Source organism: Tachypleus tridentatus, chromosome 6 (genome assembly GCF_004210375.1).
Source record: "Tachypleus tridentatus isolate NWPU-2018 chromosome 6, ASM421037v1, whole genome shotgun sequence".
NCBI classification, from domain to species: Eukaryota; Metazoa; Arthropoda; class Merostomata; order Xiphosura; family Limulidae; genus Tachypleus; species Tachypleus tridentatus.
This window is the reverse complement of record NC_134830.1, coordinates 155473295-155545383: the sequence shown is the minus strand read 5'-3', so window position 1 is coordinate 155545383 and position 72089 is coordinate 155473295. Positions and strand designations below refer to the sequence as shown.

The 72089-nt window shown below is 31.2% G+C and overlaps 1 protein-coding gene and 2 long non-coding RNA genes across 5 annotated transcripts; 1 reads left to right on the top strand and 2 right to left on the bottom strand.

Moving 5' to 3' along the window:
- Window positions 1-41100: 41100 nt before the first annotated feature.
- LOC143254131 (uncharacterized) lies at window positions 41101-44230 on the bottom strand. The gene is made up of 2 exons (XR_013029967.1): window positions 43927-44230; window positions 41101-43213 (listed from the first exon to the last, which is right to left on the bottom strand). It is a non-coding gene; the product is annotated as an uncharacterized LOC143254131 (long non-coding RNA).
- A 9678-nt stretch (window positions 44231-53908) lies between these two features.
- LOC143254192 (uncharacterized) lies at window positions 53909-67988 on the bottom strand. Of its 3 annotated transcripts, XM_076508988.1 has the most exons (4): window positions 67462-67967; window positions 56397-56428; window positions 55288-55710; window positions 53909-54060 (listed from the first exon to the last, which is right to left on the bottom strand). In XM_076508988.1, exons 2-3 carry the CDS (start codon window positions 56412-56414, stop codon window positions 55312-55314), a joined length of 417 nt encoding a protein of 138 aa, XP_076365103.1. In that variant the 5' UTR covers window positions 56415-56428; window positions 67462-67967; the 3' UTR covers window positions 53909-54060; window positions 55288-55311. The 3 variants fall into 3 exon arrangements, 1 of the variants encoding a protein (XP_076365103.1); XR_013030080.1 differs by lacking the exon at window positions 56397-56428 and having other exon boundaries at window positions 67462-67957; XR_013030081.1 differs by lacking the exons at window positions 53909-54060; window positions 55288-55710; window positions 56397-56428 and adding an exon at window positions 64937-65708 and having other exon boundaries at window positions 67462-67988.
- Window positions 55705-58459, top strand: LOC143254208 (uncharacterized). Its single transcript, XR_013030093.1, has 2 exons — window positions 55705-56450; window positions 57540-58459. It is a non-coding gene; the product is annotated as an uncharacterized LOC143254208 (long non-coding RNA).
- Window positions 67989-72089: the final 4101 nt, after the last annotated feature.

Sequence of the window (72089 nt, the reverse complement as noted above, 5' to 3'; positions counted from 1 at the left end):
CAGAAAAAGCTATTATATGAAATTTAACAACGCTTGATTGTAAAAAACAAGAAATTGGTCAACATTTTGAGTAAGACTTCGAATATTAACATGTATTAAATTTAAATGACCAACAGAAAAACATTTGGTAAATCAGAAAGAGAAGACAAAGTTGGTGTAACACCAACAATATCATCAAAATCATCAGCCATTGCAGTATTTATAAATTATTAAGATCAATCAAGCAACGTAAAACAATGGGCTGAGTAGTTTCTGATTTCCTAATAAGAATATTACCATTCGATACCCAAAGAAATTTATAGCCAAGATCTTTCTGTTTTCGTTTTGCTTGCATGAAAATATCACGATAATATGGGGAGAGATGTTCGTTAACATAAACTGGATAAGATTCATTACAGACCTTAATATCATTAGTATTAAGAGAGCGAAATTTAGTTTTCTTAAGTTTAAGCAGATCAAATTTAATTTGCTTACGACAAAACTTAACAACAATCTGTCTCGGACTCTTATTTTCAGTTGTTTTCTTTCCTATACGATGAAGAGTGTCAATATCTGTAGGAGCACAGTCAACCCCAAAAGTAGTTGTAATCTTCTCAACAACTTCTTGCAAATTCTCATTAGGCTTCTCTGGAATACCTCCAATCAAAACATTATAGTTATAAGAATATTGTTCCGCTTCACACATCTTCCTCCGAAAACTTGCCATCTCCTTCCACAATTCTTCATTTTCATGCTTTAATGTTTTATTTTCCTGTTTACACTCCTTAACTTCAGCTCTCAAAGTTGTGATATCCTCACTCATAGTTTCTACCTTCTCTGAATAATATTGAAAGGAAGTCACTAATTCTTCGACCTTTACTTTAATTAAGTGAAAGTCATCAAGTCTTGACAAAATTTCAGTAACTTTTGTCTTAAGCCACTTCATATCTGCCTCCCCCATATTTAAATCAAGCTCACTATTCTCAACAAGATTCACTGTCTCCCCCTCTAACGAAATGGACACAGTCCTTCTTAATGGAGTTTCACTATTTAGGCTTAACTTTCTTTTCTCATACAAAATCACATTCATAACTTTTCCCAATTTCATTTAAATATTCCAAATCCTGTTCAGTTAAGTTCTTACATCTTAAATGATACCATTTTTGACACTCACCAGAGCAATGAAGGGCTTTATCACCAACTTTAATATAAACTTTACATTGAGCACAAAATCTACGTGGCATACTAGTCAGCCATTTGTAACTTTTGAAATTGTTTTCATTATATACTATGTATTTCGCGCAAAGGTACTAGAGGGCTATTTGTGCTAGCCGTTCCAAATTTAGCAGTGTAAGACTAGAAGGAAGGCAGTTAGTCATCACCACCCACCACCATCCCTTAGGCTACTCTTTTACCAAAAATAGTGGAATGACCGTCACATTATAACGCTCCCATAACTGAAAAGACGAATATGTTTGGTGGGACAGGTATTGAAACCCGAAAATCATAAGAAGGGACTGCGTTGAAACAGCAAATCCAAACCTCTGACTAATTCTATAATTAATTTTAACTTTAAACAAGCCGAACCAAAAGTAAATTAAACGTTTTCGATCAATTTGTTTTTCAGTTAAAATATATTATATATATATATATATAATATATGATAAACCATATTCCCTTAAGGAATATACTCCTATTTATTTAGAGCTGATTGTAAAGTAGAAATTATATTATTTCATTCTTACCGTTTTATTAAAACTGAAGATTACTTGTGCTGCACAAATACAACAGTTCTCTCTCTTCTACCAACGAGTTATCGGTGATTTTAGGGACTAAAAACGTTAATACCTGGTGTAGGTTATATACGATGGATAAATTGAAAATAGCCCATTGTGTAGATTTGGGTTATGAAAATACGTAAACTAAGACCTTTATGTTTTAAAAATTGATGTGTATCAATTTTAAGTTCTTAAACGTTACGGATACACACAACAAGTATAAAATTCCGGTTTGTAATGGTGTGAAGCCGCAGAAATACCGTTCTGCCACCATTCACAAATGTCGGTCAGTTAATACGTTTCTGTCCAAAAATTATGAACTGCTTCATCACTTTACCTCCTTTTAATTTTGTATTACTGAATTAGTTTGTTTGTTTTTAATTTCACAAAGAGCTGCACGATGGTTATATGCGCTACCCGTCCCTAATTTACCAATGTATGGAAGCTAGTCAATACTACCCACCGCCAACTCTTAGGCTACTTTTTAACAAACGAATAGTGGGATTAGCCCTTACATTATAACGCCCCAACTGTTGAAAGGGCAAGAATAATTAGGCGTGACGGGGATTCGAACTCGTAATCTCCAGATCACGTGACGAGCATCTTAACCAGCTGGCCATGCCAGGCAGTTAACATTAGTGTATGTGTGTTTTTCTTATAATAAAGCCACATCGAGCTATCTGCTGAGTCCACCGAGTGAAAGTAAAACCCTGATTTCAGCTTGTTAAATTCACAGACTTACCGCTGTACCAGCTGGGGAGCATCAACATTAGTAAAAACAGGTTCAAGTTTGTTTCTTTTGATTGCTTCTCCAACAGCATGACGGGAAGGTTAAGTCTCTCATGGCGTCTCTTCTCAGCCCTTTTTTGTTGTCTTTTCCATTTTCATTATGTCTTCCAAAACCTGGATCAACGTAAAAGCCAGGTAAGTCAATAACTCCCCTTTCTCTCCCTCTGTTTCCATGACCACGATATTTCGGATCTTTTTATTATTTCCATTTTTAACGAAACTTCCCATAGTAACAAAAAGCAGAACGAAAATTTGTAATAAAAATAAATATCAGAATCATATCTTTTATAAAACTTTGATCATTAAAAACGAACAACCTACTCGTTTGGTCCTTGAGGAAATTGTGTAGAACAAAGTTATTTTACAAAGAAAAACAGACACAGAAACACCCACAAACTATTACAATATAAATTAGCCTATCGTATAACATTTTCACCGTAAAGTTTTAAGATTTTATTGTGAAATGTTCTTAAATATAACAGATTACTATAAAATAAATGGCATTCTTCTTCTTTAGTCTAAATCGTTGAGCCTAATTTATTATAATAATTGTAATTAAAATTACAAATGTTTGATTAACTCAGTGAATCTAATCAACATTAGCATTATCTTTCTGGTGTTGTGACAGATACTACTCGAGTAGATTGGTGGGAAATTCAACATAATTCCACCTGTTTGTTGTTTTATATGATGACAACATTTATCACAGGGCTGTTTTACTGAGAATTCTTTTATACTAAATTTGAATAACTTTCAAAGAATTTTCTTTTCAATTTATGTATCGCTAACAATATCCCATAATGAGATCAGGTCTCGTATCATGAGAAATGAATTTTAGTCTAATTATCTCACATTATTCTACATAGAGGACTGCCACTTCTGATATTGAAATTATACCGTGCAACAAATACAGCTATTTGTCTCTGATGAGTTATGTTGCAGTTTGGCAAGTAATTAATTTATAGAATAAACTGTAGAGCACTTACCACTGTCTTCATGTTCTTTGGGCTGCGATAAGGTAAAAGAAGCTGATATCAGCTGAAAGTTAGTTGATTATGTAAAAAGTATTCTTCAAGTTTGCGTATTTATATAGTGGAGTGATGTGACGTAATCATACTGAAGGCTCTACAACTAACTAACAAAACAGCTAATACACAAATTGCTACTTATTAGTTTTTAATTAATAACAAAAGACGTAGCCGATATTTGGATTTTTCTCATATGCATTTCAAACGAAGACAGATCAAAGGTATAAAATGTTAGAGAAAATTTGTTAATTTTCTTTTTGATACTGATGTACACTGAATATTTGACATCATTTCAACTGATCAAGATGATGTTTCAACTTTTAATAAATTTATAATTGCATTAAGAAGAAGTTTCAGTTCGCCTTGAAATCTTATCATTTTATGAGAAAGAAGCGTTGATTATATTATGTGGAAATATTTGTTGATTGTAAAGTGAGAAACAATTGGTTACTGTTATTGAATTATGATTCAAGAATATTTTTCAAATCTCTCTAAAACTGTCAAGGTTCAGTAAACATCAGTCAATTACTGGCTTATAAGCTTTTTTCTCTGAAACAGCGTCATGAAAAACTTTTATTTTTTCTCTTAATCCTTTTGTAAAACATTTCCATTTTCATTTTGTGTCAAAAGCCTGGAAATCAATAAATAAGTTACATTTCTCTCTCGCTTGTTTCTCGTAATTACATCTTAAGTTCTCTATTTACAAAACATTGTTATGTATTACTGCTAGAATAGAAATATTCGTTGACGGATGATGTTAACAACTGTTTTCTACTCGAACATCACAATAATGCTATCTGCATCCCGTATACTACATGGAGTCCTTTGACAGAAAGTATCATAAACTGACCTCACGAAAACGGTAAAACTTCGGCAGGACAATTTGCCAAATGTACTTTTTTGTTTAGAAAACTCTGTATATAAACGTTCAAAAACACGGTATCCCTGTGTGTTTATTAATTAATAGTCAATATTATTTCTATATAAATATAAATAGATATCTATATTCATATAATATATATAATAACAGTCTTGGTAAAATTATGGTTCTGTATGTAAGCGTATTTCCTTATTGACGAGTTGGCAGGTCCAGACCCAATCGGGAATGCTAAATTAATAGTCCGAAACCAAATTCATATAAAATTTTTCAAAACGCAAAAAATACAAATATTTTTATATATTATTTATTATATCGTTACTGCAGAAACTTTTGTAAATATTTAAATTTGAGGAAAGGTTCCATCACAAAAATATTCTACAAATCAAAGAATGTAAATAAATATTTTAACTTGTTTTCCATAATAACCAAAATATACAATAATAAAAACGCAGCTTAAGTGTGTAGAACAAATGTATCACTTTTGCTCTTTAAATTTCCCGCCCTTTTCTGATCCATTCCGTTTAACTACTATGTGTACTGATGTTGAAATCAGTGCTTAAGCCTGAATATTTTTTGGATATTTCTTACATATTGAAGTGGAATATAAATCAAAAGTACCAAGATTATTATTAAATTAAATGTATTAAATGCGCCAAATTCAAACAGTACAAATCTCGATCACATCTCTCGAGCAATGATGGCTGCTTCGAGCAACAACTGTCGCAATGCTTCATCATTTCTGCCAAGTTTCTAGTTTAAATTGCAACATCTCCTCACTTCTGATCGACCTCCACGTCTTACAATAGTTTTCTTAAGAATGAATACCAATGAAGCAGAACTTAGAATGTAATCTGACGTTGAAAAAATTGTAAAATTGGACATCTACTTTAAATATATCTGTAAAAGTTATTTATTTTATTTGTAGGCACGAAAACAATAATATTTCTATTAACACGAAAGTGTGCCATTTAAGCAAACCACAGTAATAATAAGTTACCAAAGAACGATTTTTAAACATTATGAAGTCATTTGTTCTGAGGTAACATATTACATGTTTCGACAGAACATTAATGTGTCTGAACAAGTCAAACCAATGTTATGTCAAAAACTCTAGTATGTTCTCCCAGAATAAATCAAATCTTTATGCTTAGAAATTATTGTTTTCTTAATTGTTATTTATATTAGAATAATGTCATGCTTCCTAACCCACGTAAAAGACACAGCCGTAACTGTAATTTCTTCTACTTTCAACTTAATTTGTCCTTTAAGCACCTATTATGTAACCTATAAAGTATTACACTTCAAATGTAAAGAGGTTTTCACAGAATCTTTTGTCTCTCATCACATAGCTCAATTCATGAGACTGGTATTCAACGAAAATCAAATTGGGTGATGACAAAGATAAGACTGGAAAGTTTCGTTTTAAACACCTTTCTTTTCTAGCCGTGATAGAATGAAATCAAAGTTGGCGGTCACACTTCTAGCTACATTTGAAACATTCACAATAAATAATTCTAAAGAAAATATTCATTCATCAATTAGCCTGGCCGCGTTGTTTATTCAGTTTAAGGCGTATAATTATAGCAACCAGTTTGGCTTCAATTTTAATTTCAATTCTTTAAGTCACACATTCAGTTCTTCTTTTCAGCCTCACATACTTTCACATTTAATGTGCCTTTGATTATAATTTTTATCAATACACGTTAACAAATCCCATCAAATAAGAAATTTATAAGATCACAACATTATTATTCGGAACAGAGCTTTACACATACGTTTTCTTCTCTAAACAGTGTTAATAGCTTATTTATAGTAACGACATGGAATGTAGACTAACAGATTCTTGTCATTAACCCTATGAAATCGGCATAGCTCTGTGAAACATCATCATTTATACAAATGCTTCATATAACATCTCGTGATGCTAAACGTTCTTTGATTAGGAAAATTTTATAAAAGTTAGTAAAACTATTCAGAAAAGTTGGCAATGAATAATCAATGACAAACGTCTACTCTTTTGATTCTTTTGAAAATTTGAGCTAGAAACAGCTAATTTCGATTCCTTGGTCTAACAAATATTTTTTGTATCTGCACGTCCTTTCATCACATGGGTTTGTTGCTCTAAATCAGCCGTCATTAATCCTAATGACGAAAAACTATTAACGGTCCATTTTTATTCGTAGGTGAAGCTGTATATTAAATATGTAAGACCGATATCTCACGTGACGTTTTACATAGGCATGTGCAAACACTTTTGTTATTTTAAGCGCTATTAGTGGATTAACTTTGCATATGTGAACTATATTTACATCAAAATAGTTTCGTAAATACAAGTTATAAAGATCCATGAGTGTACCAAATATGGAGAAAAAATTCATAAATGTTAAATATTTTGTGTATCAAATAAAGTTTCCATACTTTCGGTGCGAAAAAGGTAGAAAAGAAAAATTCAATCAAAGTTTTTCATGTTATTTCTCAGGAATTTCTCAACAGATTGCCTTAGAATTTGGAATGGGAAGTAAGAGTCTAGTGAAGGGCATTCACAAAAAAACATGTGACAGTGTGGGTTACAAGGGTCTTAAACACAGAAGATATAAAATCGTTAAACAATTACTCCTGCTAACTCTCTCGTCGTACCGTCACCTTGACGTGACGTGAAAACATGAGAGTGTCAGTAATCCTGAGAGCGATGTCGTCTGGAGGCTGGCGCTCCTGGTAGGATCGCCGATAATGGCAAGGTCGAGGGTGAAGTTCCTGCCAAACAACGATTAAACTCTTAGTCCCAAACGGCCAATCCTGACGGAAGAAGGACCATACCTGAAATCCTCAACGGCAGGAAATGCAGACGAGGGCTGCAGCATTTCATCAAGTTCCAATCGTCTTAGTTTCCTTCCCATTGGACTCAACTAGTTGACTGTCAGTATGTCTGCTGGTGTGCAACGTCATTCACACGTTAAGTCAACTCACGCACAAGCGTTTCTTAAGTTTAACAAAGTTTCCAACATTTTCAAGAGTAGCGAGAGTAGATTAAACAACGCCAGCTTCTACTGAAACCTCTCCTTCCCCCTGAACTGACATGTATAGTAGTGCACTATTTCTGAACATTCTGTACTGGGATAAAATGAATCTGGACATTCTTACTGATATAGAATTCAACTGTCTTTGTACTGCGGTGTACGGTATCTAAGCGTACTATGACGACATATAAGATGACTGGACTTTAATTTCCATACTAGATTAAAATGTATCAAATATTGTATTCTGTAATACAGTCTCTCTCAACTTTCTTTAGTGCAAAAATAATTAATTTATATTTTTAAATTTTAACACAAGACGTTATAGTTCTGTAAACATGACTGTTTCATTCTCAAGACACCGATTAACAAAATAAAATTTTTCTCTCCTAAGACAAACAAAAAACATTTCGCTAAAACTCTCAGTGATACCTTAGATTTTCAGAAATATTAATGCAATTATAAATTCCCCAAAACGTCTCGGTGCACTATATGGTCCACAAAGAACATCAACTATTGTTGTTGTCAGGTAGAAACATAGTAATAACACTGACCGCTAGAGGGAAAGTAAGTATAAAATTTATGATTGTTTGTTTGTTTTGAATTTTGCGCAAAACTACAAGAGGGCTATCTATGCTAGCCGTCCCTAATTTTGCAGTGTATGACAAAAGGAAAGGCAGCTAGCCATCACCACCCACCCCCATTTCTTGGGCTACTCTTTTGCCAACAAATAATGGGTTGGCAGTTACATTATAACACCCACACGGCTGAAAAGAAGAGCATGTTTGGTGTTTCGGGGACTCCACATAACGACACTCGAATTAAGAATGAATTATTGAATTTTTTTTTTACGGAAATGCATAACAATTTTTTAATATAAAATTTTAGTTTTCTTTCTATAAAAAATATATTTCTTATTATGTTTTCAGGTTCTGACAAGCAGTCTTCAGCATTCTTATCGGATTGTTTGAGGTCGTTGGTACCAAAGTGAATTATAAAAAATCGGAGAAATCTGAGAAAAGAACTGGTCATAATCATGGCATCGTGAACTATAAGGAATTGGACAAATCAAATTCGGGAAGAGAACTAGTCATAAGGGTTTCTATTTCAGTTATATCAAGACTTCTTGTACCTATGTGTTTTTAGCATATCATGAAAAAGCCTTATACACTCCTGTAATACTGTATTCGTATTAAAACGTATATTACACAATAAACTGTCTTTTCACGCCTTGTTCAAAATATAAACATAGTCAGTTTGTGAAAAAAATATTTTAATGAACAAACTAAATATGAAGTTTCTCAGTTATTGCAGAAAAAAGAAAGAATTTCGAAATATGAAGATGAAGTTTAAAATAATAATAAGTTATTCAGATTTTGAACGTGTATCAAGGTAACAAATACATTTATCCTTGGTTGATGAGTAGATTAATCTTGAAATGGCTTGAACACTTATAAATGATTTTAACAACACTAGTATTTCAACTTGAGTCTAGCATTCGTTGTATTATTTGCTGTTTTCATGTTGTAATAAAAAGGTGTGATTCAGTCTCAAATTCCAACAAGTAAAATAGCTCTTAGAATCATTTGTTTATTTTTGTTATAAGAACAACCAAAAATTATCTATGTATGTTAAATGATTTTATATTGAAATTTCTCTTGGAGATCCGCGGTGAATCTGAAGCATCTTTATGCTAAAAGTTTTGTGCCTAGCTTTCTGCGTAATAACAAAATAATACTAGTCGCTTATTCAAAGAAAAATTTCTTTAAAAATTAGTGAAGCAAACGTAGGCCCGACACAATGATATTTATAGGAACATACAACGTTAGAAAGTAGGTTTCGTGGTGGGCAAAGCACATGTAATCCATTTAGTAGCATTGTGCTTAGCTTACAACAAATAACAAAAAAGGAAACATAACGAATAACAAAACAAATGGTGTAATTTGTGATTATCTTGCTCTGTTAACAGAAATATGATTTGCTTCTAGCGAAACAAGTTGGAACTATCAGCCTTAGTAACTCCCTGGGGAACTATGGATGCAAATGACCTCATAAATGAATACTCCTTACTGGACGGCATTTTTTGGATGCAGATAAGATCAGTTGAATACTGACGTGAATTACATTTACTTATTGATAGAAACTGAAGAAGTATTTAGATAAATATCCTAGAAGAAAAAACGTTTTTAAAAAATAACATATTTTTCTTTGTAGAAAGTATCTTTAACTTACATTTTAAATAATACCAAATTATTTATGTAGTATAGAATTCCTAATCAACAACAAAATAATTCGTAACATGCTCGTGCACCAGTTTTTCTGTTAACTACTGTTTTTTGCATTATTGTTTGTTTTTGATTTTTTGTAATTTCGCGCAGGCTACACGACGGCTATCTGCGCCTGCCATATCCCTAATTTAGCATTGTAAGACTAGAGGGAAGGCAGCTAGTCATCACCACTTACCTCCGACTCTTGGGCTACTCTTTTACCAACAAATAGTGGGATTGACCGTCACATTGTACTGTTCCCACGGCTGAAAGGGCAAGCATGTTTGGTGCGACGGAGATTCGAACCTGCAACCCTCGGATTACTAGTCGAACTTCTTAACCCATATGGCCATTCCGGGTCTTTCATTTGTGAAATTTATCGAAAAAGTGGAGATATAAAAAGGTGGAACTGTTCGGTACCTCCAACAAGGTTAAGAACCATTGTATTAGATATAAAGAATATTAAAGATAGCTTTTCGAATTACGATCGAATTCCATAAAAACGTGATTTAATAGAAGCTGGTGGAAATGTTTCGAAATTTATGTTCAGAGAAGCAACAACAGACGATTTACGTGAATTAAACAAGAAAATAGAACATCAAAAACAAGTATCTATAGAAATTGTTAATTTAACAGGCGATTATAACGAATTCATTTTACCAGACACTTGAATATCATGAGAAGGAAATTTAAAATGTGTCTCAAGCTCTAGTAAACATTACTACCACTTTGATATCTACAAAAATAAGACAGTCTGATCATCAAAAAGTAGGAACTAAAATGTTATTTTTCAATTCTACAATTCAGAATAACTACCAACAATTATAATTTCAGTTGGAAATTATGAGACTGAGTTATCTGAGTTAGTAAAAGTATTGTATGTAGCTGCAGACAGAAAATTGAGTTCATGTTTTATACGTACAAGTAAATTAGAAAACGTGTCAGATGAAAGTGAAAGAAAACTACCAAGACAATTACCATCTGTGAAACCTATAAACAGAGAAGAGATTTATATGCATTATACATGGACTGATATAAAAAAAATATTTTTGTGTACGAACAGATGGCAGTATAATATATAAATATTTGTTATTTTTATGTCTTAGATTATTTACTTTTAATATTTATAAAAAAGCTTTTATTAACATTCTTCAAAAAATGTTACGTTTTTATTGCCTTGTTATTTACACTTAAATTTTTCACCATTGTCATTACAATTAATAAATCTCAATATCAAACATTTGACCATGTTGTAATATTTCTTCTAGAGCGTTTCTTTTTCAAATTTTCAGTGTCTTCTGTCTGATTTGACCATAACATTAAAGAACACAGAAAAACCGATTACATTAAACGAAAACGTTCTAATGATGACAAAATATGTTTTTCCGTGAAATAGTAGAATGCGGTATTCGACTAATCTAAGGAACTGATAACATTGTAAGATAATTGAAACTATACAATTTGCATTCATACCACTCTACTTTGGGGAAGGGGGATCGTGGAGAAATAAATTTTAAAGTCAGTTTTAAGGAATGATTGTCTTGGTGCATAAAATGATGAATCTTTTACTGCCAATCGTAGGTGGTAAAGAAATGATTTCATATTACTGTATGTTTCACCATTTAACGATTAAAAATACATTATATACTATTTAAAGCTATAGAAAAATCCTGGAATATTTTAGCCTAATGATTTTACTAGGCCTAAAATGCCTAACTCTTTATTTAGCTTTGGCTTTCTTCACGACTGAATTAAAATTCGTTCTGTTGGTACTTCTAGATCTAAAGTCTTATGGCGATATTACATATTTATTTTCTGTTCATTAAAAGGAAAATTAAATGTTTAATATGTGACGTTGATGTTTTATTTACTTTCTGATAAGTTAATAAAAGAAAAATATCCCTTTGCACCTCCTACACCTGAAGAGTAATTTTTTTTTTATATTTTAAAACTATAGCAATGTTTTACCGAAATGTACACACACACACGATTAGAATATTACAAGTCTCAACGTGTTTAATTTTCGTTAGGGCTCACTTTCCATTCTACCTTTTTTGTTATATTTTATAACAGTTTTCCCTTTTACATATGTGTTTTTTTTTCTAAATTGATGTTAATGTTAAATTAATCTAATGCAAGTATAAGTCACCACAGCTTTACCAAAAAGATCATAAAATTTTCATATAAAAGGTTGTTATTTGTGATATAGTATGAAAGGAATAAACCACTTTTTGTATTGTTCTGTTGTCATAACGAAATTCACTTTCAGACATGTGGATTAAATTATTATTTAGAATAAACTTTCTGAAACAAAATGTACAAGTTTTTATCCCCAAATGAGAACCCTATTTATAAAATTGAAAAATCGTTATAAATACACAACTAAAAGCGACATCATGAAGTTATGTGATAATTAAAATTCAACTAAACTAGTGTGTAGTTTCTGTTTATAACTGACTAATGATAAGCTGATAAACATGTATTGTGTCCCATCCCGACAAAACAAAATCACTTCATGCTGCATTTTTTTCAATAATTTGTTATTACAATAGCATAATAAGTTTTCCTTCTTTACTATTAATGAATATCACAAACCTGCGATGTATTTTTGTCTTAAAGTTTTCAAATGTCATACAGTAATAATGTTCGTTGAATCCAGAAATGATAACCATTTTTCTCTGTCACTTCCATATTTCTAGAAAAATATCATATGTACTTGCACGTAAGTGAATCTTTTTATTGATATTTGGTCAATACAAATGATAAAAGTGAGTGGTTTCAACCTGAAACATCTGGAGAACCATATGTTTTCACAAAAGATGAATATATTAATTAGTGATAGATTTGAGCCTTTTAAAAGATTGTCCAGGGATTATGGGTTATAAGTTTCAGACTAAGAGCTTATTTTCTCTCGGGACATCACATTACTGGTACAGAACTAATGAGAAACAGTTAATACTTTGTTTTTGCATGAAGTTTTAACGGTTTATTGCACTAATATTGCACAATTAATACTAACACTAGTAGCTGCAGTAAATGAGCAGAGTGAGTGGCGATTGTTCATTGATTCCTCCAAAAGAAGTCTGAAAGGTATTCTACACACTAGTTACATATATGTATCTTTTCCTATTACTTATTTGTTTCATACGAAAATCTTGAAATTCTTCTTTAAGGTCAATTGCAAAAAACATCATTGGCTACTTTGCGGACACTTAAAAGTTTTTTGTATGTTATAAGTTTGACAATCCAATTATATGGAGTTTCATATTTTTTGAAAGAATCAAACAAAAAGCATGAAAGTTTCAGCTAACATAACGTAACAAAAATTAACCTGAACAAATGTTTTTTGTGTGATTGGGACAAGAACGTACTTATTGAACATTGGAATAAGAAACAAGGTCGATAAACAAGAGAGAGACCACAATACGTAGTTTTAAGAATAAAAAACGAGTATTTCACATAAACATATCAAGATGAATGAGGGTTCATATTCGTTTCTCATCAATGTTTTTCCTTTTCTTTAGTTTATTTATATTTCTCTTCAACAAAAAATGATAAAAATGTTCAACGTTAAAAACGAAATAATAATTGGATCTAAGCCAGAATTTGTTTTCTTCCTGTTTTGTTTAAACAATTTCTACGTCATAGAAATATTTATTTCGAAGTATGCGTATCAGAATCATGGAAAATTTGTTTTTAAATTCAAAATAGCTTGTATCTCATTTAAAATATCAGGCCTATGTAATATTGCAAATATACTTTGGGACAGTATTAAAAACCCCATATGCAGAGATATTATTCGGCCACACACTCACGTGACATCAACAGTGTTCAATTAGATACTATAGCATCTACGAACCTATTTTTATTTTAACAAATCTAATCAGTGGCTGTAAGATTTATTAAAATTCACTACTTATGCTTCACTGCCATCCACAGTCAAAAATCATTATAAGATGTGATTTTATCATGATCTTAAACTAAATTATTATTTGTGGACAGGCACATAACGAAAAACAATGCCAAAGAACGATCTTTTTAGCTTTACTTTACATAGCTACATTACTACATCAATACAGAAAACCAGTATGACATTTTATTGTCCAGTTTAATGAGAGTCATTGAAGCTGTCAAACAATTTTATTATATTCACTTAATTCTGATCTAATCAACGAATGTGGATTAGAATTTGCTAATTAATCCAGTGATTAATACAGCTTATTGAGAATAAGATTTCTACTTATTATTAACCGTAATATCGAAAATATCTCATTAGATCTTTGTTATTTCCAAACAAAGATATTAAGCTAATAATTCTTATAAAAAGTGAATAAAATGAAAAATGATAATCATTATAACATACATTCATACATCACATGAGATATTAGTGTTAGACTTGCTACATTGTTAACCTTTAAATTTTTAATATAGTTCCTTAAGAATTTGCAATATGTGGAAGAGTTTATAATAATAGTATTAACACTATAGTAATATAGTAATTAATAGTATATACATGTAGTATTCAATTCTCTCAACCGTTCCTTTTCAGACCAGTTTATGCACGACAAACATAGTTTGCGAAATACTATTTATGTAAGCCATTTGATACAACATACATTATACATATTATAAATTATATATATGACAGACATTAAAATCAATAAAGTGAATGAAACTAACCTTAAAAGAATAGCATTACATTCTTTACTAAGCACGTATGAATGACTTGGAAATTTGGTATATTCAACATTTACAATAATTTCAGATCTATTTATGCAATCTTAAAGAGCTGTTAAATGAAACTATCACGTACATAAAATCGTATTTAATTAGAACTTGAGTTGTTAATCACACATGATACACCAACTGGTAAAAGTTGTAATAAAATAAATTTCACATAACATAACGTAACTGTATCTAACCTAAACACAAAAGGAAAGTTTCAATATGATAGATAAATGAGTAATAATAAAGTGATAAATAGAAATCAAATTAAAATTTTCACATAAAATAATTCAGATTGTAATGAAGAAAAAGAAATAACTCTGTAATTTAGTTTTGGATGAACTAACGATATAAACACCATAAACTTTATTTGTCATGATGTCGGACTTTAAAAGTACATCAGTATCAAAAATAAAATGAAAAACATTACTATAAAATTTATGGCGTTGATTTATATTCGTTTACCAATATATTTGAATAGAAAGCTAATTATTCAGTACGTCGTTTGTTTAATTAAAAACCAATGAGTAGAAAGTTACATCATAGCAGTTTCGTTACTCACAGCTATAGCCTTAGGTATGATTGTGTCGAATCACCACATTATATAAACATGAAAAGTTGGAGAATACTTTTAACATGACCAACTAACTTACAGCTGATATCAACGTCTTTTACCTTATCGCAGTCTAATGAAGATGAGGACAGTGGTTAGTGTTCTACAGTTTATTCTATAAGTTAATTGTCGGATAAACTGCAACATAACTCAAAGAAGACAAATAGTTGTATTTGTAACAGTCCTCTACGTAGAGTAATGCCAGATAATGAAACTAGCATTAATTTCTGATCATAAGATACCAAATATCATTATGGAACATTATTAGTGAAATATAAATTGATAACATAATTCTTAGTAAGTTAATCAAATTCAGTATAACAGAATTCCCAGTAAAACAAATCTGTGACAAATCTTCTAAGCGTATAAAACAACAAACAGGAGGAATTATGTGTTGAATTTCCCGCCAAGCTCCTCGAGTAGTATCTGTCAAAACAACGGTAAAATGATATTTATGTTAATTATATTCATTAAATGAATCAATGATTTGAAATTTCCTTTACATTTATTAACTCAAGTTCAACGAAACGATTTAGACTAAGGATGAATATTCTTTTCAATTTATATGTAAACTAATCTATCGTATCATTTTTCTTACATCTCTTGTAGTTCTTTTAAATGATTTCTCCAGCACAATTCTTCTGTAATCCTTGTTAATCCAAAATTTCTTTAATACCTGACTCAAATTTAGCATTAAAATTAGGATTAAAATTCTTAAATACATTTATTCACCATGACTATTAAACTTATGTTTTAAACCAGTAGACTCTCAGTTTATACCCGGTAAGTAATTATAAAGCTTGAATTTTTTTATTTACATTTTAAATTAATTTTGATGCAAGAAAGAGCTCAGCCAACATATTTCCGCGAACCACATATGCGAGCCGCATATGGTTCGCGATTTGCTGTTTGGCCACCCCTGATATGTATACTGTTATTGGTCAGTATCATAACAGAAGTGACAAAGTTTGCCTTTACTCATTTTAAGGAAACTTTACGTAAATATTATAAGCTGAGAAAATGAATAAACAATTACGAATGTAACAAATGCTTCCTAAACTATCCCATAAAATAAATATGTGCTATTTGAAGAGGCGACACTCGGATTACGAGTCGAGTGACATAAACACGTGGCCATGTCGGGCCTCAGAATTTGGAAAAAAGTGTATAGTCTAGGCTTTGTTTACTTCTGAGAAGGGACTTCATTTTAATGGTGAAAAGGTTAATAACAAATAAACTTAGAATAGATGGCGTAAGAGCTGATATATGCTGAAAACTAACAGATTTAACTTTACAAAATAATAACAGTTAAGTTAGAATGCTTTTGTAACAAATAAGTTTTAAAGGTGAATCCTACTAAAACCAAAAACATATTATTATCAATAATAGGTAAAGGTTTTGATGAAAAAAATAATCGTATTTTATTTATATCCGTTTTATCTCTGTGATGTTGGATTGAGACTTTGGGAACTTTATTGGACAAGAGCTAAAAGCATTTTAAATGATTGAAGCGTTATGTTATTATGTGAAGGTTTTGCAATGTATAGATTTTATTCGTGTTTTGATGTCAAAAATGAAACATTTTCAATTATATGAAGTGAAAAGTTTAAATTCTCAAAAATATGAGGTTTACCAAATTTTTTTATTAATAATATTTATGGAGTGATAAAATGCACAATAATTGCTGCTATTGCAAATGAATGTAGAAGTCCATTAAAAACTAGACTATCACACGAAATGTTTGAAATATACCACTAATTACATTTTCATTTCTGAGACAATTTTGTAATTTTCTTCTGAGAAAAAGTGGGGAAAACTGAATTTCAAAACAGTATTTATTTGCGTGTGGTGTGGCTAAACTAAGAAGGTTGTGATATGCAACGATTCATTAAAAATGCTTAAAAAGTGTTAGATATAACACGATTGTTTCATCTTAATTTAAGTGTTATGATTTAACCAGTTTATATGGTGCAATCTTAAGTTTAGTTATTTTAGACGTGATACTTTCTCACACACGTTTTTTAACATAAATAAATGCTTACTAATCATACATCTTAAAGCTCACAAGTTATGAATTGCTGATTGTTGTATGATTGCGTAATGTTACTAGAACATTTCAAGTTTATTCGTCTTAATTGTGTATTATTGTCTCATAACATCTAGTAGTGTATGAAACTTTCTAGGCTTTTGTCAAGCTATAATTACTCGCTCTAAAATGTAGTTCGACATAAAATAAATAGGTTTGGGTTGTTGATTGTGAGTTTACCCATAAAGAATATACAAGAAAGATTTTTAAAGTGACATTATCACACCCTGAGTTGTAGTAACAGAGTAGAGAAGAATAATTTGTCTTGTCAATTGAGTTCTAAAGTAGTAATGGTCAAGACTGTGTGGACTTTGATGAAAAAGAAATAATTACTTGAAGCCCTGGATACAATTGTGCTAACAAAGAGTTATATTTGTGATTTTGAAGTGAAATTACTACAGACTGCATTGTAATAACAAAGTAATGAGAATAATTTATCTTGTCAATTATGTTCCAAAATAACTGAACTAGAGTAAGTGGACTTTGACCAAAATTAGACAATTATTTAGAACTCTAAATACAATATTATAACCAACAATGTAAGAAACATTTGTATACACATTTGACTTGTTTTAATTTATATTATTTTAAAACAAGATTACTGTGTGCTGTGTGTTTGTTGTTGAAATTTATCACCAACAAGTCATATAATCCTGCTGTAAAAAATTCTTCCTATACAAAACCTGACACAGAAAATGAAATATTGTGGAGTCTAAATACATTACTTGTCTCAAAAAGAAAAGAATTGTGTGATTATACCCAACGTATCGCGTAATTAATCATTCCAAACTTCTAAATAGTATGCGTGTTACTCACTGCAAACGCATGTCTGTACCTCTCAATGACCATTAAAACATACTTTAAGAGATTTCCTGTCAAGTATATTATCAATGAATTACGTATATACTGTAATGTTCCACATGTAATCCGACTAACCTGAAGTACAATAATATAATACAGAATAAAAATGACAAACTATTGAATGTCTGTCACCATTTCAAATTAAGAAACTAACAATTCAATTAAATGCAATCTCTTTATAAAAGAAAAACTTATGTTTCTTTCTGAATGTCGCGCAAAGTTACACGAGGGCTATCTGTGCTAGCCGTCCCTAATTCAGCAGTGTAAGACCAGAGAGAAGGCAGCTAGTTGTCACAACTCACCGCCAACTCTTTTACCAACGAATAGTGGGATTGACTGTCACATTATAACGTCCCCAAGGCTGAAAGAGCGACCATGTTTGGTGCGACCACGATTCGAACCCGCGACCCTCAAATTACGAGTCGAACGCCTTAATCCACCCTGGCCATGCCGGGCTCAATATATTTTCCTTTCAGAACAGTACGGATTCTTCTTTTGATTTAAAATTATTAGAACAATACAGCTGAAAATATTTGTTACTCTTCGCATCGATGTTTTTCCAATATAGATACAACAGTGAATCTTTACTCTTTGGAAAATGGCATGGTGTGAAACCTTAAGCTTTGATTTTTTTGTAATGTAGTTAATGTGCGCAACATCATTACAAATTAATAAAAATTGAATTGGAAAAGAGAAATGAGAGAAGAAACAGTAGTAAAAGATTGAAAAATATCTCTGAGAGACGGAGAGAAATAGATGTATGTGTGTTTTCTTATAACAAAACCACATGTGGCTATCCACTGATCCCACCAAGGGGATTCGAACCTCCTATTTTAGCGTTGTAAACCTGTAGACTTACAGCTGTACGAACGGAGGGCGAGAGAAAAGTTAAAAGAAATCACAACTTGTTCAGTGTAGTGACTCTTGTTTACATGACATTCGTGCTGCTCTGCGGTTGCCAGTGTTGACTGGCACTGTTTCAAACATACTTTGTATTGTAGTTTACCTTTGACATTGATAGATAGCTTTGTTGAAGGTGACATTGTCCAAATTAATTGTTTTTAGTTGTTTGTAGGCAAATGGACATTTTAATTCTATTCCATTGTTTAATCTTCTTTCAAAACAAACCTGACATGATATGATCTATTTTGTTTCTATGATGTTTCATGTGTTTTATTTATTTTTTTATTAATAATATAGTGTTCGGCGGATATAGCCCCGTTATTTGCAACATTAAACCAACTGTACTCATCATAAGAGATTGCAATCTAGATTAATTTATTTGAATATTTTGGCTTTTCACAATGTCCAATAAAATCTGAATACTGTAAAGTTAAAAAACATCAGAATTTCTTCATTACCATGAGGCCACAATCCGCAGTTTTATGTGTAAGAAATAGTTTTTAACTGAAACATATCATTATACCATTCTTCATGACGTACAAAATTGTCCAAGCAGTACAAGTTGAAGAGAGTATTATTATAAAGGTCAAGAAACTTGTGAATGTGAGGCTGACGAAACTATCTGGTTATTAGGGTTTGTTTGGTTTGCTTTGAATTTTCGCGCAAAGCTACTCGAAGGCTAACTGCGCTAGCCGTTCCTTATTAGGCAGCTAGTCAACACCGCCCAACTCTTGGGCTACTCTTTTACCAACGAAAAGTGGGATTGACCGTCACTTATAACGCTTCCACGCCTGAGATGGCGAGCATTACGAGTCGAGATATAACAAGGGAATTTTAACTTTTACAGACGTTTTTCACCATTATCGTGTTTCATTTTCTTTCATGTATAACATGAATTATGTTTTACACGTTAAGACTGATTTTTCGGTTTTGTGTATATTTCATCATCTAACTATTTTCTTTTAATTTTGTAATTATCATAATAGTGGATTATCATAATTTCCTCTTTTTGTTGCCTGTTTGTTAGAAGCAAGATTCAACTTAAAATGCTAAAATTCGGAGCTCAGTTCCACTCCGTGTACAGAACGCAGATCGCCCATTGTTTGGGCTTTTGTTCAAAAGTCACTAATACATTGTTTTAATACCTTAATAGATTTCAAATATATTGTTTGTTTATAATAAGTAGATTTGTTTTATAGTGTTTTTTATGATCAGCAGCTTTGTTTTATATTGTTTGTTTGTTTTGAATGTCGCGCAAAGCTACTCGAGGGCTATATGCGCCAGCCGTCCCTAATTTAGCAGTGTAAGACTAGAGAGAAAGCAGCTAGTCATCACCACCCACCGCCAACTCTTCGGCTACTCTTTTACCAACGAATAGTGGGATTGACCGTCACTTTATAACGCCCCCCACGGCTCAAAGGGCGAACATATTTGATGCGAGCAGAATTCGAATCCGCGACCCTCTGATTACGAGTCAAACGCCTTAACACGCTTGGCCCTGCTGAGCCGTTGTTTGTTTATAACAAGAAGATTTGTTTCCTGTTTTTTGCTTATAACTGCTACATGTTTATTATATTGTTTCTTTATAATAATAATAATAAAGAATTAAAGATAAGAAAAAACCAAAACAAGAGTAAAAGTAATAACTTATTTTGGTTCTTTTACCTGGGGGGAAATGAAGGTTTTTTTTATTCATTGTTAATGTTAATGTTATGATAATTAATACCACAGCGATATTTTCATCAATTTTGATAGCTTATAACGTTAAAATTCAGACTTCGATACTCACAACTTTATACACAACGGCAAACAAAAGCAACATTAGCTTATTAAAGCTTCACAAATAAAAAAAATGAAGCAAATTTGTTTCATAATATTTCTTTAAAAAAATTGGAAAACTAAATTCTATACGGATTTTTTTTAATTTTACAATTATTAGAACAATATACCTGAAAATATTGTGTTACACTTCGCAGCTATGTGCTTCCAGTATGGATACAACAGTGAATCTTTACTCTTTGGAAAATGGCATTCGTGCTGCTCTGCGGCTGACAGTGTTGACTGGCACTGTTTTAAACATACTTTATTTTGTGGTTTACTTTTGACTATGATCAATAGCTTTAGTGAAGTTTTAAAAAATATTGGAAAACTAAATTGCATATCTTTGTACCTATTGTTCAAAGCAATAAGAAAATATTTCAATTTCTCTAATGTTGCTAACAGGATTTCTTTAATCACTTGGATAAGCACTCCAGTTCCTCAATTAATTATCTCAGTTTCGTCTCAACTTTTGTTCTTGCGTTGTGCAGTTAGACCAATTAGTCAATGACGTAGATATCACATTCTACAGAAGGAAAAAAAAAAAAGGAGTCTCCAATGGGCAAGTGTCCAACTAATTGATACGTACAAATAGTTTTAAATAGATTTTCAAGCCTTTAGATAATCAACTCGGTCATAAAGCAACTTTTTCACTCTGAAAATTTTATTTAAAAAAACATGATTTTTCACTGAGTTAAACGAAAATTTAATCACGTCATTATTGTTATTTCACTCCAGATAACATTAAACACCTTTTCTTTGTTGTCAACTTTCCAACACATGTTTATATGCAAAAACGGCTCGTTTGGGTTGAGAAAATATTTTACATAGAAGAGCGAACAACGTGTGAACCTGACGATGACCGAAGAAGGTCGAAACGTTGTTCGCTCTTCTATGTAAAATATTTTCTCAACCCAAACGAGCCGTTTTTGCATATAAATTTCTCAACAAGTGGGTTTCTCGACATCACTGATTTCCAACACATGCATTTTAATATCCATTACTACAAGTGCCTTTTTGAGGTTAAACCAACCACATGAGTGACGTGGACAAAAATGAATCCTCCAGTGTTTATAAAGTAACATTTACATGGGAGAAATTTATTTTCGTTTTCAGGATAAGTAGAGAAATAAGAAATGTTTCGTTTGCTTAATAATAATTTGTTTTTTGTAATTAAGCAGGAAGATACACAATAAGCTATCTGTGCTCTGAAAACTACAGGTATTGAAAACCGGTTTTTTAGTAGTGTAAGTCAGCAGACATACCGGTGTGCCACAGGGGTTGGAATTAGACAAAGGATAATAAAAAATAAATTGACACATCTAAATAAACAAGAAAGTGTCTACTTAGACGTGTCAATTAGACAAAGGATAATAAAGAATAAATTGACACTTCTAAATAAGCCAGAAAGTGTACACTTAGACGTGTCAATTTATTCTTTATCTGTCAGCTTTATTCATTTATCTTCTGTTTAAGCAAGCAAAAGGAAATCAATATTTAACTTCTGCAATAATAAAATCAATTAGAATAATCTCTTTGACCCCAAAATAATCTCCTAGTGATAAAATCTTTTGTATAATCTGTAGAACAGGTAAAAAGAATAAAACAGACATATATCCAAACACTTAAAAAAATCTATATTTAACATTCATATCACATTTAACTATTATATTATTTTGCTTCAGCATGACCAGAATTTTTTACCTTTGACCCCAAAGTTTCATCCATCATGACCTTATATTGAGTTTTTTAAAGTAACTCACGAATTAGTATCTACAAATGTGGTAAACAATGTATAAATTATGACATGTTTTTGTTTCTTGTTTTTTGACTTTTTTATAAGTGCATTCGGTTTGTTTCCCAGAAATAAAAATATTAAAATATTCAAATAGAATTATAAATTAGTTGAACTTCTTTTGGGTTCTGTTCGATCTTGACAAACGTGATTTTAACAATTTCGATTAATAGACCTCGATTTTAAGTAATTTTAAGCTTCGTTGTTTCTCTCATTATGCAGCAATTCACATGATGCTTATGTTTAAGTGTTACTGGAAACCAAGAAAAAAACGGAACACTTGTTAATAAAAATTACTTATCTTTGAGATGAATAAATGTTTTTTCTCGTGTTTTGACGTCATTTCTGACGTAAATTATAAAAGTATTTTTCAATTAGTTCCAAAACATATAGTCTTCAAGGTGCATATCATATTCAAAAGAATCGTGTATAAATAAGTCTGAAATATTGCTTAAAGGCTTTTCCGAGTCTATTAAGATCCAACTTCTGTTTGAAGCCACGAGAAAAACAATTTTAGATACATTTTAAAATACTCTTTATTGATGTTACTTGAGACACGAAGTTTTCAGCATCTCGTTTGCATTTAAGGGTCAAATATGTTTAAGACGTTTAGAAGAATGTCAATCGATTAGAGTGTACAAGGAAGAGCTGAGTAGAAGTCTCAGTGTGATAACTGATATCTAAGTAAACAACTTGTATTGAATATCGATTTCGTTCAAAACATCATTTTGGCACTTTGTACAACTTTTATTTTTAATTTCAGAAACCAAGATAAAAAACGGAACCCTTGCTAATAAAAATCACTTAACTATAAGATGATTGGATGTTGTTTATCTCGTGTTTTGACGTCAATTGTAACGTAAGTTACAAAAGAAGTACTTTTTCATTTGTTTTGAAACATATAATCTTCAAGATGCATATCATATTCAAAAGAATCGTGAATAAATGACGCTGGAACTTTACCTAAAGGCCCTTCCTAGTTTATTTGATCCAATTTCTGTTTAAAGCCATAAGAAAAACAATTTTAAATACATTTAAAACATTCTTTTTGATGTTACTTGAGACACGAAGTTTTCATCATCTCGTTTTCATTTAACGGTCAAACAGCTGAGTGGAAGACTAAATGTAATAACTGATATCTAACTAAACAACTTGTCTTGAATTTCGATTACGTTTAAAACAGCGTATTAGCACTTTGTACAACTCCTACTTTTAATTTCGTGAAATGTGAAGCCTCAGTCAAATTTAACAGGCTTAGTTAGGCCTAACACTGAATGTTATACGATACTGTTATATCGTTCATTTCAAAACATCCTAGCCACAATTTATTAGACATTATTGATTTAATAATAGTGTCTGCATATTCTTATAAAATTATTGCAATGACTGAAAAAACTAAATCTGTCATACTTAAAACTTGACGTCAAAACATAAATCACACTTAGAATTCTTACACTTCGTTGTAAAATTTGAGTTTGAAATTTTTGTAACATATCTTCTTATGATAACACAAAAAACGACTTCCTATCAAAAGGAGAACATACAAAGTATAGCATATTAGGTCTTTTCGCAGAGGAACCAATTATCCCACCCCCTAAACACCAATTATATTTTTATAATGTTCCAGGATGCTGAACGTTTCGATACCCGTGAAAGACATATCCCAAGTAGACTTTTGTGTACATTTGTACATAACTTCAAAAATCAACTGAACTGTCCTGTACTGTCGAGCACCCCTTTCTAGTTACGGTTCATGTCAACAGGAACAAAACATTTTTGTGAATGAATATATGTTGACTCACATATTTATGTTTAGTTTGCTGCCCCTGTTTAATTACGTCACCAGTTTCATAACGTATAGTATGTGTATGTGTTTTCTTATAGCAAAGACACATCAGGCTATCTGCTGAAAACACCGAAGGGTATCGAACCCCCGAATTTTTGCGTTGTTAGTCCATCGACTTACCGAAGTACCAGCGGGGGAGAAGGTATAGTGAGAGCTATCGACTTCGTGCAACACATCTTCTGTTGTGGCAAGTTTTAATATTTGTGTCTCTCGTCAGTAAATATAAAGAACCTCTCGCTCATGGTATGATTATTATACAACCAAGTTAATAGGGTTAATAGTTACGAATTTTATTTGAATGACCAAAATTATTACAATCGTCTCGTCTTACAAACATGAACATTTTTATAGTCTCGTCTCAGGATCCAGGTGTGCCTAATTTTATTTTTCCGTACATACGAAGAATCACGAAAATCTTTATTTTACGAACTTGAACGATAATATAAAATATTATACATATAATAAAGTGATTTTCTTTCCTCGGGATGGGACATAATACATGTTTACCCAATAAATGAATTCCTTATATTCACACATCGTTGTTTATCAACTTATTATTGGCCAGCTGTAAACTAAAACTGTAACTAGTTTAGCTGTATGAATAGTTATCACACAACTTAATCGTGTTTTGTTGTACCTGTTTTTCTATAACTCCTCTGTATTATAAACATGATCATTATATAACTTATTTATTTTGTTTCAGAAAGTTTATTCTCAATAAGTATTTAATCCAGTTATATTTTAATAATGAATTACATTATGACATGATTACAATACAAAAATAACATTATTTTTTTCTTAGTATTTCACGAAAAATAAAATTATTGTATATATTTTGTCATCACCTGTGTATGTCTCTGATGCTTTGTACTTGTATTAGATTAATTTAACACTAATATGGATGGGAATAAAACTATCAAATATTATGAAACTTCGTAGAATGGACGGCAATTGCCTGCTGTGGAAGCAAGTGTAGAGGACGACGTTTCGAAAGTCTTCCGCTTTGTTTGTTTGTTTTTCAATTTCGCACAAAAATACACGAGGGCTATCTGTGCTAACCGTCCCTAATTTAGCAGTGTAAGACTAGAGGGAAGGCAGCTAGTCATAACCACCCACCGCCAACTCTTGGGCTACTCTTTTACCAACGAATAGTGGGATTGACCGTAACGTTATAACGCCCCCACGGCTGAAAGAGTATATCATTTTCTCTCAAATTTCTGTTAGTTCCGATAAAGGATGTGAAAAATATAACATTTCTGGTAAACACTGTTCATCATAAACTAAACAATATGTTAACATGTATCAAACTTTATTCAGTTTACAAGTTGAAACTAACTCCACTGTGGAATTAATAAAGGAGTCTAAATATTATTAAACTACACGTCAGGTTTTTCTTTAAAAACCCATTGATTAATTTCTTTATTCAAATATTTTTTGTCAAAATATATTAATAACAAACTAGCCTAATTAAACATATGATTCTGTATCGAAACGTGTTTCTGGTAAACACAGACAAACAGATTTACAAATGTTTTCTTTTAACTTTAAATTACACTTTATTTCTTACTTTATTTAGTTTATTCTTCTTTGTTTTCTGTTACGTAAAAATCAAACTAAATTCCAATGCAAAATTTATTTATATCAAAATTCAGTTTACAGTAATTTCATTATATTTTTCTTTCACTATATTACCTACGGGTTGTTGATTCAACAAAAGAAAGATTTCACAACATCACTTCTACCGCCGATAATCCAGATTCTAAGAAGCTGTAAAAAGGAAAAAACATCAATAAAGTTTAATATAAGTTGAATTAAAAGCATAAAATTGTCGATGTTGTTTTAAGTAAGTTTTTAATTAAATTTAATAATTTTCAAAGGATTTGGGAAGTTATTCGTGATAACGAGAAACCCACTTGAAGCGAAAAATTATCTCAAGACGTATGGTATGGGTATTAAAATTTTTATTAAAATAAAATAGACAACAACGTTTCCACCTATGTAGGTCATATTCAGGATAACAAAGAGCTGTAAACTTTCTCTTTGTTATCCTGAGAAGTTGATGTTTGAAGACAACAATAAATTATTTGATTACTGTTGTAATTGGTTTCAATATGCACTATACTTTTATTTATACATATATATAGATAATTTTTGTATTCATTTAAGTTCAATTTCCATTAAATGTTATTACAACCGACATATATATATACACACCAGTGGGATCTTTTGCAACAAAATAATATATCACAGACGCTATTTTATTTATGAATCTCCTCTTATTTTCTTTCAGCTAATTGTGAAGTAGAAGTCAAAATGTTCCATTCCTACCCCTTAATAAAATCGAAGATTACTTATGCTGCACAAACACAACTGTTCTCTTTCTTCCCCCAACGACTTATCGATGACTTTAGTTACTTAAATCGCTAATATCTGGTATAGGATCTATGCGACAAACAAAGATCACATTGCCCACTGTGTAGCTTTGCATTAAATAAACAAAGTGACCTGAGGCCCTTATGTGTCTCATTTCATACCTGATACTTTTTTAATGTGTATAAATTGTAAACTCTTAAACATTACACATTACCTAGAAAACCAACGACTTATATTAACCATTAGAAGGCGGCAATTTTTTTTAAATATTCAAATATTTTAAAAACAATAAAGTTATCAAACCAGATTCTTCCAAAAACTTAACATACCAAAGTCAATAAGGGGTTATAGTTATTAAAAAAACAGAGTATGCATTCTTTTATCCTGTGAGATAATGTTAATATTAATAAAAAAGACATAACATAGATCAAGAATTTTGAAAATGTTGGGGTAAACTTTGACCAATGATAGGGAAAGCATTATTTAAACCAGCGATGCTCAGATACACGAGCCGAGAGGTATGGCCTGGTGGTTAAATTGATTAACTTTATTATTTGGAAAGAGAAACTTTGAAACTCCTTCGATTTTAAATGTCGATATTCTTACTTATTTATACTAACTTAAGCATCGAAATTAAGTGAGTTGTTACCAATTACCCTCCACCAATACGATTTTATGTGTCCAAATGTAGACTGTCATTCATTCTTAGTTCACCATACAATCTTATATCACTTTCTCTTCTTCCTTCGGAACTTCCTTGTCTTGCTGTTCGTGTTCCTCTTCTTAACCCATCTCTTAAGTTAGGGTCACTGTCAAAAACCAAACCTACGTTTGTGACTCTTCTAAACATATTCTTATTGTATCTTCCATTTACGTTACATACTCCGAAATCTGGTTTCTTATCAGAACCACTTTCATTCCTACGTCTGTTAAGAGCTCTACTATTTCTCCCTATATATTCGTAACCACCATAACCATTGTGGATGTTTCGGGTTTTTTTTGTTACTTCCGTTTTTAGCGTAACTTCCTACAGTGTGGACCGTAATCACGACAAGTAGAATAATATTCTGAAAAAAAATAAATAATAAATTTTATTTTTTTATGAAACTAGGACCATCAAACAACCAACCTATTTGCTTCTTCCGTGAGGAAATTCTATAGATCCAAAGTTATTTCACAGAAACAAACAGTTACACAAACTAGTACGATGTAATTTAGCTTATCCTATAACCTTTTCCCATAAAGTTTTAATATTTTATTGCGAAATGTTCATACATAGAATAGATTACGTATAAAATAAATGGCACTATTCATGTTTTGTTCAAATCTTTAGCCAAATTTGTATTAATAACTGTAATAGAAATGACTGATTAATTTAGTGAATCTAGTGAACATAAAGATTATTTTACTGATGTTGTGACAGATTCAGCGCGAGGTGCTTGGTGGGAAATTCAACATAATTTTATTGTTTGTTGTTTTATATGATGAGAGCGGATGTCATAGTATTATATTACCGGGAATTCTGTTATACTGAAATAGAATACTTTTCTAAGAATTATGTTATCAATTTATATTTCACTAACAATGTAATGAGATCAGGTCTCTAATGAACAGAAATGAATTTTGGTCCATTTATCTCATATTATTTTGCCACTTCTCATACTAGAATGATACCATGCACCAAATACCATTATTTGTCTCCGGGGATCTGTGCTAGAGTTCAACCGATAATTAACTTACAGAAAAAAAACTATAAAACACTTACCACTGACTTCGTCTTTATTATACTGCAATAAGCTGAAATACGTTGATAGCAGCTGCAAGTTAGTTGGTTATCTTGAAAATATTCTTCAAATTTACGAATTTATATAATGTGTTGTAATGACGCCATCACTGTGAAGGCCTTAGCTCCGAGTTACGAAACTTTCATGACCCAGATTACTATTCACTGATTTTAAATTATACAAAGGTCGTACTTTATAATTTGATTTTTTTCCAGATGTATTGATAAACAAATTTAAATCACAAATCAACGCTACAAACTTTATAGAATTGTTTTTAGTTTTCTTTCTGATACTGATGTAATTTCAAAGTCCGATATCGTGTTGAATAAGCCTTATGGCGTTTATATAATTTCGTCCAAAAGTAAAATACAGAGTTATTAGTTCCCTATGTTACAATTTCAATTATTTTATGCAAAAACTTTAATTTGTTTGTTATTATTTTACACATTATTATTATTTATTTGTTTGTCACACTCCAAACAAGTTTAGGTTTGGTGTCGCTACATTATGTCAAGCTTTCTAAATAAGTTAACTTAAAGCTATTTAGATGAAAATTTACTATTTTACTTAAATTATACGTTACACGGTACGTCCAATAATTACTTCTTAATGATTTATTGTTCTATGTTTTACAGTAGAGACAACTGAATATACGGAAGACTCAGCAGAAAGACCGATGTGGCTTTGCTATAATAAAAACATACAAACACAACTGAATATAAACAAACTTTCTAAACGCTAATTTTTAATGTCAGGTACTTATTTAATAACTTTTTTTTTCATTGGTATAGTATGTATAATTAACAGTTCATGTTCTCATTAAATAAGTTTCTCTATCTTTATTATTGTTTCAATCAAAAGCTGTAAACAGATCTGAAATCGATGTGAATATTTAATTTACTTTACAAGCTTGTTTCCGAGTAATTGGTACGTGCTTCATGTGGAATATTCTATTCTTCTTTTAAGGATAGTTACACTATCTTTATTGATTGTAATATCTGTAATATAATTAATTTATAATGTCTACAAGTTATCTTGTCTCAAATATATTGCTAGATTTTTTATGAAATTCTGATCCTTATTGGTTCATTAGATCAGAAGCTAGCGAATTTAATAATACTGTTTGACTTTTAACACTTCGATGAATCTCATTAAATTGGACAATAAGATGTCACACTGTTTTCCTATATCGCATCAAAACTGTAACCATGCAGGAAATATGAAAGTGTTACCGTAAAGTAAAGACAAAGACATTGTTCTACAACACTGTTTCAGTTCATTATTAAAAAGGAAACGTTGAAAATATGTTAATAAAAGTATTTTATGTTTGGACTGGAATTGACAAAAATGGAAAAATCTGTAAACTTAAGTTTTGTTTTTTAAATGTTCTGAAACCATGAATTTATTTGATAAATAAATATTTCATTTGAAAGATTTTCTGGAACATATTGCTGTCTAGTGTGATTCAAACAGTTAAAAGGAAAGAAAAGAGTATATTTTTGTGCATGTACCCGTGAACTAAAAAGATTTTGATTTGAGATTATGATAAAATCCCATCTAATAAAGATTTCTGACTGTAGTTGACAGTAAAGCACCAAGAGTGAATATAATTAGTCTTACCGCCGTTTCTTTCATTTCATAAAATAAAAATAGATAGCCAGATGTCAGGGTATCTTTTAAAAAAACTGTATTATCAAAGAAAGCTTCGACTGTCACCAAGCCAACTTCATATCCCGTAAACTCACTTTGAAGATTAGCTAATTAAATATTAAAACTCATCTATTAATTTTATGTGAGTGTGTGGCCCAATAATTTGTGATTTAGATAATGTGAGTACTGAACAAAATAATGATGAGTTAATGAATAACTTGCTTGTCTGTACAAAAAGCGGAAACAGAACTTTGCTAGATATGATCTCTCAATACTGTGAGAAAGATAATAAAACTTGGGAAGAGCTGGTTCGTTTATTACAAAAGTGCTGAAAATGAGTCTACTTTGGAAAGTCCTCTTTTTCCTATTACACGGCAGAGATGTACTGCTGCTTAGGCAAGAGATAATGACCACAAAAATATTTTATCATGCAGAAGGTTATGATTACAAGACTGAGCTATTACAGAGAATGCAGTAAGCCTTGGAGATAAATCATAAACATTTAACACAACCTGCTCTACATAGAGAGAAACAAACAAATAAAAAAGCGAAACCGATTATGTAAAATTAACATAAATTATTGTTATATACTCTTATCGTCAAGAGAGAAAACAACAAGAAACAAGTAAAACTGTGGAAAGACACTTTCAGAGACCTTAAACAAACAAGTTTAATTTATTTTGAGAATAAAGAAATGTGTGGAAAAAGAAAACAGTTGGTACATGTTAATAGATTAAACAAAATGAAGAAAGGAAACACGAATATATGATTGATGAAAACCAGACAACTGACAAAAAAGAAAATGTAAAAGTGGAATCTAATGATTTGAATAAGCTAGATTTATCTTATGATAATGAAGAAATCGTGAAGCCAGGTTAGAAGCTTAAAATTTATAGGACGTTAATGCTACATTAGGTGATGGAAGTGTTGACATAGATAACCCTACGTATACCCTATCTATTGACGTCAACGTCCCTGTACCCAGGGACCGTGTATCAAGAACATCTATAATGGCGTAAGATGATACTGTTAAACATGATTATAACCGTAGATCATGTGGTCGTGTACCAATTCAATCAGAAGTAATCCTTACCCCTACTGAAAGACAAGTGAAATTTTATCCCCAAGTAGTTCTAAATAGACCCGCAAATGACACTAATAGAGTTATTGTTAAATATTTTCTCAATTCAAACGAGCCGTTTTTACATATAAATTTCTCAACAAGTGGGTTTCTCGACATCACTGATTATTGTTAGCTCTGTTGAAGAAACACGTGGTGTGCTAGAAGCTTTTAACAATATCTTAAGCCGTAGTCGTAGCTGTAATTAGACTTAAGTTGACAATATAGGATGTGTATAAATAATATTTATAGACATAAATAATGTTTGTGTCTGTGTGGTTATCGGACATTTCTCTTTATTTATTTCAGTTGTAGAAATATCTGTAGCTCTATTACGATCATTTTCCTTTTGGTGAGTGGAAACATGGCGGCAAATAACGTATTTTACCGGTAAGAAATAAGACGCGTATGCTTTTTATTGAAAAAGAAAATCTTATATTATCAAGAGATAAGTGAATAATTTTCGAAGATATACCATTTTTACAGAATGTTCGATTAATAATTTGATTACGAGAAGAAGTAATATTGTTCGCAAAATCTTTTGTCGTAAGTAGTCGTGTTAGTTTCGATGACGGTGCTTCGGAAAATATTACGTCATTTCATATGACAAATAAAGTTATCGCAATCTAATGTTCAGAAAGGATCATACAGGAAGGAACTAAGAAATCTAACACCTTAGTTAAATGATATCTTATCGAGCTAGAAGTTTTGTTATTAGAATTAAATTATATTAAAAATAGCGTCTCGATTTCCGATCGGATTCAACCAAAATGTGGTTTAATAGAGGCAGGTGGAAATGTTTTTAAATTTTTCTTCGCATGAGCAAAAACATACGATTTACGTCAATTAAACAAAAAATCGAACAACAAAGACAGGTATAGATACAAATAGTTAACTTAACAGGTTACTGTAATGAACTAATTAAACCAGACTCTTCAATTAGATGACCAGAAATTTGGAAAAGTGTCCAATGTCTCAGTAAACATTACAAAAATTTGATACATACCAGAATCAGACCGTCTGAACTTCATAAAGCAGGAACTAAAATGTTAGTTTTCAATTCTAGAATTCAAAATAACTAATAAAAATTATTATTTACAATTGGAAATTGTAAGACTGAATTATTTAGGTCAAAACAAGTATTATGTATGTAGCTGAAGACAGAAAGTTAATTCATACTTTATACGTCCAAAAATATTAGAAAAAATAGTGGATGAAATTGATAGGAAATTACTTCCGTACTTACAATATATGAAACCTACAAATAGTGAATAGATTTATATGTATTACAAATGAACTTATGTAAAGACAGCTGCAGCAAAGGATACACTTAGGGTGTTTATAGAGATGTGTTTGAAAGCAACGAATAGAATGTTCAAATTATATAGGATTGTATACTTAACTTCAACCTTTAACTATTCGTTAGCTCTAAGTGTGGAAATGAAAGAGAAAGTTATCCCCACATGTGTAGAAGGTCCCCTTACAGTATGTAACCCTGAACATTTTATAAAACATTTTATAACATATTGTTATAAAATTAAAACACCAAAAACTTGGTTATTTTATTTGTAAAAGATGAACTTAATTTATCGATACTATGGCCTAAATGAAAAATAAATTGGTTTCTTTACCTAGCTGAGGTAATTAAATTAAATAATAGGTAATATCTTAGATTGGTTAGAATTAGTTTAGCTCCTAGCCAAGGAATTACGTTGTCCTCTTCTCTTAGAAGTAAAACTAAATATACATGAAATCCGTTGAATATAAGAATACCTTACTAGCCAAAGCTATTGCCAATAAAAGAGTTAAAGTTAATTCAGAATAATAAACTAGATTCAAATTTTAAAACGACTATCAAACTTATAGGATGAAATCCGAAACTTGCCCTGTTCGTGAGCTGACTAAGTATCAAGGAATGTTAAACAAAATGTACATCATAGGAGAGCTACAACGGAAGGAAGTAGATTAGATAAGTGGAAGTTCACTTATTCAGTAATGATAACATTATGTTTGGTAGTTATACTAGTAAGTATGGTATTATACACAGTACGTGAAAAATTGGCTTTAACGACATATTATAAGTTAGATGAGCTGTGAATTCAAGAATAAACCAAATTAGGCCTAGGCAACAACAGAAGGTTGTCTTCAGGCCACTGAATTGGTTGAATTATGTGGTGATATCCCATCTGATTTTGATGTAGAGTGATTTATGATTGCTGAACATTGATATTGAATTCGTAAATAATTGGCGAAATTACCTAATCATAAGTTAAATATACAGATCAAAATTAATAGAATCAATTAGTATATATATATATATATGTTTGAGAAACCAAAAATGAAATGTTCGAAAGCAGGCTTACAAGAACAAGATTAATTTCCCACAGACGATAACAAAATAAGTTATGATATATTACTGCAAAACAGTTAATCAATGATAATAAAATAAAACCCACATTACGATTGTGTTGTTCCAGAAGAAGACAACTTGAGCGAAGAAGTGTTAAGTGATACATCGAAGTGCGTTCAAAACAGTTAAGTGAGAGAGTTGTAACAACGTTCTTTTTCGAGAAGACATTTCTGTTATGAGTTCAAAGAGACGACCATGAGAGAAATAATTGTGAAATGAAGACGAATGAGACGTGTATTGATTGATTGTTTCGGATGAACTGCAATTTGTTGCATTAATTAAACTTAAATAATATAACGTACACCATATTAATCATGTTTTTCTTAATTTGGAGTTTTTTTTTACGTTAAGTATTATGTGGTTAAGTGTTATACAGCTAATGAATATTATGTGATTATGTACTATCATTGAGTGTGTTTACCATATATCACTATATCTATGAACAAGTGTATAATGAATTTATGATATATATGTTTATATAAATACATTTATTTACATTATTAATATTAAATTGTAAATGGTGATGGATGTAAGATGTAAGAATCGAAAAAGTGAGCTTTTACGAGTAAATATTTATCAGAGATATTTATTAAGCAAGTAAGAGTGATGCCTCGCTAAATATTTTTGAAGTCTCGTATTATATTGGTTAATAATGAGAATTGTGATACAGGATACGGTAAAGTATCAGTACACACGTTTATAAAACAATGATGATCCTAGAACAACAATGCTTGAATAAAACATGTTGAGAAAGCTTCTGCTGCTCGTTTAGCGTTTAGTCTGTAATTAGTTGACGCTATCAACTAATGAGTTCAACCAAGAAGAAACTATGACAGGTTGACACCACTACAGTATGAGATAAAGTTACAAAAGATTGAATACTAACAAGCTTAAAACTTCCTGAAATGTAAACAGCTGTCTTATTGATTAGATATCGATAACAAGAATGTAAGTACAGATACAAGACAAATATCCGGGTCAAACATTTCACCACGTGGTAATATTTCTTTTACAGCATTTCTTTTCCGAACTGTCAACACTCGATATATATTCCACAGAAATTAACCCAAGCAAGCATTTGATTCTGTATCAAATCGTGTTCCTTGAACATGAGAAACACACAGACAGACAGATTAACGAAAGTTTTCTTTTAGCAATAAATTATACTTTATTTCTTGCTTTATTTAGTTTGTTGTTTTATGTTTTCTATTGCGAAAAAATCAAACTAAGTTTCAAGCAGAGTTTTTATTTCCTAATTAAGTTTATAGTAATGTCAAGTGTACATTTTTCTTGCACTGTACAACGTTCGAGTTGTTCTTTGAATAAAGGTAAGATTTCAAAATATCACTTCTACTGGCGGTAATCCGGATCCTAACAAGCTGTAAAATTAAAAACCTATATAAAGTTTCATATAAGTAGAGTTAAAAGCACAAAATTGTCAATGTTGCTATTAATAAGTTATTTAATTAACATAAATAATTTTTAAAGGATTGGGGCAGTTTATGCAGGATGACGAGAAACCCACTTCACCTATTACAAGTGTATTTTGGTTATGATAAAAGATGTTGCAGATGAGATTTATGTCGATGCATTTTTGTTGGAGAACAATATATTCCTGCTACTGTTATTATCGAGTGGTTTTCTAAGAATATATCAACCATTATATTTTCTTTGCTGTTGTTCATTTGGATTTCAGTAACGGAAAGGTGTTCTTTATATGATAACATAATTCTTGTGTTGGTGTCTTGATTATTTCTTCTATCTCTTCTTATTAACGTATAGTTACATATTTTGAATCTATTCTTAGGTTAAATTAGTGTTACACTTATTATAAGAATATCAGGATTAATATCTTTTATTAAGTCTTCGATCTCGTGTTTCTTGGAAGCAAGTGCACCTTGGACATTGATGATTAGAACTGTGTAATTAAAATGTTAGCATGTATCCTATGATTGTTGTGATTAGTTGCGGTATTGTGATGTTATGTGTTTTTTTGGCTGTGTCTATGAATAGGTCTATGCTATATTTTGATTGGGTTGGTTTTGTAAATTCTGTAATGAACTCTGTAACAATGTTTTCAATTAAGTTTACTATTAGATTTGTTTCATCGTTTATGTTTTCTTTTAGTGTAAGATTGTTATTTTCTTTGTTGCTTGTCGTATCTGAGATTTTGTTAAGTTCTTGTAAATTGCTCACTGTTTTGGTGGAAGTTTGTTGTTTCTTTATTTGTGATTTTGTTTGTGTAGTCTTTTCTTTCAACATTTGTGCATATGTAAATGGACCTGTAGTTTTGTGTGTTTGTTGTGTTAGGTGTGTTATCTTGTGTTGGTTTTATTGTTTTTATATCATGAATGCGTTGTTTTATCTTTTTATTTGTCGCATCCTTTATAATTTACTGTTTGTGTTTCCCCAGAGTTACAGCAGTTTGGTTCAGCTTGATCTTTTTTACATGGAGATATGTGGTGTTCACCGCCACATCCGCAACACCTCGGTGTTGCTGGACATGCCGCTGAAACGTGTTAATGTGGTAGGCACGTTGGCAATTGTAACACTGTGTTATTTCTACTGTTGGTGTTTTTATTTATTCAACTTGCAATTTTTTGGTACCACAAAATGATACCCTTGTTTATCAGTTTCAAGATGTTTTAATGTTGTTCCATGTCAACTCTTACTTAATTTGTTGGTTCTTAGTGACCTTGGAGATAATTCTTTCCACTTTAGTGTATGGTATATTTAGTTTATGTAATGCGTGCTCAATATCCTGTTTTGTTATGGAGTGGTGCATCCTACGGATTACTATTACCTTGGGCTATGGTATAGTTCCTGGTAAATATATATTCATGTTCCCAGGTGCGATAGCGTCATAGGGCCATTCTTTAAGAATTTTATTTACGTGAGTAGCTCCTTGACCTCGGACAAGGACATTGCCACGAGGTAACGCTTGACGCTAGCTGTTTCGACACCTGGTTTACATCTACTAATTTCCGCTGCAAGTTGCGGTTGATTATATGTGCCAAGCACGCCTCAATATTAATAGAATATTTGAGTGTTTTGTTTTAAGTGGTTTATTTTTTGGTTGTGTAGTTTCAGTTTGTAATGAATTTCTACTCTTTTTTTTTTCGACACTACAAGAGTAAACTCTTGGTTTTCATTTGTTTGTTCATCGCTTTGTTCTAGATTTTTTCTTCTTCATTAGTTTTTGCGTTATCAACATCCAAGGCTCTGTTTAAGTTAGTAGCATCATTCGTATTATTGTTAGTGTAGGAAGGAACTATCTCCACCTCTGTATGAGAAGTTTCTTCACCTTCATCTTCAGAATTTTCACTTGAATTACTTAACTATTTTTCTTTCTGGTTTTCGTTTTTCTTTTATATTCTTTTTATTGTTTTCTTGTTGTATTTCACGCTGCAGTGGTCAGCATCGCTTTTTCCTTGGCGACCCGCACTTTCGTCGACCCAGTTGGATCTGTCTCTTTTTTTCTTCTCATTCAACTGGTGCTGTTTCTTACAGTATGGGTTATTACTTTTGTCCAAGTGAGTATAGTAATTTATCTTTGTTCAGATAAGTGAAGGTGGTTGTCGTAGGGAAAAGGTTATAAGTTTTTTTACACTATTCATATAAACTCAAGAGTTTGCAGAAAACTCGCCTATCTCTCAGCTCACACTCGCCAAAAGTCCTCGGCGTTCGACTCGTAAACTTAGTGCCACGGGTTCGAATCCACCAAACATACTCGCCCTTTCAGCCGTGGGAGCGTTATAATGTACGGCCAATCCCACTATTCGTTGGTAAAAGAGCAACCAAAGAGTTGGCGGAGCGTGGTGATGACTAGTTGCCTTCCCTCTTGTCTTACATTGTTAAATTAGGGACGGGTAGGCGCAGATAACCCTCGATTAGCTATAGCGAAATTCAAAAACAAAAACAAAACAAGCAGTTGAGATGTTAACTCTGATAGTTCCAGTAAAACATAACTAAAAACACATCTTTTACTATCAAAAGCATTATTTGATAAAACAAGACGAAAACCTAAATAACCAAGGGCACTTAAAAATATGTTAAGCAGAATTTGAGTAAATTAATCTACGAGACAATCTACGAGTTATGAAAATACAGCCGAAGTAAACAACCAGTGCTTACATGCGGTATTGGCAAAATACTTGGAATTCAAACGATACGCCAAGAAGGAAGTGTAGCAGAAATAAGACAAAAAATCATAATTGCGAAGAATTTTCGCAAAAAATCAAGGCAAGTAATTAATAACAATGATAAACATTATTTTGTTTCATCAGATATAAAAGCAAAACATGTTTATTTCAAAAGTGTTTTAGTAAATTACTATACGTTAATTGCAAATGTTTTGTTTACACACAAGTGTTTCAGAAAATTATCTCACGTTTATTACAATTACGGTTTTATGTCATATATGTTTTAGTTAAATATTGTTGCTCTTTCCTTGCCCTATAAGAAGGGGAACTATCTTAGAATTATAGCGTTTTGTGTAACAGTTTAGAACGATAAATTAATCTTTTAGCACTAAAAAACGTTCAGAGAGACTGTATCATAGAATACAATTTCCGATACATTTTATCCCAGTATGGAAATTAAAGTCCAGTCATATTATATGCCGTTATAGTACGCATACATACCGTTCACTGCAGTACAGAAACGGTTGAATTTTGTACCAGTAAAGAATATTCAGATACATTTTATCCCAGTACAGAAAGCTCAGAGATATTGTACTACAATATAAGAAACATAAATTAAGACACACATTAGTTAGCTTTGCAGACAAGACAAACTCTTCGGTGCGTCCAATAATTATTTCTTATTTACTTAATGTTCTATGTTTTACAATAAAGATAACTGAACCAACGGTGTACTCAACAGATAGCTCGATGTGGCTTTGCCATCGTGAAAACTCACATACAACTGAATATAAATAAACTGACCGAACGCTATTTCCTACAAACAGGTACTTGTATCGTAGCAATGTTTTCTCAGTTGGTCTCCATGTATGCTTAACAACTGATGTTCTCATTAAATAAGTTCCTTTACCCAGTTTATTTTTTCAATTAACAGCTCTTGAAGAATGTATAAATAGATCTCAAATCAATTCAAGTGTTTGATATACTTTACTATCATGTTTCTGAGCATAGGTGTGTTCTTCTAATATATGTTTCAATTTTTTTTAAGGTTACTTTCAGTAACTTTATTGATTATAATGTCTGTAATATATTTAATTTATAATATGTATAATGTATGTTGTATTAAATTGCTAACTTAAATATCATTCCGCAAACTATGTTTGCCGTATATAAGACTGTATATATAGAAACTTGCTTAGAGTGTGGTTGTAATAATATTATGATGAACACTTCTACTTGTTCAAAATCTTTAAAGAACTATTTAGAATATGTAACGGTTTACAATGTAATAGGTCAAACACTAATGTCTCAAGTGAAGTGTAAATCTATGTTATTATGTTCATCAGTTTTTCGTTTTATTCATTTTTTCATTATTATTATTCAACATTATTAGTTTGATATCTTGTTTGCAAACAACCTAAATCTTATGGGAAATTGTCGACATTATGACTGATAATAAGAAGAAATCTTATTGTCAATTACCTATATTAATCACTGAAATAATTATCAAATTCTGATTCCCATTGGTTGATAAGATCAGAAGCTACTGAATGTAATAAACTGCTTTACTTTTAACAGTTTTGGATGAATCTTATTAAATTCGACAATAAATATCACATTGTTTTCGTATATTACAATAAAACTGCAAAAATTCAGAAAACCTAGAGATATTAACGTAAAGCCAGTAAGTACGTTCCTCCATACTGTGCTAAATATGGAGAAATCTCTAAACTTAAGTATTGTCTTATTTAAATAATTTGAAACCATAAATTCATATGATAAATGCAAGTTTTCTATCAAAATTTTTCTGGAATATAGCGTCATCTAGTTTTACTCAAACAGTGTATGCCTGTCGATTAATGAGATTTTAAATTAAAATTTCGATAAACTCACATCTAATAATGTTTTATGACTGTAGACGTAGTAAAGCATCAAGCGTAAACTTTATTACACTTACAGCCACTGCTTTTATTTGTTAAAATAAAATAGTTGGTTAGATGTCATAGTATCTAACAAAAAAGCTGTATTATGAAAGAAAGCTTTTACTGTAGCTAATCTTACTTAATATTCTATAAAATATTTGAAGAATTGGTTAATTATTTATCAAAATTCAACTGTTAATGTCACGTGATAGTGTGACCCATTATCATTGCATAAGGCGTTTTGAATACTGTTCCTAAGATCTTTTGCAATATTCCATTCCATATAAGTTATTTTGCTTTTACAAATAAATTTTTCATAAGATACGCAGACGTCGAAATTAATATTCATTTTTGGTTTATCACGTAGAAATTGTTTACAAATCGGTAACAAAACAAATTCTCATTTAGTTCAATTTATTATTTCCTTTATTACAAGGAATACTTTTTGTTATTATGTTTCCGAAGAAAAATATAAACAAACTGATAAAAAGAGAATAATATTGATAACAAATGAATATATAACTTTATTCACCTAGAATTTTTTTGAAACACTCGTCTGTTATTTTCAAAACTACATGTTGTCGTCTTTCTTTTTTGTTAATTTATCAGTTTGGTATCAGTTGACTTTATGAAGCCATTTTTTCTTTATCCACTGTTTATTACGTGCTTTGCCGGCCTGTTCAAACAAAACATGAAAACTTTGTATAACTTGATTGTCAACTCTACGAGAATTTCGAACGTACCGAATAACCAGTTGTACCAGATATATATGTTATAATTGTGTAGAACACCTTACATACTTCTTTTGAAACAATTAATGTACAATTGCACTCATACCGTTCATAGACTTTGTTCATTTATTAACAATATTATTGCAATAAACTAGTAAACGTCTATATGAAAGAAAACGTGAAACAAAAGTAATACTTCCTAACAACCTAGTAGTAGACAAGGCCACTAATAGAGAAACATTAATTTTTTAAACAAATATTTTAGAAGCCTCGTATTATTTTGCTTAATAATAAGAAGTGTGTTACAGGTTACAGTGAAGTATCAGTACTCACGTGCATAAAACAGTGATGATTATAGAACAACAATGATTCCATAAAACATGTTGAGAAAGTTTCCGCTGCTCGTTCAGCGTTTAGTTTAGTCTCTAATTAGTTGATAATATCAAGATCAGTAAAGTGGTTGTGGAAACTATGGACACTGCATAAATGAGGTGAACCAAGAAAAAACTGTGACAGCTTGACACCTCTGCAGTTTGAGATAAAGTTACAAAGGATTGATGACACTCAACTTTAAAACTTCCTGAAATGTAAACAGCTGGTTTATTGATCAAATATCGATAACAAGAATGTGAATACAGACAAAAGATAAATCTCAGGGTCAAACTTTTTACCACGTGGTAATATTTCTTCTAGAACATTTCTTCTTCGAATGTTCAACACTCCAAATATATTCTACATAAACTAACCTAAGCAAGCATTTCAATATGTATCGAGAAATGTTCCTGGAACAGGAGAAACACACAGAGAGACAGATTAACGAAAGTTTTCATTTAAGTATAAATTACACTTATTTCTTACTAGATTCAGTTTATTCTTTTCTATTTTTTGAATCCAAAAAAATAATCAAACTAAATTTCAATGCACTTTTTTATTTTAATATTTAGTTTACAATAAGTTCAATAATATATTTTTCTTCACTATATAACCTTCTGTTGTTATTTGAATAAAGGTAAGATTCCAGAATATCATATCTATCGGCGATAATTCGAATCCTAAAAAGCAGTGAAAAAAGAAAACGTATATAAACTTTCATATCAATTGAATTAAAACCACAGAATGTCGATGTTGTTATAAGTAAGTTATTTTATTATCTTTAATGATTTTTAAAGGATAGGGGAAGTTTATTCGTATTGACGAGAAATCTAATTGAAGTAAAAATTAATCTCAAAACGTTTGGTATGGATATTAAAACATTTATTAACATAAAGTTGAGAACAATGTTTCCACCTTGTTAGGTCAACTTCAGGTTAGCAAAGAGCTGCAAACTTTCCCTTTGTTAATCTAAGGATGTTTGTGTTTTAAAAATACTACAAATTATTTTGTTACAGTTGTATTTGGTTTCATATTAACTATACAATAAAATCTTTATATATACATAAGTAATTTTTTCTATTTATTTATGTTCAATTTACTTAAAATGTTTATATAACAGTGTTATATATAAATATCTGGGATCTTGTGTGAGATATAACGTATCACACAGGCTATTCCACTTATGAATCTCCACCTCTTTCTTTACAGTTACATGTAAAGTAGAAGTTAAAATGTTCCAATCTTACCCTTTAATAAAACTGAAAATTTCTTATTTTGTACAATTACAACAATTATCTCTCATTTCCCAACGAGCTAGCAATGACTTGAGTGAATTTAATCACTAATATCTGGAGTCGGTTCCATGCGATTATAAATGTCTCATTGCCCACTGTGTTGCTTCACTTTAAGAAAACAATTTGACCTACGGCCCTTATGTTTCTCATTTCAGAACTAATAATTTTTTTTAATGTGTAAAAATTTTAAGCTCTTTGACATTACACATTACTTAGAAGACAAATTACTTTTCTTAATTTTCAGAGAGCAGCAATTTTTTTAAATATTCAGAACTTTTAAAATCGTGAAGTTAACAAAGCAGGTTCTTCCAAAAATTAACAAATCACTGACGATATTGTATGATAGCTATTAAAAGAGCTGACTATGCATATTATATCATGTGAGACAATATTCACATTAATAAAAGACATTACATAAGTCAAAAATTTGGATTCTTTTGGGCTACACTCTTACCAATGATACGGCAAGCACGTTTGATACGACAGGAATATGAACAGGCGATCCACAGACTTACAAGTCGAGTTTAATGGCCAAGTGGTTAAACTGATTAACTTTACTACTAGAAAAGTGAAACTTCGAAAAGCTTTCGTATTTACATTTTGATATACTCACTTATTTATATTTACTTCAACATCGAAATTAATTAAGCTTTTTCCAATTATTCTTGGTCATTTCGATTACTTCTTCGTTCGCTATATAATCTTGTTCCTCTTCTTCTTTCTCCTCCTTCTTTTCTTACCCTTCTCAATTGGTTTCCTGATTGTCTTGCTGTTCGTGTTCCTCTTCCCAACCCACCTCTTAAGTTATGGTCACTGTCAAATCCCAAGCCAAAGTTTGGGTCTCTTCCAAACATATTCTTCTTATATTTTCCATTTCCACTATCTATTACAAAACCTGGTTTCTTGGTAAGACCACTTTTATTTCTATCTATGAGAACAGCGCTCCTAACTATTGTGGATGTTTTCGGTTATTTCGTTTTTAGCGTAACTTCCGACAATGTAGACCGTAATAATCAAAAGTAGAAAGAAAACCTGAAAAAATAAATATCAAAATTCATTTTCCTTATGAAACTATGACCAATAATAAACAAACTAGCTACTCGCTCGGTCTGTCTGAAAGTTGTGTAGATCCACAGTTATTTTGCAGACACAAACAGATACACAAACACCAACCAGTACAATGTAACTTAGCCTATCGTATAACAATTTCCCCATAAAGCTTTAAGATTTTATTGTAAAATGTACTTATATAGAATAGATTACTATAAAATAAAGCTATTATTCTACTATAGTCTAAATCGTTTAGCCTAACTTGTATTAATAATTGTATTTGAAATCACAAAAAAGTGAATAATTTAGTGAATATAGTCAGCATAAACGTTATTTTACTGGTGTTGTGACAGATACCATACCAAGAGTGTGGTAGGAAATTCAACATATTTCCTCCTGTTTGTTGTTTATATGAAGAGAACATTTGTCAAAGTGCTGTTTTACTGGGATTTTTTTCATACTATATATAAGTACCTTTCTAAGAATTACGTTATCTATTTATATTTTACTTACAATGTCCCGACATTTGATCAGTAATTAATTTTGGTTTAATTATCTCATATTATCCTGCGTAGAGAAGTGCCATTTTTAATACTGAAATGACACCATGCGAAAAATACAACTTTTTGTCTCCGGTGAGTTGTGTTACAGTTTAAACGATAATTAACTTATATAATAAACTGTAGAACACTTACCACTGATTTCATCTTCTTTTGATGGCAATAAACCTTATCGACGTTAATAGCAGCTATAAGTTAATCGGTTATGTTAAAAGCATTCTTCAACTTTTCGTATTTACATAATGTGGGATATGACGCAATTGTACTAAAGGACATAGCTGTGAGTTACGAAACTGTTATATGTTATATACTAAATTATGCGAAGGTCATATTTCATAATTGGCTATTTCGTCAGATATATTGCGAAACGAATTTGAATAATAAATGAACGCCATAAATTTTATATAAACATTTCTTTTCCATACTGATGTCCTTTCAAAGTCCGAAATCACGCCAAATAAATATTACGGTGTTTCCCTGTTCACTTCGTCGAAAAGTAAATTACAGAATTATTTGTTTCTCTTTCTCACAATTTGAATTATTTCATGCAAAAAAATTAATTTGTTTTCCATTTTACATTTTATTATTATTATTTGTTTGTCATACTCCTGTTAAGTTTAGGATAGGTAAACGTACGTTATGTTTTGTGAAACATTCGCACTGAGTTTATTTATGACTACATTATGTGTAAAGTTCTCATTTTACTTAAATTATACGTTACACGGTAGTTCCAATAATTATTTCTTAGTTACTTAATGTTCTATGTTCCACAGTAGAGACAACTGAATGTACTTAAGACTCAAACAGATAGCCTGATGTGGCTTTGCTAAAATAAAAGAACACATACAACTGAAGATAAATAAACTTACCGATCGTTATTTTCTATTGACAGGAACTTATATCATTACAGTTTCTTCCCAGTTGGTATAGAATGTTAGAGTAACCTCTCATGTTCTCGTTAAATAAGTTCCTTTATCCATATAATATTTTCAATTAAAAGCTATTTAAGGATGTCTAAATAGTTTTGAAATCAATGCAAATGTTTGATATTCTTTACTATCATGTTTCCGAGTCATTGGTATGTGCTTCGTGTGGTATGTTCTATTCTTTATTTAGATTAGTTTCACTAACTTTTTCTTATTATAATGTCTGTAATATATTTAGTTTATAATATCTATAAGTTATGTTGTATGAAATGGCTAACTTAAATGTCTCATGTCAAGTGTAAATGAATGTTATAAGGTTTATAGGTTTCATTTTATTCATTTTTTTTATGATTACACTACATTATTAGCTTGATATCTTCTTTTGAAATAACCTATATCTTATGAGATATTGTTGATATTTGGGGTGTTTATAAGTCGAAATCTCATTCTGTATTAGCTGTTTAATCCTTAGATTTGTTATCTAATTCTGATCACCTTTGGTTCATTATATCAGAAGTTAGTGAATATAGTAAAACCGTTGGTGCTTTTAAGGGTTTTGATGAATGTTATTAAGTAGAACAATAAAATGTCATACTGTTTTCCTTCATCACAGTAAAACTGTAACCATGCATAAGATATGGAAGTGTTAAGATAAAGTAAGGCCAATGTCCTCCTTCTTCCACATTGTTTTAGTTACTTATTGAAAAGGAAACGATTAAAATAGGTCAAGAAAAATATTATATATTGGAACTGGAATTGCCAAACGTGGAGAAATCTATATATTTAAGTTGTATTTTTTTAATGTTCTAAAACCATGATTTCATTTGATAAATGGGTTTCCTATTTTAAAAAAATGTTCTTGAATATAGCGCCATCTAGTTTTACTGAAACAGTATAAAAGGAAAGAAAAAAGATTGTTTTGTGTATGTGCCTGTTGACTAAGGAGATTTTAATTTAAGATCACAATAAAATCATATCTAATAATGATTTCTGACTGTAGATGTTAGTAAAGATTAATAGCAAACTTTAATTAATCCGGCGGTCACTGCTTTCATTTGTTAAAATGAAAATAGGTCGTTAGATGTCACAGTATATAGTAAAAAATTGTATTATCAAAGAAATCTTATTCCGTCGCCAATCGCACATCATATCCCATCAACGTATTTTGAAGATTGGCTGTTTCAGTATTAAAATTAATCTGTTATTGTCACATAAGTGCGCGGCCCAATAATATCACTGCTGTTGAATACTGTTCGTAAGATATTTTGCCACATATAAATCTCATAATTTAAATTATATACAAATTATTTTAGTTTGAAACAGAAATTTTCTATAATTCATATACGCAGACACGAAACTAATATTTCTTTCTCTATCACTTAGACATTGTTTAGAAATTAGGAAGAAAAGAAACTCTTACTTTTATTTATTTATTATTTCCCTCATCACAGTGACTCTTCCTAACCATTTCTTATTGTCTCCTTTATTTCTATTACTTTTATGAAAACCTGGATCACTGTTACTCCCATGTCTGTCGTTACCGCTCGCATATCTTCTTTTGTTTCCGCGATCACCGCAAACATCGTGGATGTTTCGGTTTCTATCGTTATTTCAGTTTTTAGCGTAACTTCTTACAGTGCAGATCGTAGTAACAAAAAGCAAAACTAAAACCTGTAATAAAAATATATATCAAAATTTAACTTTATTACGAATTTTTGACCATTTAAATAATCTATTTTCTCATCGTGTAAAGTTTGTATGTCCAAAGTTGTTTTATTTACACAGACAGGCGTATACTCAAACACACAAATATATTAACTGATCCATCGCATACCATTTTCCCCTTAAATCTTTTAACTTTTATTGAGAGTTATTTTTAAATAGCTTAGCTTAAATATAAATTAAATAAAATTATTTATTTCCGTATAAGATGAGAACATTTGTCACACTGATGTTTTACTGGAAATTCTGTTATACTAAATTTGAATACCCATTTAATGACACCGTCATCAATTTATATTTCACTAACAAAATTCTATAATGAGATCAGATCTCTTATCATAGGAAATTAATTTTAATTTCATTATCTCGCATTACTCTACGCTTACTTTCTCATACTGAAATGATACCATGCAACATATACAACTATTTGTCTTAGGTGAGTTATGTTGCAGTTTGGTAAATAATTAAGTGATAGAATAAACTGTAAAACACTTACCACTGTCCTAATGCTTTTTTGACTACAATAAGATAAAAGACGTTGATATCGGTTGTATATTAATTGATGATATCAAGCTACGTGTTTATACAGTGGGGTGTCATGACGCAATCATACTTTAGACCATATCTATGATTAATAAAACATCTAACGCTAATTGACATTTATTGGTTTTTAATTAATAACAAAAGACGTATCTTACATTTGGCTTTTACCCAGACGGACTATCAAACGAAGATAAATCAAACCTATAACATTGTAGAGAATATTTGTTAATTTTCTTTTTGAGGCTGATGTACTTTCAAAGACCGACATCATGCCAAATAATCATTGTGGTGTTATATCGTCAGTTCGTGCAAAGGTAAATTACATATAAATAAATTTATAACTACATTCAGAACATGTTTCAGGTTGTTTTGGTTATATTATGTGGAAATATTTGTTGATTGTAAAGTAAGAAAAAATGTCAAGCTTCGGTAAACATCAGTGAATTACCGGTTTCGCAACTTTTTTTTTATCTGAAACAACGTTTCGAAAAAGTAATGGTTGTTTTGTGTCAAAAGACTGTAAATCTTACATTTTAGTTACATTTCTCTCTCGCTTGTTTATTCTGAATAACTTTTTAAATTCTCCCTTTAGATAACTTTGTCATGTATTTTTGCCACTATAGAAATATTTCTTGACGTATCATGTTGCAAACATTTTTCTACCTGAACATCACTATAATGCTGTCTGCATCCTGTATAGTACACGGGGTCGTTCTACCGAAACTATGATATTAATGACTCCAAGAAGACGATAAAATACCGGTAATACCATTTATAAAATGTTCCTTTTTTGTTTACAAATATCAACGTTCTAACCCTTTAGGTTATGAAATCCCTGTGGATCAATTTTGTAAAAACAAGGATCTAATCTTTTTTATTATGACATACCTATCAATCGATATTGTAGAAACAACGTACTAACCATGTTAGTTACGTGGTGATTATGATATGAAGCTTTCTCTTTACAACGCTTATAACGCTTCCACGGCTAAGAGGGCGAGCATTTTGGTTTGACGGGGTCTCGAACCAGCGATCCTCAGATTACGAGTCGAGATATAACAAGGGAATTTTAACTGTAACAGACGTTTCTCATTTATATCATGTTACATTTTCTTTCACGTACATTGGCCCGGCATGGCAAAGCGTGTTAAGGCGTGCGACTCGTAATCTGAGGGTCGCGGGTTTGCATCACCGTCGCGCCACACATGCTCGCCCTCACAGCCGTGGGGGCGTTATAAAGTGAAGGTCAATCCCACTATTCGTTGGTAAAAGAGTAGTCCAAGAGTTGGCGGTGAATGGTGATGACTAGCTACCTTCCCTCTTGTCTTACGCTGCTAAATTAAGGACGGCTAGCACAGATAGCCGTCGAGTAGCTTTGTGCGAATTTCAAAAACAAACAAACAAACTTTCACGTATAATATGAATTATGATTCATATGTTGAGACTTTGAGAGTCTTTGGTCACTCTGATAAATTCGTTATTGAGCTTCTCTTGGAGTATTTTTTGTGTGTTTTGAGTATATTTCATCAATTAACTATATTTTATTAATTTTATAATTATCATAATCGTGGATCATCATAATTTCCTTCTGTTTTGCATGTTTGTTAGAAGTAAGTTTCAACTTAAAATGCTAAAATTCGGAGCTCAGTTCTAGATAACGCAGATAGCCCATTGTTATTGCTTGTGTTTAAAAGTAATCAATACATTGTTTTATTACCTTTGAAATATTGATCAATAAGTTGGTTTGTTTTATATTGTTTGTTTATGAAAAGTAGATTCGTTTTATATTGTTTGTTTATGAAAAGTAGATTCGTTTTATATTATTTGTTTATAATAAGAAAATTTTTTTGCTGTTGTTTGCTTATAACTGGAACATTTTTGTTTGTTAATAATAATAATAAAGAATTGAAGATAAGAAAGTCCAAAACAATCGTAAAAGTAATAATTTACGTCGGTTCGTTTTACTTGGGAGAAAATGAACCTTTTTATTTATTGTTTATATTAATGTTATGATTATTAATACCCCAGCAGTTTTTTTCTCAATTCTGATAACTTATAACGTTAAAATTCAGACTTCGTTACAACAGTAGGTGAAACACAGGTAGATATTGTGTAAAAACTTTATATAGAATAGCAAACAAAAGCAACATAGGCTCATTATTATAGCTTCATAAATATAATAAAATGAAGTTTATTTGCTCCATAATATGTTTTTAAAAAATTGGAAAACTAAATTGCATATCTTTGTACCTATTGTTCAAAAGCAATAAGAAAATATTTCAATTTCTCTAATGTTACTAACAGTATTTCTTTAATCACTTGGATAAGTACTCCAGTTCCTCAATTAATTATCTCAGTTTCGTCTCAACTTTTGTTCTTGCGTTGTGTTGTGACAACAAGTACTCGTTGAAGTAGATATAACATTCCACAGAAGAAAACAATGAGTCTCCAATGCGAAGGGTCGAACTGATTGAAACGTACAAATAGTTTTAAATATATTTTCAAGCCTTTAGATAATCAACTCGGTCATTAAGCAACTTTTTTCGCAATGAAAAATTTATTTAAAAAAAAAAACATGAATTTTACAGAGTTTCGAAAAATAAACAAACGAAAATTTAAACATGCCATCACTGTTATTTCACTGCAGTATACATTACCCGCCTTTTTTTCCTTCTCAGGTTTCCAACACATACATTTTAATATCCATTACTACAAGTGCCTGTTTGAGGTTAAACCAGCAACGTTAGTCACGTGGACAAAAATGAATCATTCAGTGTTTTGCTTGATAATTTGTTTGTTTGTTTTGGAATTTCGCACAAAGCTACTCGAGGGCTATCTGTGCTAGCCGTCCCTAATTTAGCAGTGTAAGACTAGAGGGAAGGCAGCTAGTCATCACCACCCACCGCCAACTCTTGGGCTACTCTTTTACCAACGAATAGTGGGATTGACCGTCACATTATAACGCCCCCACGGCTGGGAGGGCGAGCATGTTTGGCGCGATGCGGGCGCGAACCCGCGACCCTCGGATTACGAGTCGCACGCCTTACGCGCTAGGCCATGCCAGGCCCCTGCTTGATAATAATTTGTTGTTTGGAATTAAGCAGGAAGATACATAATGGGCTATCTGTGTTCCGCCAACTACAGGTATTTAAAACTGGTTTTTTAGGGAGGTGAGTCTGCAGACATACCGGTGTGCCACACTTCTAAATAAACCAGAAAGTGTTCACTTAGACGTGTCAATTTATTCTTTTATCTGTCAGTTTTATTTACTTCTCTTCTGTTTAAGGAACCAAAAGGAAATCAATATTTAACTTCTGCAATAATAAAATCAATTAGAATAATCTCTTTGACCCCGAAATAATCTCCCAGTGATAAACATCCATCAGTATAATCTCTAGAACAGGTAACACAAATAAAAGAAATATATATATCCAAACACTTAAAATAATCTATATTTAACATTCATATCACATTAAACCATTAAGTTATTTTGCCTCAGTGTGACCACAAATCTTGATCTTTGACCCGAACGATTCATCCCTCATGACCTCATATTGACTTTTTTTAAGTAACTTACGAAATAGTATGTACAAATGTTTCATGTTAAAATATAATCTGAACACTCAAGACATTAGGGTTATGTGGTAAACAATGTATAAATTATAGCATGTTTTTGTTTCTTGTTTTTCTCTTTTTTTTTATTAGTGCATTCAGTTTGTTTCCCAGAAATAAAAATATTAAAATACTCAACCGGAATTTTAAACTAGTTGAAATTCTCTTGGGTTTTCTTCGATCTTGATAAACGTGATTTTAACGATTCCGATTACCAGACGACAATTTTAAGCTTTGTTGTTTATATCATTATGTAGCAATTCACTTGATGCTTAGGTTTAAGTTTTCCTAGAAACCAAGAAAAAAACGTAACACTTGTTTATATAAAACACTTAACTATGAGATGATTGGATGTTGTTTTTCTCGTGTTGTGACGTCAATTGTAATGTAAGTTACAAAAGAAGTACTTTTTCATTCGTTCCAAAACATATACTCTTCAAGATGCATGTCATATTCAAAAGAATCTTGAATAAATGACTCTGGAACATCATTTAAAGGCCCCTCCCAGTTTATTAGGATTCAATTTCTATTTGAAGCCATGAGAAAAAAAAATAAATACATTTAAAAACTTTCTTTATTGATGTTACCTGAGACACGAAGTTTTCATTATCTCGTTTGCATTTAAGGGTCGAAGAGCTGAGTAGAAGTCTCAGTGTGATAACTGATATCTGACTAAAAAACTTGTCTTGAGTTTCGATTTCGTTCAAAACAACATGTTAGCACTTTTTACAACCTTTACTTTTAATTTCGTGTGATGTAAAGGCTCAGTGAAATTTAACAGGCTTAGTTACCTAACACGCATACGATACTGTCATATTGTTCATTTCAAAACATCCCTGCCACAAGTTATTAGACTTGACTGTTGGTTTAGTTATAGTATTTGCATATTCTAATAAAATTATTGCAATGTCCGAGAAACTAAATCTGTCATACTTGACGTCAAAACATAAATCACACTTAGAATTCTTACACTTCGTTGTGAAAGTTGAGTTTTAAATTTTTGTGACGTATTTTTTATTATAATACAAAAAACGACTTCCTATCAAAAGAACATACAAAGTATAGCATATTAGACCTCTTCTCAGATGAACCACCCATCCCACCCCTAATCTCAAATTACATTTTATATAATGTTCCAGGATGCTGAACGTTTCGATACCCGTGGAAGACATATCCCAAGTAGACTTTTGTGTGCATTTGTACATAACTTCAAAAAAACAACTGAACTGTCCTGTACTGTCGAGCACCCCTATCCAGTTACGGTTCATGTCAACAGGAACAAAACATTTTTGTGAATGAACATATATTGACTAACATATTTACGTTTCGTTTGCTGCCCCTGTTTAGTTATGTCTCCAGTTTTATAACGGATAGTGTGTGTGTGTTTGTATTTTATTATAGTAAAGCTACATCGGGCTGTCTGCTGAGTCCACCGAGGAGTCTCGAACACCCGATTTTAGTGTTGGTATTTCATAGACTTACCGCTGTACCAGCGGGAGAGAAGGTATAGTGAGAGCTATCGACTTCGTGCAACACCTTTTCTGTTGTGGCAAGTTTTAATGTTTGTGTCTTTCGTCAGTAAATATAAAGAACCGCTCGCTCTTCGTATGATTGCTACACAACCAAGTTAATAGGGTTAATAGTTACGAATTTTAGTTGAATGACCCAAATTATTACAATCGTCTCGTCTTACAAACATGAATCTTTTTATAGTCTTGTCTCAGGATTCAGGTGCGTCTAATTTTATTTTTCCGTACATACAAAGAATCACGAAAAACTTTGTTTTAGATACTTGAACGATTACATTAAACAATATACATATAATGAAGTGATTTTGTTTTCTTGGTTGGGACATAATACAAGTTTACTCAATAGGTGAATTCCTTACATTCACACATCGTTGTTTACCAACTTATAATTGGCTAGCTGTAAACTAAAACTATGACTAGTTTAGTTGTGTGTATAGTTATCACATAACTTCAACCTGTTTTGTTTTAACTCCTCTCTGTTATAAAGATGGTCATTATAAAACTTATTTATTTTGTTTCAAAACGTTTGTTCTAAATAAGTATTTAATCCACATATTTTCACAAAGAATTACATTATGACAATACAAAAAATAAGATTATTCTTCTCTTAGTATTTCACGAAACAAAATTTATTGTGTATATTTTGTCATCACCTGTGTATGTCTCCGATGTATTGTACTTGTATTAGATTACTTAGACAGAAATATGGATGGGAGGAAAACTATAAAATATGACTAAACTTCGTAGAATGGACGACAACTGCCTGTTGTGGAGAAACAAGTGTAGAGGACGACGTTTTGAAAGTCTTCCATTTTGTTTGTTTGTTTTGGAATTTCGCACAAAGCTACTCGAGGGTTATCTGTGCTAACCGTCCCTAATTTAGCAGTGTAAGACTAGAGGGAAGGCAGCTGGTCATCACCACCCACCGCCAACTCTTGGGCTACTCTTTTACCAACGAATAGTGGGATTGGCCGTCACATTATAACGCCCCCATGGCTGAAAGAGCAAGCATGTTTGGCGCAAAGGGGATGCGAACTCGCGATTTTTAGATTACGAGTCACACGCGTTAACACGTTTGACCACGCCGGGCGTAAGTCTTCCGCCTTATGTCTTCAAGTCGACTTGAAGACATATTTGTTTTACTACACGGTCAAATGTTTGATCCTGAGATTTATTAATTGTAGCGACAAAGGTGAAATTTGGTTGTCAGTGAAAAGTCAATAAAGATGTAAGATTTGATGAAGAATGTTTATAAACGTTTTTTCATGTATATTAAGAATAAATTATTTTAGATTATAAAAACAAAGATTAATGTATGATGCTACCAGCTATTGGTACAAAATTATTAAAGATGCGTTTCACTCTGGTACTTCAAAGTGAATATCATTTTCTCCCACATTTCTGTTAGTTCCTATAACGGATGTCGAAACTATTACATTTCGCTGATAAACACTGTTCATCATAAACTAAACACTATGTTTACATGTGTGAAACTTTATTCAGTTTACAAGTTGAAACTAACTACGCTGTGGAATCAATAAATGACTCTAAATATTATAAAATTACACGTGACGTTTTTCTTTAATAAACCCATTGATTAATTTCGTTATTCAAATAATTTTGTCCAAATATACTAATAAGAAACTAGCCTAATTAAGCATATGATTCTGTATCGAAACACAGACAGACAGATTTACAAAAGTTTTCTTTTAACCATAAATTACACTTTATTTCTTACTTTATTTAGATTATTGTTCTCTATTTTCTATTACAAAAAAATCAAACTAAATTTAAATGCAAAATTTATTTATATCAAAATTCAATTTACAGTAATTTCAATATATTTTTCTTTCACTATATAACCTACGGGTTGTTGGTTAAACAAAAAAAGATATCTCAACATCATTTCTTTCGGCGATAATCCAGTTTCTAAGAAGCTATAAAAATAAAAACACATATAAAGTTTAATATAAGTTAAATTAAAACGACAAAATTGTCCATGTTTTTATATGTAAATTATTTAATTAACTTCAATAACTTTTCAAGGATTGGGGAAGTTTATTCGTGATGACGAGAAACCCACTTGAAGCAAATATTATCTCAAGACGTTTAGTACTGGTATTAAAATTTTTATTAAAACGAAGTAGACAACAACGTTTCTACCTATGTACGTGATATTCAGGATAACAAATAGCTGCAAACTTTATCTTTGTTATGCTGAGGAAGTTGATCTTTGAAGGCAACTGTGAATTATTTGATTACTGTTGTAATTGGTTTCAATATGCACTGTACTTTTATCTATACATATATATAGATAATTTTTCTATTTATATCAGTTCAATTTCCATTAAATGTTTTTATAACAGATAATATATATATATATACACCAGTGGGATCTTGGGTAACAAATAATATATCACAGACGCTATTCTATTTATGAATCTCCTCCTCCTTCCTTCCAGCTAATTGTAAAGTAGAAGTTAAAATGTTCCATTCTTACCCTTTAATAAAATCGAAGATTACTTATGCTGCACAAACACAACTGTTCTCTCTCTTTTCCCAACGACTTAACGATGACTTCAGTGACTTAAATCGCTAATATCTGGTGTAGGTTCTATGTGATATATAAAGTTCAGACAGCCCACTGTGTAATTTTTCATTAAATAAACAACGTGAGCTGATGACCTTATGTTTTTCATTTCATACCGTTACGTTTTAATTGGTAAAAATTTTAAGCTCTGAGACATTACACATTACTTAAAAATTATTTAAATATTCAACAATTTTAAAATCAACAAAGTTTACAATGCAGCTTCTTTCAAAAAGTTAACAAAGCAGTAACGATGTGGTATGATTGTTATTAAAAGAAGAGAGTGTGCATTCTTTTATCTTGTGTGATAATATTCTCATTAATATATAAAATATTAGTCACGAGTTTTGAAACTCTTCGGCTACACTTTCCCCAAAGATAGGGCAAGTATGTTTTATACGAAAGGATTTGAACTAGTGATCCTCAGACACATGAGCCGAGAGGTGTGACCTGGTGGTTAAATTGATTAACTTTATTATTAGAAAAGTGAAACTTTGAAACGTTTTCGTATTTAAATGTTGATGTACTAACTTATTTATACTAACTTGAACATCAAACTTAAGTGAGCTCTTACCAATTATTCTCAGCCAGAATGATTTTATTCGTCCAAAGGTAGACTCTCATTCATTCTTAGCTCACTATCCAATCTTACTGCACTTTCTCTTCCTATTCTTTGATAGCTATTTGCTTGTCTTGCTCTTCGTGTTCGTCTTCCCAACCCACCTCTAAAGTTAGAGCCACTATCAAAACCCAAATCTAAGCTTGTGCCTCTTCCAAACATATTCTTCTTGTATTTTCCATTTCCATCACCATTTCTGAAACCTAGTTTCTTCTCAAAAGCACTTTTATTCCAACGTTTGTCAAGAGCTCTCCTATTTCCCCCTATATCTCCGTAACCACTATAACCATTGGGGATGTTTCGGGTTATTTTGTTACTTTCATTTTCATCGTAACTTCCTAGAGTGTAGACCGTAATCACCAAAAGTAGAATGAAATTCTGTAAAAAAATAAATGAAACTATGACCATTAAACAATCAAGTTACTTGCTTTTATCTTAAGGAAATTCTATAGATCCAAAGTTATTTTACAGAGACAAACAGTTACATAAACACACCTAAACTAGTACGATGTAAATTAGCTTATCCTATAACTTCCCCATAAATTTGCAACTTTTATTGCGAAATATTCATACATAGAACAGATTAAGTAAAAAATAAATGGCATTATTCATGTTAAGTCTAAATCGTTTAGCCTAATTTGTATTCATAACTGTAATAGAAATGACTGATTAATTTAGTGAATCGTGTCAACATAATGATTATTTTACTGGTGTTATGACATTTTCCGCTCTTGTAAGTTATGTAACTTGGTGGGAATTTCAACACAATTTTATTGTTTTATATGATGAGAGCGTTTCTTACAGTATTGTTTTACTGGGAATACTGTTATACTGAAATTAAATACCTTTCTAAGAATTACGTTATCAATTTATATTTCACTAAAAATGTAATGAGATCAGGTCACTAATGAACAGAAATTAATTTTGGTCTATTTATCTCATATTATTTTGCCACTTCTCATACTGGAATGATACCATGCTCCAAATAAAACTATTTGTTTCCGGTGAGCTGTGCTCGAGTTTAACCGATAAGTATCTTTCTGAATAAGCTGTAAAACACTTACCACTTGCCTCATCTTCATTAGACTGCAACAAGCTAAAAGACATTGATATCAGCTGTAAGTTAGTTTGTTATGTTAATAATGTTCTTCATATTTAGGAACTTATATAATGTATTGTTATCACGCAATCATTGTGAAGGCCAGAACTCTGAGTTACGAAACTGTGAAAACTCAGATAATTATTTACTTTTTTTTTAAATTATACAAAGGTCATACTTTATAGTTGGTTTTTTCTTCAGATGTATTGACAAACGAATTTAAATCACAAATCAACGCTACAAACTTTATGGAAATGTTTTTAGTTTTCTTTCTGATACAGATGTATTTTCAAAGTACGATATCGTGTTGAATAAGCCTGATGGGGTTTATATAACTTCATCCAAGAGTAAAATACAATTTTGTTACAATCTTAATTATTTTGCGTAAAAAACTTTAATTTGTTTCTTTTTATTTTACACATTATTATTATTTATATGTTTGTCACACTCCAAACGAGTTTAGGTTAGGTACAGTCACGTTATCTTTTATTCAATTTTATTTAAGTTATACGTTATACGGTGCATCCAATAATTACATCTTAATGTTTTATTGTTCTATGTTTCACAGTAGAGACAACTGAATATACGGAACATTCAGCAGAGAGACCGATGTGGCTTTACAATAATAAAAACACGCAAACACAACTGAATATAAATAAACTTTCCGAACGTTAATTTTTATTGTCACATACTTATTTAATAACATTTTTTTAGGTGGTATAGCATGTATGATTAACAGCTCATGTTCTCATTAAATAAGTTTATCTTTCTTCATTACTGTTTCAATTAAAATCTGTAAACTGATCTGAAATCCATGCAAATGTTTAATTCACTTTACTATCTTGTTTTCGAGTAAATGATACGTGAATCGTATAGAATGTTTTATTCTTCTTTTAACTATAGATACACTATCTTTATTGATTATAATATCTGTAATATAAGTTATGTTGTATCGGATGTATCGCTAGATTTCTTATAAAATTCTGGACCTTATTGATTAACCAGATCAGAAGCTAGTGAATATAATAATACTGTTTGACTTTTAACTGTTTTGATGAATCTCATTAAATTGTACAATAACATGTCACACTGTTTTTCTATATTGCAGGTAATCTGTAGCCATGCAGGAAATATGGAAGTGTTAATGTAAAGTTAAGCCAAAGAGCTCGTTGTACAATACTGTTTCCGTTCATTATTGAAAAGGAAACGACGAAAATATATCAATAGTTATAATTTCTATTGGGAATGGAATTGCTAAAAGTGAGAAATCTATAAACTTAAGTTTTGATTTTTTAAAATATTCTGAAATCATGATTTCTTTTGATGAATATTTCTTATCAAAGATTGAGGAATGTAGTGCCATCTGGTGTGACTCAAACAGTTTAAAAAAACGTTTTTTGTGTATGTGCCTGCAGACCAATGAGATTTTGATTTAAGATCATGATAAAATCACATCTAATAATGATTTCTGACTGTATATGATGATGAAGCACCAACAGTGAATTTATTTAGTCTTACCGCCACTGCTTTCATTTCTAAAAATAAACAAAGATGGGCAGATGTCATGGTATCTTATAGAAAAAATGTATTATCAAAGAAAGCTTCGACTTTCACCAATCCTACTTCATATCCCATAAATTCACTTTGAGGATTGGCTAATTAAATATTAAAATGGATCTATTGATGTTACGTGAGTGTGTGGCCAAATAATTTGTGATTTAGATAATGTGATTACTGAACAAAATAATGATGAGTTAATAATAACTTGCTTGCCTGATCAAAAACCGGGAACGATTCCTGAAGCATTTGTTAATAACATAACAGCCAGACACGGTCAGTACTTACTGACGGATAGAGATAGTAACTTCGTATCCAAGATAGTAAAAGACAGTAATCAGTTGTTAGGTGTCCAGTAAACTGAAATAAATTCAGAACGCAGACAGCCAATTGTTTGTGCTTGTGTTCAAAAGTCATCTATACATTGTATTAGTACCTTTCAAATAAAGATCAATAAGTTGGTTTGTTTAATATTGTTTGTTTATGATTTGTGTTGCATTGTTTGTTTGTGTTAAATAGACTTGTATTACATTGTTTATAACAAGTAAATTTGCATTATGTTGTTTGTTTATAACAAGTAGATTTGTTTGCTGTTGTTTGCTTATGACTGGTGGATTCTTTTTTATTGTTTGTCTCTAACTGGTACATTTTTATAATATTGTTTGTTTATAATAATTTTAAAGAATTAAATATAATAAAGACCAAAACAAGCGTAAAAGTAATAACTTACGTCGGGTCGTTTTACTTGGGGTAAAATGAAGCTTTTTTAGATTCATTGTTTATATTAATGTTATGATTATTAATACCCCAGCGTTTTTATGCTCAATTCTGATAGGTTATAACGTTAAAATTCAGACTTCGAAACCCACAGTAGGTGGAACACAGGTAGATATTATGTAAAAACTTTACATATAACGGCAAACAAAAGTAGCATAAGCTGATCACATCTTCATGAAGAAATAAACATAATTTGCTCCATAATATTTCTTTAAAAAAATTGGAAAACTAAATTGTATGTCTTTGGGCCTATTGTTCAGAAGAAATAAGAAAATATTTCCATTTTTCTAGTGTTGCTAACAGTATTTGTTTATTCACTTAGATAAGCACTACAATTGCGTAATTAATTATCTCAGTTTCGTCTCAACTTGTTTTCTTGAGTTGTGTAGTTAGAACAAGTAGTCGTTGACGTAGCTATGACATCCCAAAGAGGAAAAAAAAAAGAAAAAAAGTCTCCAATGCGCAAGGGTGGCACTAATTGATACAAATAGTTTTAAATAGGTTTTCAAGCCTTCAGATAATCAACTCGTTCATTGAGCAACTTTTTCACTCTGACAAATCTATTTAAGAAAACAAACATGATTTTTTAGTAAGTTTCTAAAAATAAACAAATGAAAATTTAATCATGTCATTGCTGTTATTTCACTGCAGTATACATTACCCGCCTTTTTTTCCTTCTCAGGTTTCCAACACATACATTTTAATATCCATTACTACAAGTGCCTGTTCAAGGTTAAACCAGCAACGTTAGTCACGTGAACAAAATAAATCCTTCAGTGTATTGCTTGATAATAATTTGTTGTTTAGAATTAAGCAGGAAGATACATAATGGTCTGTCTGTGCTCCGCCAACTACAGGTATTTAAAACTGGTTTTTAGGGAGGTGAGTCTGCAGACATACCGGTGTGCCACTGGGGTGGGAATTAGACAAAGGATAATAAAGAATAAATTGACACTTCTAAATAAACCAGAAAGTGTTTACTTAGACATGTGAATTTAATATTTTATCTGTCAGTTTTATTCACTTCTCTTCTGTTTGAACAAGCAAAAGAAAATCAATATTTAACTTCTACAAAAATATAATTACCGTATTTTCCGGTTAATAAGCCGAATCGCCGAATAAGCCGAGGCCAATTTTCAGCTCTGAAAATGAGGGTTTTTGCTTATTACCGCCCAATAAGCCGAAGCCATTTTTAAGAAGTGACAAGTTTCTTCAAAATGATTTCTTAGTCTCGTTTCAGCGTCAGCATGCATGTTGTGTGTGATCATTGGCGTTCTGTAGTAAAGCAGAACGTGTCGTATTGAGACAGAGATGGAATCAATATGTCATTCGTTATTGGCTCCACTCACTGTAATTAGGTAACCAATGAAATTCCAGAAACAACGTTTCACTGTAGTCTTAACGTGCTTTGCTGATGGGACAAAATTACCGCCTATGGTAATTTTCAAAAGAAAAACATTTCCTAAGAATAAGAAATTTCCGAAAGGAGTGATCGGCCAATAAGCCGACCCCCAAAAATCAGGTCCAAAATTTAGGGCCAGAAATTCGGCTTATTAGGCGGAAAATACGGTAATTAAAATAATCTTTTTGACCCCAGAATAATCTCCCAGTGACAAAAACATCCATCAGTATAATCTTTAAAACGGGTAACAATAATAAAACAGAGACATATATATCAAAACACTTAAAATAATCTATGTTTAACCTTCATATCACATTTAACTATTATATTATTTTGCGTCAGTGTGACCAGAATTTTTTACCTTTGACCTCAAAGTTTCATCCCTCTTGACCTCATATTAATTTTTCTTAAAGTAACTAACGAATTATTATGTACAAATGTTTGATGTTAAAATATAATCTGAGCACACCGGACATTAGGGTTATATGGAAAACAATGTGTAAATTATGGCATATTTTTGTTTTTCACTTTTTTATTAGTGCATTCAGTTTGTTTCCCAGAAATAAAAATATTAAAATACTCAAATGGATTTATAAACTAGTTCAAATTTTCTTCGGTTTGTTCGTTTGTTAAACATGATTATAACGATTCCGATTACCAGACGACGATTTTAAGTAATTTTTCGTTTCGTTGTTTCTCTTATTATGTATCAATTCACTTGATGCTTATATTTAAGTGTCGCTGGAAACATTTAAAAACAATCTTTATTGGTGTTACTTTAGACACGAAGTTTTCAACATCTCGTTTGCGTTTAAGGGTCAAATACTTTTAGACGTTTAGAAGAATGTCAAAGGCAAAGAGTGTACTAGAAAGTTCTGAGTAGAAGTGTGATAACTGATATCTAACTAAACAACTTGTTTTGAATTTTGAGTTCGTTCAAAATAACATGTTGGCACTGAGTAAAACCTTTACTTTTAATTTCGTGAAATGTGAAGACTCAGTCTTATTTAACAGGCTTAATTAAGACTAACACTCAAAATTATAGGTATTACTTTAAAGTAATATCGTTCATTATACGATACTCTCATATGGTTCATTTCAAAACATCCATGCCACAATTTATTAGACTGGCCTGTTGATTTAGTAATAGTATCTGCATATTCTAATAAAATTATTGCAATATCCGAAAAAATTAAGTCTGTCATACTTAACACTTGACGTCAAAACATAAATCACACTCAGAATTCATACACTTTGTTTTAAAAGTTGAGTTTGATTTTTGAGAGATATCTTCTTATGATGATAGAAAAACGACTTCCTATCAAAAGAAGAACATACAAAGTATAGAATATTAGGACTTTTCTTAGAGGAACCACACATGCGCTAGACGTCCATAATTTCGCAATGTAAGAAGGCTGATACTCATAACCACCCACCGCCCACTCTTGGGCTACTCTTTTAACAACGAATAGTGAGATTGACCGTCACATTATAATGCCCTAACGGCTGAAAGGGTGAGCATATTTGTGCGACGGGGATTCGAACCCGCGACTCTCAGATTAGGAGTCGAGCTCTCTACCCAAGTGGCAGCTAAAGCGTAACACGAAAACAAAGATGAATATGAAGTTTTGAATTTGAATTTAAATTTCTATGTTCCTCGAGATTAGATCATGATGTTCTAGTAATCTGTGTAAATATTTAAGAGCCATATCGTATCTTCATCGGCCTCCATAGGTGCTAAATCGTTTCTCGGAGGAACCATCCACCCCATCAACTCGTCCCAAATTAAATTTTGTATATTGTCCCAGGATGTTTAACGAAACAGAATAAAAGATATTTTTCGAATGGGTCTTTTTTTTTTTCAGAAATATCTTTCATTTACATAAATTATTCGTATTTGTTTAAGTTTTGTTTCATAATTAACTGAACTAGCGTATAAGAACCAAACTTTTGTCCCTCTATCTGAGGGTACGAGTCCTTTCTTACAGCAAAGCCATATCGGGATATCTGCTGAGTCCACCGAAGGAAATCGAATCCCTGATTTTAACATTGTATATTTGCAGACGTATTGCTGTACCAGCGAGGGTCTCCTACAACTTTTAACAGTTTTAAAGAATCTTATTAAATACAACAATAAAATATGAAACTGTTTTCCTGCATCATAGTAAAACTGTAACCATGCAGGAAATATGGAAGTGTTAAAGTAAAGTAAAGCTGTTTCAGTAACTTATTCAAAAGAAAACGACGAAAATAGGTCAATAAAATATTATATGTTGGGAATGGAATTGCAAAAAAAATGTAGAAATCTATAAATTTAAGTTTAATTTTTTTTAATGTTTTGAAATTAGGATTTCAGTTAATAAATGTAAGTTTCCAATAAAATTTTTCAGGAATATAGTGCTATCTAGTGTGACTCAGACAATATAAAAGGAAATAAAAATGATTTATTTTACGTATGTGTCTGTTGACCAAAAATATTTTAATTTAAGATTATGGTAAAATCACATCGAATAATGATTTCTGACTGTAGATGGTAGTATCAAAAGCGAAGTTTAATTAGTCTGATGGTGAAGCATCAACTGTGAACTTTATTAGTCTGACAGCCACTGCTTTCATTTGTTAAAATAAATATAGGTCGTTCGTTAGATGTCATAGTATCTAGTAAAAAATTGTATTATGAATGAAAGCTTCTACTGTCGCGAATCGTACATCATATCTCATAAACGTATTTTGAGACAGGTTTATACACGATAAGCATCGTTTGTGAAATAATATTTACCGAAGCCATTTGATACCACATACAGTATAAATATTATAAATTATATATATTACAGACATTATCATCAATAAAGTAAGTAAAACTAACCTTAAAAGAACAACATAACATACTTTACGAAGCACGTATGAATGACTTGGAAACAAGATAATTAGGTATATTAAACATTTGCAATGATTCCAGTTATGTTTACATAACCTTAAACAGCTGTTAATTGAAACTATAACGTGCATAAAATCGTATTTAATGTGAACTCGAGTTGTTAATCACACATGATATACCAACTGGAAAAAAGTTGTTATAAAATAAGTTCCTGTCAATGAAAAGCAGCCTAACCTAAACTCAGAAGAAAAGTTTTACATAACATAACGTAACTGTATCTAATCTAAACATAAAAGGAACGTATGATAGATAGATAAATAAATAATAATAAATTGATAAAATAGAAAATAAATTAAAGTTTTCACATTAAATAATTAAGATTGTAATGAAAAGAAACAAATAACTCTGTCATTATGTGTAAAGTTCTCATTTTACTTAAATTATACGTTCCACGGTGCGTCCAATAGTTATTTCTTATTACTTAATGTTCTATGTTTCACAGTAGAAACATCTGAATATACGTAAGACTCAACAGATAGCCCAAGTGACTTCGCTATAATAAAAGCATACACACACATGAATATAAATAAACTTTTCGAAGACTATTTTCTATTGACAGGTATTGATATCATAAGAGTTTTTTCCCAGTTGGTATAGCAAAAATGATTAACATCTCACGTTCTCGTTAAACAAGTTCCTTTATCTACATAATTGTTTAACTTCACAGTTGTTAAAAAATGAATAAACTGATTTGAAATCAATTCAAATGTTTGAAATACTTCACTATCATGTTTCCGAGACATTGGTGTGTTCTTCGTATGGCATGTTCCATTCTTTTTTCAGGTTAGTTTCACTAACTTTTTTTATTATAATGTCTGTAATATACTAAATGTATAATGTCCATAAGTTATTATGTATCAAAAGGCTAACTTAAATAGTATTCCTTGAGCTATATTTGCCGTATATAACCCGGTCTGAAAAGAAACACGTTTTCAGCAATACATATTATGTACGTATAGTGTGGTTGTAGTACTCTTTTGATAAACCCTTCTACTTGTTGAAAATCTCTGAGGAACTGTACAGAAAATGCAAAGTTTAAGAAATTAATAGAACTGACACTAATGTTTCATGTGAAGTAAATATTTATGTTATAATGTTTATCAGTTTTTCGTTTTATTCACTTTTTTATTGTAATTATTCTACATTATCAGCTTGATATCTTCTTTAGAAATAACTTAGATCTTATGGGATATTATCGATATTAATAAATAAAAACCTTATTCTCAATTAGCTATATGAATCACTTGACTAATTAAGATCAGAAGCTACTGAATATAATAAAGTGTTTGACTTTTAACAGTTTTGATGAATCTTATTAAACTCGACAATAAAATGTCATACTGTTTTCCTATATCACAATAAAACTGTAAAAATGCAGGAAATATGGAAATGTTAACGTAAAGTAAAGCCAGTGAGTTCGTTCCTCCATACTGTTTCAAATAACTATTAAAATGGAAACGACGAAAGTAGATCAATAAAAATATTTCAGTTGCGACTGGAATTTACAAAAACTGAATTTGATTGATGCAAGTTTCCTGTCAAAATGTTTCTGCAATATAGCGCCACCTTGTTTTACTCAAACAGTATATGCCACTCGAATAATGAGATGTTAATTTAAAATTATGATAAAATCAAATCTAATAATGGTTTCTGACCGTAAATGTAGTAAAGCATCAATTGTGAACTTTATTAGGTTGATAGCTACTGCTTTGATTTGGTAAAATAAAAATAGGTCGTTAGATGTCATGGTATCTAATAAATAAGCTATATTATGAAAGAAAGATTTTATTGTAGCCAATCTTACTTCATATCCCATAATCTTAATTTTGAGAATTGGCTAATTCCGTTTTAAAACTGATCTGTTAATGTCACGTGATAGTGTGACCCAATAATATCATTGCATAAGGAGTTTTTAATACTGTTCCTAAGATCTTTTGCAATATTATCTAGGCCTAATAACTTATATTCCATACAAGTTATTTTGGTTTTATAAATAGATTTTCCATCATTTGATAAACAGAGCTCAAAATTAATATTCATTTTTTTCTATCACATAAAAATTGTTTACAAATCAGGAAGAGAACAAACTCTTACTTAGTTCAATTTATTATTTCGTTTACCATGCTGAACATTTTTTATCATTATGTTTCTGAAGAAAGATATAAGCAAACTGGTACGTGTTAAAAAGATTAAAGAAACTGAAGGAAAGGACCCCTATCAGAACGAATATATGAGTGATGAAAACTAGATGATTGACAAAAAAAATATTGAGGTTGAATCTGATTCCTCGAATAAACTAGATTTATCTTATGACGATGAAGAGATAAGTGAAGCCGAGATAGAAAATTAAAAGTTAGAGAACGTTAATGCCGTATATCAGGTGATGAAATTGTTGACATAGATTACTCCACGTATAGCCTGTCTAGTTTCGTCAAAGTCCATGTACCCAAGGATAGCATGTGAAGAACACCTACACCGACGTAAGCTGATACTGTAACCCATGACTATAACATTACATGACGTGGTCATGTATCAACTCAACCAGAAGTGATCCTTACCCCTACAAAAAAGACGAGTGAATTTCAACCGACAAGTAGCTGTACCTAGGATAAAAACGACATTAATAGAGTTAATGTCAGCTTTAGTGACGAAACTAGTGGTGTACTACGAGCTTTTAACAATATATAAAATTAAATGCATCGCTGTAATTAGAATTACGTAGACAATACAGGATGTATATAGACATTACTGTATGAGTTATATAAATATGTGTCTGTGATTATAAGATTTATATGTTTTAGCAGTTGACATAACTGCAGGTTTACAACAGTAATTATTATATAGATGAGTGTAAACATGGCGGTAAAGAATGTGAGTATTGTACCACTAGAGGAAGACGGTCATGATTTTTTATTGAAGAAGGAAATTTTATATTATCGTGAGATAAATGGATAATTGCTGAAAATATACCGTTTCCACAGTACATTCGATTAGTAGTTTGATTACGAGAAGAACTAATATTGTTCGAGAAATCGTTTTACGAGAGTGGTCATATTAGTTTCGATGACAGTGTCAATTTCATGTGACAAATTCCGGAACAGCTATCTTATGTTCAGTAATGATATTATAGGAAATATTAATTAAAAATTATAATACCTAAGATAAACAATATCCTGTTAAGATAGAATATTTGTTATTAGATTTAGAGAATATTAAAGATAGCTTTCCGATTTCCGATCGAACTCCAAAACGTGGTTTAATAGACGCTGGTGGAAATATTTTGAAATTTTGCAACCACAGATAATTTACGTGAATTAAAGAAGAGAACAGAACATCAAAACAAGTATCTATAGAAATGTTTAATTTAACATGTGATTATAATGAATTAATTAAACCAGACACTTGAATTACATGAGAAGGAAATTAAAAATGTATCATTAAGCCCTAGTAAACATTACTACCACTTTGATACCTACCAAAATAAGACTATCTGAGCCTCAAAAAGCAAAAACTAAAATGTTTGTTTTCAATTCTAGAATTCAGAATTTATTTATTATTATTATTATTATGCCTCTCGATTCCGTGAAGGAACATAGGGCCGCAATCGCTTGCGGATTCATTAACAGGCTGTTTTTTTAAGTGAGTAGATTGTTAGCCCACTGCACAACCCCCAACCAGGAGGAGAAACTTTAGCCGTCCCTAATTTTGCAGTGTAAGACTAGAGGGAAGGCAGCTAGTCATCACCACCCACCGCTAACTCTTGGGCTACTCTTTTACCAACGCATAGTGGGATTGACCGTCACATTATAACGCCCCCACGGCTGAAAGGGCGAGCATATTTAACGCAACTGGGATGCGAACCCGCGACCCTCGAATTACGAGTCGCACGTCTTAACACGCTCGGCCATGCCGGGCCAGAATTCAGAATAATTATCAACAATTATCATTTAAAATTGAAAATAGTGTGACTGAGTTATTTACGATAGTACAAGTATTGTAAATAGCTGGAGACAGAAAGGTGAGTTCATGGTTTATTCGTACAAGTGAATTACATAAACTGTCAGATGAAATTATTGTACATAAAGTGAAGTAAAGACAGCCGCAGTAAAGGATTCACAATAAGGGTTCATAAAGATACCTTTGAAAGCAACAGATAGAAGATTCAAATTATTTAGGATTGTATACTTAAACCATTCGTTAGCTCTAACTGTGGAAATGACAGAGAAAGTTATGCTGAAATATATACAAGGTTCCATAATGTATGTGATCCTGAACTATGCAAAAATAGAATAATTTTATATTTGCAAAATTAAGACACCAGTAACTTGATTATTTTATCTGTAAAGATGAACTTACCTTTTCAATAGTATGTCCTGAATGAAATATAAATCGGTTTCGGTTATCGAACTGACGTAATTAAATTAAAGAATAGTGGATATCTTAGATTGTCTAGAACTTGTTCTACTAGATTCCAATGAATTACATTATTCTATAATTTAACAAGTAAAACTAAATATACAGGAAATCTGTTAAATATAAGAATTTCCCTACGGGCAAGAACTATTGACTATAAAAGAGTTACCGCTAATTCACAATATACATATTGATTCACATCTTAAAGGCCTGTCAAACATATAAGATGAAATCCGAAACTTGACCTGTTCGAGAGCTGGGTAAAGCTTCAACTAATTTCAACAACATGTAGACCACGTGAAAGCTAAACCAATGATGATTATAGAACAACAATAATTCTATAAAACATGTTGAGAAAGTTTCCGCTGCTCGTTTAGCGTTTAGTCTGTAATTAGTTGACGTTATCGAGGTTTGTAAAGGGATTGTGGAAACTATGGACACTGTATTAATGAGTGGAACCAGGAAGAAACTGTAACATCTAGACACAGCTACAGTATGGAATAAAGTTACGGAGGATTGATTACTGACAAACTTAAAACAACCTACAATATAAACAGCTGGCTTATTGATCAAATATCGATAACAAGAATGTGAGTACAGATACAAGAAAAATCTCAGGGCTGAATATTAATATTTCTTCTAGAATATTTTTTTTGAATTGTTAACATTCGAAATATATTCTATAGAAACTAACCTCAACAAACATTTAGTTCTGTATCGAAACGGGTTCATGAAACACCAGAAAAAACAGACAGACAGATATTTACTACTTTATTCAGTTCATTGTTCTCTGTTTTCTATTACCGAAAAAATCAAACTAAATTTCAAAACAAAGTTTTTTATTTAACATTAAATTTATAGTAATTTCAAGTATATATTGTTCCTTCACTAAAAAACCTAAAGTTTGTTAATTGAATAAAGTTCACATTTCAGAACACCATTTCTATCGGCGATAACTCAGATCCTAAGACGTTGTGAAAATAAAAACATATATAAAGTGTTATTTAAGTTGAGTTAACACCTCATATTGTTTATGTTGTTAAAAGTAAGTTATTTAATTAACGTTAATGACTTTTAAAGGATTGGGGAAGTTTATTCGTGATGACGAGAAAATTGAAGTGAAAATGTATCTAAAGACGTTTGGCTTGGATATTGAAATTTTTATTAAGATAAAGAAGAGAACAACGTTTCCACCTTATTAGGTCATCTTCAGATGAATAAAGAGTTAGAAACTTTGTTAATCTGAGGACGTTTATGTTTTAAGACATCTATTAATTATTTGATTACTGTTGTAATTGGTTTCAATATGCACTACAAATTAATCTATATGTTTAATTTGTTTATTTATATAATTCTCGTTAAATATTCATATATATTACAGTGATATATATCACTGTAATGTAATGTAACAAATAATATATCACACACTCTATTACACTTATGAATCTCCTCTTCTTACAACTACTTGTAAAGTAGAAGTTAAAATGTTCCATTCTTACCCTTTAATAAAACTGAAGATTACTTGTACTGCACAAACACAGTTATCCTCTCTATTCTCCTAGCGACTTATCGATGACTTTTGTGACTTAAATCGCTAATATCAAGGGTAGGTTATTTACAATAAATAAAATTCAGATAGCCCTGTTGCTTTCCATTAAATAAACAAGGCGACCTAAGGCCCTAATGTTTCTCATTTTTATCCCAATACGTTTTTAATGCGTATAAATTTTACCTTTTAGATATTACACATTACTTAGAAATTCAATTAACCATCAGAAAGCAGCAAATTCTTTAAATATTCAACTTTTTTAGAAAGTAAAGATAACACAGCAGCTTCTTCCAAAAATAACAAACCAGTGACGATATGACGTGATAGTTATTAAAATACCACACTATGCATTCTTATATCATGTGAGATAATATTGACATTAATAAAAATTCAGGATTGTGTCCTTACCCTTAACCTTAAACAATTCGTTAGCTCTAACTGTGGAAATGACAGAGGAAGATATGTTGAAATGTGTAGAATGTCCACTTAGAGTATGTGACCCCAAACGATGTAAAAATAGCATAATCATCACTGAATCATCTTAATTTTACAAATTTAATCTTATGACATATTCTCTATATTACGGCTGACAATATATATAAATATTATTCACTAGATATATTATCATACTCTGATCATCATTGGTTCATTAAATCATCCCTTCGTGAATACAGTAAAACCGTTTGAGTTTTAACAGTCATGATGAATCTTATCAAATTCCCATATCACAGTAAAACTGTAACCATGCAGGAAATATGAAAATGTTAACGTAAACTAAAGCCGATGTGCTCCTTCTTCTACTCTGTTTTTGTTAATTGTTAAAAAAGAAACGACGAAAATAGGTCAATAGAAATATTTTACATTGGGACTGAAATTGCCAAATATGGTGAAATCTATAAATTTAAGTTTTATACTTTTTAATGTCTGGAATATAGTGACATCTAGTGTGATTCAAACAGTATAAAAGGATAGCAGAAATATTGTTTTTGTCTTTGTGGTTGTCCACTAAGTAGATTTTAATCGAAGATTGTAATAAAATCTCTTCTGATAATGATTTCTGAATGTAGATGGCAGTAAAACATCAATAGTGAATTTAATTAGCTTTTCTGTTTGTTTCTTTTGGAATTTCGCACAAAGCTACTCGAGGGCTATCTGTGCTAACCGTCCCTAATTTAGCAGTGTAAGAATAGAGGGAAGGCAGTTAGTCATCACCACCCACAGCCAACTCTTGGGTTACTCTTTTACCAACGAAAAGTGGGATTAACCGTCACATTATAACGGCCCAACGGCTGGGAGGGCGAGCATGTTTGGCGCGACTCGGGCGCGAGCCCGCGACCCGCAGCTTACGAAGCGCACGCCTTAACGCACTAGGCCTTGCCGGGCCCATCTTTTCTGCCACTGCTTTCATTTGTTAAAATAAAAATAGGTGAGTAGATCACTTGATATCTAATAAAAAACTGTATTATCACAGAAAGCTTCACTTGTCACCAATCCTACTTCATATTCCATAAACTCACTTAGAGGATTGGTTAATTAAAGGTTAAAATAGATCTGTTACTGGAGTTTTCATTTGTGTTCGTCACATGTTTTGCCATATTAATAGGCCTCATAATTTAAATTACATAAAAATTATTTTTGTATTAGAAACATATTTTCCATAATTCAGACACGCAGACCACAAAATTAATATTTAGTTTCTTCTATCTCGTAGAAATTGTTTACAAATCGGAGAAAAAATAACTATTACTTGGATCAATTTATTATTTCCTTTTATCACAAAGAATATTTTTTTATTATTATGTTTCTAAAGAAAATATAGATAAACTGAAGAAAAGAAAAACATTTGTAACAATCAAATATATATCTTCATTCATCTAGAAATTTTCTGGAAATCTTCGTCTTATATTTTGAAAATTACGTCTTGTGGTCTCTCTTTTATCTATCAACTTGATATTTGCTGACTCTGTGTAGCCATTGTTTACTTATTCAGTGTTCATTACGTGCGTTATCGGTCCGTTGACAGAAAAACGTGAAAACGTTTTAGAACTTGGCTGTCAACTCTAACGAGATTTTCGTAGGAACCGAATAAGTAACAGTACCAGATACATATGTTATGACTGGGTATAACACCTTTTAGATTTCTTTAAGAACAATCAATGTACAACTGCCACTCATTATTCATAGACTGCAGTTCATACTATTTGTATTATTTAATATAGCAATATTGTTGCAATAAACTAGTGAATGTTCACATGAACTAAAATGTGAAAGAAAAGAAATCCTTCCTAACCACGTAGTAGTAGTCAAGGCCACTAACAGAGAAACATTAGCTGCAGTAGTACAGCATAATGTGAGGAATAGGAAACACCAGACACCACAAAATAAAATAAATAGGGAATTATTTATCACGAAATATGTAAGAAAATATAAAGAAGGTGTAATAACATTACTAAAATTATATAGAGATTATTTGTATGACAAGTGACACTGATACTACGAAGAAGATTAAACACATAACAGGATTAAATGACAATAAACCTATAGCACAGAGACTTCATAGAGTGCCAGCAATTTGAATGAAAACAGTGAGTGAAAGATATGCTTTTAGAAGGAATAACAGATGATAGTATCAGTCCGCATGCCTCCCGGTTGTATTTCCTACGAAGGACATAAAGTTTAGGTTTTAAATTGGTGAATGTTGTTACAGTTAAAGATATTTATCTGTTACGTGATTTACAGGAAACGTTAGAAAGGTTGGGTAATATTAAATACTTTTCGTCTATTGATTTCAAAGTGGATACTGGTAGGTAATAACAAAAGATAAAGCTAAAACTACTTTTGTCTTACCTTCAAGTAAATATCAGTTCAACAGAATGACCTTTTGTTTATGTGATACTCCCTCAACATTCCAGAGATTAATGAATATCGTATTATAACATTTACAATACTGAGAAAGTTTATGTTACTTCTATTACGTTATAGTGTTCGTTACGACCATAGATAACACTTAGAAAGACTGAAA